The 60948-nt window shown below is 43.4% G+C and overlaps 2 protein-coding genes and 1 long non-coding RNA gene across 6 annotated transcripts in view; all 3 read left to right on the top strand.

Moving 5' to 3' along the window:
- RPL26L1 (ribosomal protein L26 like 1) overlaps positions 1-4223 on the top strand; it is an 8403-nt gene extending 4180 nt beyond the window's left edge. For both annotated transcript variants that reach the window (XM_060146561.1, XM_060146562.1), the window contains exons 3-4: positions 3017-3157; positions 3911-4223. In XM_060146561.1, coding sequence (XP_060002544.1) covers positions 3017-3157; positions 3911-4039 — 270 coding nt within the window. In that variant the 3' untranslated portion in view covers positions 4040-4223. The remainder of the gene's footprint in view (positions 1-3016; positions 3158-3910) is intronic.
- Positions 4224-12215: 7992 nt separating this feature from the next.
- Positions 12216-47097, top strand: ATP6V0E1 (ATPase H+ transporting V0 subunit e1). 3 transcript variants are annotated; one of them, XR_009539675.1, is made up of 5 exons: positions 12216-12393; positions 17322-17369; positions 37956-38085; positions 43266-43441; positions 46596-47097. XR_009539675.1 is itself a non-coding variant. In XM_060144208.1 (4 exons), the coding sequence occupies exons 1-3, from the start codon at positions 12290-12292 to the stop codon at positions 38047-38049; spliced, it is 246 nt and encodes an 81-aa protein (XP_060000191.1). In that variant the 5' UTR covers positions 12216-12289; the 3' UTR covers positions 38050-38085; positions 46596-47097. The 3 variants fall into 3 exon arrangements, 2 of the variants coding, with proteins under 2 accessions (XP_060000191.1, XP_060000192.1); XM_060144208.1 differs by lacking the exon at positions 43266-43441; XM_060144209.1 differs by lacking the exons at positions 43266-43441; positions 46596-47097 and adding an exon at positions 38900-39249.
- Positions 47098-51206: 4109 nt separating this feature from the next.
- On the top strand, positions 51207-57408 carry LOC132517294 (uncharacterized). Its single transcript, XR_009539676.1, has 2 exons — positions 51207-53036; positions 54265-57408. It is a non-coding gene; the product is annotated as an uncharacterized LOC132517294 (long non-coding RNA).
- Positions 57409-60948: the final 3540 nt, after the last annotated feature.

Genomic DNA, 60948 nt, shown 5'->3' on the forward strand with positions numbered 1-60948 from the left:
ACAACTACTGAGCCCACGTGTCACAACTACTGAAGCCCATGCGCCTAGAGTCCGTGCTCCAAAACAAGAGAGGCCACTGCAATGGGAAGCCTGTACACCGCAACGAAGAGTAGCTCCCGCTCGCCGCAACTAGAGAAAGATGGTGCGCAGCAACGAAGACCCAACACAGCCAAAAATAAATAAATTAAATAAATAATTTTTTTTAAATGTGTAAAAAAAAGAAAAGGAGAAGGAGGGCAGGGGAGAAGGAGCTGCCGTTTTTTTAATGCCTGTGGGGTTATGAATGGTTTCCTTTTTAGATATGAAGAAAATGAAACTCAGGTAAAGTAATAAAGAATAATATAGAAAATGAGTGTCTGAACCAGGAATCCAGGTCTCTTAACTCCAAAGGCCATACTGGGTAAGCACTTCTCTGAGCAGGAGAATAAAATCGTCCCAATTAGGTTTGTTAAAACTGCCTTTTCTCTCTTGGGATCTTCTAAGTCTCACCTACCTCTCTCTCTGAGCAGTTGACTATGCCTCCTGCTTTACAGAGGAAATTCGAACTGTTGTCCAGGATCTTGCACAACATCCGGCTCCACACCCTCTGGCTTACCTGCAGTTGCACCCCTCCCATCTTCATTCTCTCCTGTTACAGTGAAAGAGAAATCTCTGCTTCTGTGTAAGCTATCCTGCTGCCACTGCATGTGACATCCACCACTCTCTTCTGCCCTCTTGAGATCCTTCTATCCATTATCCCCTTTCTCTACAGTTTCCTTTACCTCTTCCTCCATACTTGTTCCTTCTCATCAGCATTTAAACATATTCATGTTTCCCCCTCTTTCAAAATAGAAAATTATCCCTTAACTTCACATCCACGTTGAACATGTGTCCTCTCTCTCATCCTCTTCAGATCCAAGCTCCTTGGGTCACTCTTTTTTCACCTTCGTCTTCTCACCTCCGGTGAACTCATTGCCTTATTGTAACGGCTTCCATCCCACTGCTCCACCGAAAGCACTGTAGCCATGACCACCAGTGACCAGCTTGTTGTCATCTGTTACTTTATCCTTCTAGCAGTTGCCCATCCTAGGGCATTTGACCTTCTTGTCTTGGCTACTCTAACACCACACTTCCTGGTTTGCCATTCTTCCTGGCCACTTCAGTCTCTTTCGTAAGCTCTTCCAAAATGCTGGCTTTTCTTAGATTTCTACATTCCCGTACCACCAGCTCCCTAAGTAAAATCAAGCTTTGAGTTGCCATCTCTTCGGATGACTCGCAGGTCTTTGTCACCAGCCCAGTTGGCCTTCCCGCTCTGCATGGAATTTTCATGTTCCATGCCTCCGGGAAAGGCACATCCATCCATCCAGTTGCCCAGCCAGACTCTGGATGTCATCCTCGCCTCTTCTCCCTCACCTTTCCACAGTCGATTGAGTCTTATCCTGTCTCCCTCCTCGCTGGGTCTAGCGTTTGTCCACTGCTCTTTATGACGGGTGTCCCTTTGACTCCTTTTATTAACACCTTTCTTCAATCAGGATGATACTTAATAGGGGCTTTTTCACCTACTTTTTCCATGTGAGGGTCTCTGGTCACGTAGACTGTGGTGGATCTTCAGTGAGGCGTGCATGGCTGTTGTCTTTTCAACCTGAAAATCACCGTGGTGAGTAAGCTGAACAATGTAGGTAGACATTTTAGGAGTATTGAGATTCGCCAATTCTTTACATGTGGTATTTCCTCTGTGCTTATATGGCTACATTTTTAGGGAAACCATAATCTAGTTAGTTTTTGAATAGAATTGGAGCATGAGCTGATTTTTAGTTGCAGAAGTAGCCCACAAGATTGTAATTTAACGTCTTTTTTCTGACTATAAAATATTTGTATTAATTGTAGGAATCTTGAAATTTAGAAGAACATAAATTAAAAAATAGTCATCAGTAATTCTCCTTCCTTCCTAATGGCAACCATTATTGACATTTGGATATATCTTCATCTCATGTTACATGCCATATACATATATGAAGCATATACACATAAGATTCAGACTATATATATAGCCTTGTATTCTTCTTTTTTCTCTAAAGGTCATATCTTGAGCATTTTCCTTGGTCATAAATTGTTTTTTGAAAACATGGGGTTTTAGATGGTTGCCTGAGAATCTCAATATAATTTTTTTTTAATTGAAGTATAGTTGATTTACAATGTTGTGTTAGTTTCTGGTGTACAGCAAAGTGATTCAGTTACTAAGTATAATTTCTTTAACCATTCTCTGTTTAGATCTTGAGAGTGATTATATATTTTTTTTATTTTACTTTTTGTAAAAAATTAAGCTATAATTGATGTATAACACGTATTCGTTTTATTTATTTATTTTTAATATTTATTTTTGGCTGCGCTGGATCTTCATAGCTGTGTGTGGGCTTTCTCTAGTTGCGGCGAGCGGGGGCTACTCTTCGTTGCAGTGCACGGGCTTCTCATTGTGGTGGCTTCTCTTGTTGTGGAGCATGGGCTCTAGACGCATGGGCTTCAGTAGTTGTGGCACACGGGCCCTAGAGCGCAGGGAGTTCAGTAGTTGTGGCATGTGGGCTTAGTAGTTATGGTGCACAGGCTTAGTTGCTCCACGGCATGTGGGATCTTCCTAGACCAGGGATCGAACCCATGTCCCCTGCACTGGCAGGTGGATTCTTAACCACTGGACCACCAGGGAAGTCCCTAACATGTATTAGTTTTTAGATGTACAGCGATTATATTTTTTTACTCTCAGGACTAGTCATGTGATGACCATCTTAGTTCAAGGAATGTTTTGTTCAGGTAAGAGAGGAAAAAAATACAGGCAAAGAATTTCCACCTGACTTAGAATACTACAAAGCAGATTTATACCAAAAAAAAAAAAACCCAGCTGATTTTGATGGAATCAAAATTCAAAATTTGACTGAATACAAAAAGTTCTATTGTTAGCCTGTGTGTTCCTGATAATTAGTTTCCTCACTATGATGTTCAAGCATTAGAAATGGGGAGAATTCTCTTTTGTATTTTCTCTCAGGTGGTTCGAGGACACTACAAAGGTCAGCAAATTGGCAAGGTAGTCCAGGTGTACAGAAAGAAATATGTCATCTACATCGAGCGGGTGCAGCGTGAGAAGGCTAATGGCACAACTGTCCACGTGGGCATTCACCCAAGCAAGGTATGGCCTGGGACTGCGCAGTGGTAGTGGGCGTATAGCATAGCATTCCTACTAGAGTTGTTGGCTGTTGGTACTTTCTGCACAGGCGGCCATGGTAAGGACTTCCTTGGGAGGAAGCTTGGTTGGTTCACTGGCTTAGTGATATCACGAGGGATCCAGTTCCTTTCCCTGTCTGTTTTGTCATCCTTGGTGAAGGCCCCGTCTGCAAGCTGGTAGCAAGAGTGTTCCAGGCATTCCAGGCATCACTTTCCCACTAGAGAGTGTCCAGAGGGAGAAGAGAGAACACCTCTTCCTTCGGCCCTCACACCCACCTGGTGGAATATGCTGTTCCTCCTTTAACCTCCCATTTTATATGTTATATTGTAGGGTCTCTCCTCCAGAGTTTCAGATCCTTAAGGGCAGAATGGTTGGGTCTCACTCATCTTTATGATCTCTGTATTGCCCAGCAGCTGGTGGGAATGCAGCTATTTTAAAAACAACGCATTTTGCCAGCCAAGGGCAAATTATACTGCCGACGTGGATAGACAAACCATCCATGTGGGTAGTATAATGTTTCACAAGCTAAATGACACTTCGTACCACTAAATTATCTAAATGGTCTTCTAGATCCTCAAGAGTTAGGAGCTGGGCATTGGGTAGCAGAAGAAGGAACCCAAGCTACTGTTGTCGAGGGAAGATCTGCTGGTTATAAGTCCTTTCTCCTTAAAAAAATATATATATATTCAATATCTGTTTGTTCTCTCATGCTAACAGGTGGTTATCACTAGGCTAAAACTGGACAAAGATCGGAAAAAAATTCTTGAACGCAAAGCCAAATCTCGACAAGTTGGAAAAGAGAAAGGCAAATATAAGGAAGAACTTATTGAGAAAATGCAGGAATGAATATAACCTTTTGCGCAACCACGGTTATCTGTAGATTCTTTTGCCTGGTGTGTATTTCTCTGAAACTTTTCCCGGTGTCTCTGGAACATTTCATTTCCTTCCTGTTTCGTTATTGATATGTGGCTCTGTATATCTACTTTTGCTGTTTCGATTAATAATTTTATGAATAAAAATTGGACACGTTTTCTTGTTCCAAAACATATTTATTGCCTTTTAGATAAAATCCATCTTACTTTCAGTTCCCCACTGCCAGTCTTTCACATGCTTAATCTACAGGGCAGCACAATATAGCAGCAGTGAGGTTAAGACAGCCCTGCTCCTGCCTGGACCCTCACGCCGATGGGGCAGACAGGACAGGGCTCTGGTCCCTGACACAGAGGTTGACCCACTCAGTGTAGGGCCGGCTGTGAACTGGCACCCACAGAGGGCAGTGCTGCTCAGCACTCACACTCAGGCCTGCCAGTCTGCTCTCTGGCCAGCTTCCTCTCCCTCACACCCCAACCAAACCCAAGGGCATGCAGCTCGCGGACCCAGCTGCCCTGCCCAAGTCTTGACCTTGCTAGTGCTATTTCCATGTGACTGAAATGCCCTGCTCTTTCCCGGGGCTAACTCAGAAAACTGACAGTCTACAGGCAAGACTTGGTTTACAAATAGATTTGGCTTGTCCTTCTGTTTTCATAATTTAAAATTAATTTCCAACATTTAAAACTTATGAGATCACAGAGAAATCCAGATCTTGTGCTTCATCTAGCTGCATGAGGCCCTGATCCTGCGCAGCATCGGTTGTGTGGAGCCAGGGTACCCTGTTGTCTACCCCCAGTGGCATCTGAGTTTTAGACTCCAGGTCTAACTTCTAGTCATTCTTTACGATTAGCTTCAGAGCCACATCTACAATCCTCCCTTGCCCCTGGGATAAATAATCTACTGATTAATGCATTAAACAGCCTTTTATGGCTCTCTAGTAACACAGGGTTTATCTGACACTCTGGTGTTTCTTAATAAATGTTGATTGAATCAGTTATTTCCCATTTTGACTGGTGAAGAAAATGAGTTGAGGTTAATTGTCCAAATCCCAGAGAGCCCAAGAGATAGAGCTGGGATTTGAACCCGGGCCTCGGTGCATCAAAGGACATTCACCTCCCACAGCCATCTGCCTCTGGAGTTCCTCCTGCTCTTAAGTCAGCCCTTTACTGGAGTCTGACAAGAGCCTACACATTTATATGGAACAGAGAAGAATTTACGTGTCTGTAGCAGTAAAAGCATTAGTGCTTAGTGGGAAAAGCATTGTCACCAGTGGTCAAGCTCCAATCCCAGCTCTACCACTGGACAGTCAAAGGCCTTTGAGCAAACAGCTCATCTCTGAGCTTCCATTTTCTCAGAGTAAAAAGATGGTAATACCTTCATTGCCTTCGTGTCTCATGTTAAATGCAGAAATAAAATGCCACGATCAAATGGGCTATTTCTGAGCACACTTTGATTGTGGGAGTGTATAAATTCTAATATCGCTATTATTGTTCAATTAACTTCTATTTCAAATTCTGACATTCACTTTGCACTCAAAGAAGGAATGATTTTTCACAAAAGATTGCTAAGATCACAAACCACAGAACTCAATATGCATGCTCTGACTGTGGCATTGATTTAAGAGTAGGCGGAATGATACTGGCTCCGTAGCCAGACGGATCTTGATTCAAGTCCTGCTGTGGTGTTCAGACAGCCGTTTTTATGACCCTCTGTTTCTCTAGTCTATGTAAGAAGCTGGAAACGCTGATCTTCAAGGCTGAAAATTAAAGTAGCAGTCCACCAGATCCCCCTGATTTTAGGAGTCACGTGGGTGGTTGCTAAAATAGTCTCCACCTCTTGCCTGGAGATTCTGTGATACAGTACGTCTGAAGAGAGAACTCTTCAGGTCTCGTGTGCATCTGTATTTTTCACATGGTCCTTGTATGATGCTTATGACTAGGTAAATTTGGGAAATTGTGAATTAGGATGTATACATACACAAAGCAGATAAAATAGAGCAGGTGCCCAAAACATGGTGGCTATGTTAGCACACTGAACCGTATGTCTAGGGAGCATAACAAGTAGGTCAACCAGCAAGGGCTGTGGTTTATTTTTCTAATTTGAGGTTTTGTCTTCATTCTCGAACAACACATGTTTCAGGGCCCCAAATTTGCATAAAAGTCAGATTTCAAACTAGATCATATTTGTAGTAGGATGACATCTTCTGATGCCTGGTCTGGGCCCTAGGCTCCAGCCATTACGCTCACCATGAAACTTAAATTGTATTTCCTAAGAGTTAGATTTGGTTTCTTTTCAGCAACTTTGTTCAATACAAGTGATAGATAAGAGCTTTGAGAGCTGTAATCTCCCCAAGTCACACCAGGCTTTTTATCATCAGCCATGTGAATAATAGTGCATGATCAAGAGTGGGAATTTGACATCAACTGAGAGCTCTAATCCCAGCTCAGTCGGCTTCTAGCTGTGTGACCCTGGGCAAATGGCCAAAACTCTCTGGGCCTCAGGTTTGTCATTTATAAAATGGAGATGAAGACTACCTACCTCTGGGACTTCCACTGGTGGCGCAGTGGTTAAGAATCTGCCTGCCAACGTAGGGGACATGGGTTTGAGCCCTGGTCTGGGAAGATCCCACATGCTGTGGCGCACCTGAGCCCGTGTGCCACAACTACTGAAGCCTGCGTTCCTAGAGCCTGTGCTCCGCAGCAAGAGAAGCCACTGCAATGAGAAGTCCGTGCACTGCAATGAAGAGTAGCCCCCGCTTGCCGCAACTAAAGAAAGACGGTGTGCAGCAACGAAGACCCAACGCAGCCAAAAATAAGTAAACAAATTTATTAAGAAGAAAGAAGGAAGGAAGGAAGGAGAAAGAGGAAAGAAAGAAAGGGAAAGAAAGGAAGACAAGAGTACCCACTTCACAGAGTTGTCAGATTTACTACTTGAGATACTGCGTGTAAAACACAGAGAACTCAGCAAATGTTAGCTATTGTCTTCCTGAGGAGATTGGCAGTGCGTTTGTCTGAAGGAGCAGAGGGGAAAGTTTTTCTCCAGGGAGTTTGGATAAATGCTGGTTCTTGAACAAGGCGGGAGTGTTTAAAGGCAGCAATATCATGTTTGGGCTGCTGCAGGAAATGGAGACTGCAGAATGCCAGCTGGGTGGGCCTGCTTATCAAGGTTTTGGCCTGGGGGGTTTTAGCATGTTTCCTGGAATGAGTTTGAATTAAGCAGTTTCCTACTGACCTTTTCATCAAATTTGCAGATGTCCATTTACTTGAGTGAGTCCCCTTGTGCTATTTTGGGAAGACTCCAAACTTTGAAACTTCACATAACTGATTCTGAATGTCTGCTTTCATAGTGCACTTGGGTTGAGATGTTCAGCTACAGAGGTTTCCATGTGAGTTGGGTAGGCAAATAAGTAACCAAATCTTCTGGGAACCCGGCAGAACTGTACTAACCAAGAGTCCTTCATACTCTGCTGATGCTACAGACTTTGAGCAGTTCCAATCTGGTAATGGCTTGGGTCTTTGTTCATTGTTCTTTTAAATTAATTTGTGTGTTTTTTAAGAAGTAATACTTATATATATAGTACAACATAAAAAGGTACAAAACGGGCTTCCCTGGTGGCACAGTGGTTAAGAATCCGCCTGCCAATGCAGGGGATACGGGTTCGAGCCCTGGTCCGGGAAGATCCCACATGCTGCAGAGCAACTAGGCCCGTGTGCCACAACTGCTGAGCCTGCACTCTAGAGCCCACAAGCCACCACTACTGAAGCCCACGTGCCTAGAGCCCATGCTCTGCAGCAGGAGAAGCCACGGCAATGAGATGCTCGCGCACCGCAACAAAGAGTAGCCCCCACTCGCCGCAACTGGAGAAGGCCCGCACTCAGCAACAGAGCCCCAATGCAGCCAAAAATAAATTAATTAAATAAATTTTTTTAAAAAAAGGTACAAAAGGTATACAGTGAAAAGTAAGTTTCCTGGGAATTCCCTGGTGGTCCAGTGGTTAGGACTCCGTACTTCCATTGCAGGGGGCATGGGTTCAATCCTTGGTCAGGGATGGTTGGGGAACTAAGACTAAGATCCCACAAGCCGCTCAGCATGGCCAAAAAAAAAAAAAAAAGATAAGTTTCCTTTCACACTGACTCTCAGTCACTAAGTTCTCCCCAGAAGCAGTCACTGTTTCCAGTCTTTTGTATACTTCTAGAAATATTCTGTGCATGTATGATTGGGTTTTTACTCAAAGTTTGATCCGTAAAGAAGTCTTCATGAGAACAGCAGGTCATCCAAATTTAAATAACTATATGAGGTTGATGTATTGCCTGAACACCATAATTACAATATAAACATGCACCAGTAATAAATAAAATATTCTTTGTCCATCAGAAATAATTAAATCAACCACATCCTAGCCTATCCCTAGTAGGAGGGCAGCTAATTCTGCAACAGGTGGTTTTTAAAGGTCTCCTCTTAGGCCTTAGATGTCTCTATCTTGTTTAGTGTATAGTTTAAGGTTTTCTTGCTTTGTTTTGGTTGACTTACTATTTGAAATAGGAGAGGTAGCATGGCTTAGTGGGAAGAACAGGAGCTACGAAGACCTACATTCAGATGCCAGTTTTGTCACTTAAAAACAGCTAGACTTTGGGCAAGTTACGAATCTGAGCCTCTCTTTTTTTTTTTTTTTTTGCTTTACGCGGGCCTGTCACTGTTGTGGCCTCTCCCGTTGCGGAGCACAGCCTCCGGACACACAGGCTCCACGGCCATGGCTCACGGGCCCAGCCGCTCCGCGGCATGTGGGAATCTTTCCGGACCAGGGCACGAACCCATGTCCCCTGCATCAGCAGGCGGACTCTCAACCACTGCGCCACCAGGGAAGCCCTGTAAAATGGATTTAATAACATCTATATTAGGTGTTGTGAGCACTGAATGAGACAGGTAATTCAAAGTACCTTGTTTAATGACTGGCATGTGGCCATCAAGAAATGGTAGCTGCAATTATCAGTGGTGTCTGCCGGCAGTGGACGTTCCCTACATATGTGCAGAGCAAACAAGTAGTGAATTAGGCTGGAATTTCAGCTTCTCCACTAACTTCCAACGTTCTCAATCAACTTGGAAAGGAGCTTTATGACTTCGTGGCTTTGTAAACCTGCATGCCTGTTTAGGGTTCTTTGGGGTTTGCGTTGTAGTGTTTTATAATCCACTCTTGTTTATTTCATCCTACTGAAGTTGCCTCCGAGAATTTTCCTCTAATTTAAAAATTATTGAGGACCCAAAGACCTTATTTATGAGGGTTATATCTATCGATATAATTTACCATATTAGACATTAAAATTTTAAGATTTATTTTAAATCATTAAAAAATAATAATAAACCCAAAACATGTTAACAGAAATAACTTTTTTTTTTTTTTTTTTTTTTTTTTGCGGTACGTGGGCCTCTCATTGTTGTAACCTCTCCCGTTGCGGAGCACAGGCTCCAGGTGCGCAGGCTCAGCAGCTCCGCGGCATGTGGGACCCTCCCGGACCGGGACACAAACCCGTGTCCCCTGCATCGGCAGGCGGACTCTCAACCACTGCACCACCAGGGAAGCCCAGAAATAACATTTTTAAGGAAAATAGCTATCTTTTCCAATACAAAACAAAAAAATGTTGCAAAAAGAGTGACATTGTGTTACATTTTTGCAAAATTCCTTAATGTCTGGTTTAGTAGAAGGCAAATGGATTCTTACAATGCTTCTGCATTCAGTCTGTGGCAATATGATGTTTTGGAAGAAAAGGAAGCAAAGGAAGAAAATTCAACCTCACACAGATTAGTAGTTAGAAAAGAGAGGACTTGGTGGACCCCCTGGGAGAGTCTCAGGGACTCCCCAGCAGTCCTGGGACCGCTGCCCAAAGTCTGGTTTATTTCCTGCAGGAGACTTTAAATGCCTTGAAAGCAGAGAATATTTCTTCATTCAGAGGGTCACTGAATCCTAGTTCCTGGCCTTCTCCACAGTTTTCACTTGGAACATGTGATAAAATGTTTTGGACAGACTGACTGATAGAGGGAGCTATTGGCCAATACTAGCCCACAAATATAATACCGAGATTAAAGATTTTTCTCTTTCACAGAGGCTGAAACAGATTTCGACAGAACTGGTGTCTGAACAGCCACATCCCTGTGCTCCCCAACATCTGCTTCTCAGAGAGGCTGCCAAGAAGGCAAGGCAAAAGTTAGACGTACCAAGATCAACTTAAAAATATCTGCATTTATTTTTAAAAGGGGAAAAAAATTTACAATAGCCAAAAAAGTGAAGGCAACCCAACTATCCAAACACGGATGAATGGAGAAACAAAACGTGGTATATACATACAGTTGAATATTATTCAGCCTTAAAAAGGATGGAAATTCTGATACATGCTACAACATGGATGAATCTAGAGGACATTATACTAAGTGAAATAAGCCAGTCACAAAAAGACAAATGTTCTATGATTCCACTTATATCGGGTATCTTGAGTAGTCAAGCTTATAGAAACAGAAAGTAGGATGGTGGTTGCCAGGGGCGGGGGAAGGAGAGAATGGGGATTTGTTTAGTGCGTATGAAAATGTTCTGGAGATCAGGTGCACAACAGTGTGAATACTTAACACTATTGGACTGTACACTTAAAAGTGGTAAAGAAGGTTAAGTTTTATGTTATGTATATTTATTTTGCCACGATTAGAAATAAGTTTTAAAAAAAAAGAAATGGGAAGAAAGAGCAAACTTTTTTCTCTAATTTAGTTCTGGCTGATTTCACCCTTTCTTAACTATTCAATTCAGTTGTACAAGTGTTTATTGAGCACATTCTATGTATAAAGTGCTTCTAAGGAACAAAGATCAGTTAAACAGTGCCCATAATCAAGGAGTTTGCCCTCTAGTAGAGGGTTGGTTAATTTATACACACAAACAAGTAGAAGGCCACAAGACATGCAATAACAGAATGAAAATAGGTCTTGGTGAAGGTGATGCCTGGACTGGAACTTAAGGACAACAGAATTTCTGTAGAGACTGAGTTGTTGCGGGGGGCAGGATGAGCACAAAGGAGACCAACTAGTTTCCTGCCTTGTCCTTCAGGTAAAGGCTTGGAATCGTGTTTCAAGAGATATTAAAGATCTTTGGTCCAATTTCTCATTTAATCCAGGAATCCATTCTAGTTGAATGAAGAAAGAAATCAGGAGACAATTCCAGGTAAGGAAATGTGACTATTGCTGGGAAAACATGGTCCAGGGTAAAGCACATTGGATTGGTTTATAGATTTGCTTTCCATCTTGCTTCTGCCTGAGAGCTCTGTCAACCTCTCTGAGAACTGGGTTCCTCTGTTCCAAGGTTGTCACATACTACAATGAACATATGTGAAAATCCTTGGCAAGCATTTGAAACTCCATGTTACCTTCTCCTTACTACTCTGGCTAATTTCTACTCCTCTTTCAAGGCTCAGCTCAGGACTGGCTGGGATGGAAAAGTTGTGCACTATGGTCCACTCTACCTTCACACTGCATTGAGTGGCCTGCTCACAAGTCCATCTCACCAGCCTGTGAACTCCCTGAGGGGAGGCAGTGTCTGTTTGATTTCTGTAACCCCCAAACTTGGCACAGTGCACAAGTCATTCAGTAGGTAAGTAGCTAAGAGCACTGGGCTTGAAAATCACACCGTCAAAGGTTAAATCCTGGCTCCGCCACTTAGTAGCTATGTGACTCTGGCCAAGATCCTTAACCTCCTCCCTGGGCCTCAGTTTCTTCAACGGCAAAGTGGGGATAATAATGAAAACGACTTCATAGGCTGTCGTGAGGTGTTTAAAACAAACTCAAACACTTAAAGCTCATGGCCCAGTGCCTGGCACACAGGAATTCTGAACAGAAACTTACTATTAAGTTCTTTATATGTTTGTTGCATAAGATAAAGCTGTAAATAGCTACACTCTTTTCTTAAAAGGGTCACCTTCGTTTCAGAAAACTTTGCTGAGCCCCTGGTGACTTACCCCTACCTCTGGGGCTCTGGGGTGACTGATGTCCCTCCAAAGAGCAGGAGCCCCAAGACCGGCCGGGGGAGGGCGGGGCTCTGTCTCCCGGTCCCCGGCGGGGCGGAGTCCGGCGCGAGGTCACGTGGGGTGCGGGAGGCGGGTCTTTGCGCGCGCAGGTCACGCGGCCGGTGTTGACACTTCCGGGTGGGACCACAGTGAGGCGGCGGGGCAGGGGCTGGCACCTCCCGCAGCAGCCATGGCGTATACGGGCCTCACCGTGCCTCTCATCGTGATGAGCGTGTTCTGGGGCTTCGTCGGCTTCCTGGTGCCCTGGTTCATCCCTAAGGGTCCCAACCGGGGGTAAGTGCGCCAGGCCTGCCCGGGGAGGGACGCGCGGTGAGGACCCGCAGAGCCGGGCGGGGGAGGGGGCGATTCCGCACCGGTCGGAGACCTTGCCCGGGTGATCCTGCCCTCCAGTCAGGCCCCGACCCCCTTGCAGCCCCTCGACTTCCTTATCGCAGCAGCCTCAGTGTCTCCCGGCCTGAACGTGAGGAGAGTGACTTCCGGCGGACCCTCCTTGGGAAGGAGTTGTAGGGGAATTTTTTCTCATCACGTCTCTGTGTGGGGAGGGTGCAGTCGGAAATGGGTTTATAAAGACTCAAGGAGAAGTTGGGGTTCGTCCCTAGACGTCTGTCGCCCCTTTAGCCCTGCCGTCCACCCAAATGAGGCCTCGTTTGCCTAAACTTTAAAGGAACGGATCAAATAAATAAAACAGAAATTGATCTCTCTGCCTCACAGACTGTCGCAGTTGCAGAGGACAAGCTTGTGCAGCAACGTTGAGCCCAGGCCTTGCATCTAGTGGGCGCCAGGATCTAGCTGGGGCTTGATCTAGAGCGAGATTAATTATCAAAGAGTCGGAGGTATTGTTTAGAAACCCCTGCGTCATACCTTTCCAAGGGCTCTCCAGCCCTTGTATATGAGTGTAACAAGCTCTTAGAATGATTGGTTAAGAAAGACTTTTTTCCCCCAGACTTCTTTGTTAGAGCTTTATCTGTTTTGTAAGTAAACTTTTTTTTTATTGTAGTATGAAACAGAGTCTTATCTTCAAAGGGGCTTTGGAACACCCTCTTTCTGGTTCCTCTTTGCCTTTTAGTCATTTTTTTCTCAGCGGCAAGATCATGTGGGGTGAAACTTAGACTGAAGTCACAGATTTGGGGGAACACCATCTCTTGTTTTATTCTTTGAAACGAATTGGTGGCTTCACAGTGCTCTGCATGCAGAGTAGACATTCAGTAAAGAGTTATTGAGTGGATAAGTCTATTGCCTTTATTAAAGGAAAGAAAATGCTATTACTTCCTTAATGTTTTGTGACCTGAACCCCTTTTGCTCTCTGGAATAAACTGTGTTAGACCTGTTACTTCCATCGAGCTTACAAGTAAATCATAATTTGTTTAAAAAGGAAAAATGGTGGATGAATTTCTGTCATTTCACTGTATTAGGTTCCTCTTCCCCACCCCACCCCTAACATCAGTTATATAGGGTCATCTTTCCAGCCTGTAATAGATGATTTAGAGTGTCAGAATTCTGGGGTTATTAAAACAATTTGTATTAACCAAATTTAATTCCTTGGGCTTGTTTCTCCTACTGGAATTAGAGAACAACATAGTACTCCTTTGTTGTGTTTCTGTCTTCAGCTGTTTCATTACCCACTGTCTGCCTTTCCAGCCTTCATACTCAGAAAGCATTTATTAATGTTCTGGTAGTGTTGACCACTCCTTTCTTGAAGACCCCCATTTGGGGCCCACCATGCCCAGCCTTGGGTCTTGATGCCACTGGTGTTACCCGGGGTAATGAAACGCCTCCAGTGGTCCCTGGGCTACTCAGTTTCTAGCCCTAGTGTCACTATTCAGGTTTGACCTGCTAGTGATATGTTATCTGGATCTAATTCATAGCCTCCACCTCAGTCCTTGTATTTCCTGCTCTTGGCAGGATTGAGCAGGTCTTAAAACACTAGGTGTCTCCTAGGAGTTACTGTATTACACTTTGAGAAACACTGCTCCCGGCTGGATGATCCCTATGACCTTGGATAGTTTAGTTAACTTTTCCATGTTCCTGTTTCCTCATTGTAAAATGGAAATATTAGTACTGAATTAGTATTAGTTCCCCTTTACCTTTTTTTTTTAAAATACACGAAGGAGCTGAATTGATTCAAGGACTATGGTGAATTTTTAACGCTAGAGAGCATTTCTGATTTGAAGGATTAAAAACATCTTCATTAAGGAGCTAAGTAAAGGTGCTGTGTGAGAAGGGAAGAAAGGAGACTTTGCTGTTAAATCCTCTTCTCTGAGACCCCTGCACATCAGAATGCAGAAACCTGGGTGATTAGGAGGTTTTCAGGACCTCATGAAGCTGGGGGAAAAAGGGAGCAAAAGGGGAAAAACTCTTCTGAATCTATGTATAACCTAAAACAAGCCTCTTACTCTCATCTTTTCTACAACTGAAAAAGGGCTGGATAAAATGAAGTCTGTACCTGGAGTACTGGATCCTGACCATTCCTATTTTTCATGATTTCCCATTCTCCTCTTTAGGAATCCACAGATTCTCTAAAAGCTTCAGATTTTTTCACAGTGGCTCCCTTAGCAGTAGTTGTGGGGGAGGGAATGGGGACAGAGCACAGGGATTAGTGTTACAGTTCAGTCAGCTCCAATTTTTTCAGACATAACATTTTTGAACATTCAGAAAAATAGAGTAGTACAGGTGTTGTATAACACCACCTAGATTCAATAATGCTGACATATTCATATTTGCTTTATATTTGCTTTGTCTATGAATCCAGGTGTGAATACATACATACATAATTTTGCTGAATCATTTGAAGGTAAATTGCAGTTATCATGACACTTCACCCCTAAACTCTTCAGCAGGCAATAACTTAGAAGAAGCACATTAGGAACTGATATTTTAATGAAGCACATTAGGAACTGATGTCTTAATTAAAAAATTTTTTTTTCTTTTCTTTTTGGCTGCGTTGTGCCGTGCGGCTTGCGGGATCTTAGTTCCCTGACCAGGGATCGAACCCGCACAGTGAAAGCGTGGAGCCCTAGCCACTGGACCACCAGGGAATTCCCATGAGGGAGCGTTTGATATCGAACTATTAATCAAGTAGTACAAAGGGGCCTCAGCTGTTTACAATCTCTGAGTTGGTCTTTTGGGGAAGGGAAAGACTGAGGGAGGGATTCCAGGTTGGGGCAGGGGAATGGAAGAAGAGGAGCAGAAGCTTGGGGTGGAGAATAATAAACATGATGTGCAACCCCCAATACCTATTTATATATGTACTATAAGGTACGTGTTTTGAAGAATGTGCCTTCAGGATATATCCAGAGTCTGACCAGTTCTCACTACAGGCACTGCTACCGGAGTGGTCCATTGGTGCAATTCCCCACTAACTGGTTTTTCTGCTTTTCCTTTTGCTTTCTCTTCCCTAGTCTATTTCCACCCTGCAGAGAGATCCTATTAGAATTTGGGTCAGATTTTGTCAGTCCTCTCCTCAAATCCCTCCAAAATAGCTTCCCTTTTCCTTTCAGAGGCTACCAGATACCTCTGACCTCACTTCCTACCAGGCTGTCCTTGCTCAGCTCAGCCACACTGGCCTCTGTCCTCTTTGAATGCCTGATACCCTCTCACCAGGAACCTTTGCTTTGCTAAACTTCAGGGGTTTTCATCCCTTTTGTTCACTCCTCTCTCCCCAGAGCCTGGTGCATACAAGTCACTCGGAATCTGTTGAATGGACAAGCCAGTGTATTAACCACAGAAAATATATGCACACACACAGAATTTCTAAAGGATGAGTTAAACATAATATATATAGGAGTTCAGATATTTGCCCCCTGCCTTCTAGGAGATAGGCTTTCTTACTCTATGGGGTGTGGAGACCCCCTCTTTGGAAGTCATGCCTGTGAATGATGGGGGGGGCATTGAAAGGTGATAAGCTGCAGAGTGATGTAATGAAAGGAATATTTTAGAAAGATTAACCCAAGGTGATTGTAGGAATGAATGAAAGATTGTATGGATAGAATGAAAGGGAAGGAAGAAAGTTTTGAATCTGCCAGCAGTTAGCCAGGCAGACCTGATAAATTTTGATTTTAACGATGGGAATAGAAAGGAAAAAAATCCGCATAAAGAGAGCTGCTTCAAAGGACTAATCCACAGCATTTGGTGACTGAAGGTGCAGGGGAGGCATGAGTAAAAAGATGACAGATTGGAGGGGTGGGTCAGATGGGTGGAAATGGCAGAGCTTCTGTGGAGTAGGAGATTTAAATTTGGAAAGAGAAATGGGAAAAGAATATCATGAATTCAATTTTTTAAACGTTGAAATTCAACTGATCAGAGATCCAGGTTTAACTATTTTTCAGACAGGAATGGAGATGGGGAGAGGTCAAGGCTAGAAAGTCATATTTTGGTAACACGGAAGAGCTAAATCGGACTCCACATTGGATCTGTTTCTTTGACTTTAACCTTTGCTTTTCATTGCTTTTGTTATTATAATCATACATAATGGCCTGCCTCAGGGAACCCTGTCCCTCTGCTAGCCCTGCTCACTGTGAATGGCTGCAAAAAAGAAGAAACTAACACATCCCCTCACCGAGGCTGGTCATTCCAGACGTTTTGCAAGACTGATGGCCCTTTTACTTTACTTCCTCACCGCCTCTCCCTCTCTGTTCTGCCTTTTTACTTTACTTCCTCACCGCCTCTCCCTCTCTGATTCTATAAAAGAAACTGGCATCCAGACCCAGAGAAGATGGTTTTTCGGAGACACCAGTCTGCCATCTTCTCGGGCTGCCGGCTTTCCCAATAAAGTCGTATCCCTTGCCTCAACACCTCATCTCCGATTCATTGGCCTGTCGTGCGGTGAGCAGAGCGAGCTTGGACTCAGTAACATTTTTAGCAGTATAGTGTCATTTCATATACCAAATAGGGCAGTTACTTGGATGTCAAAGCTATTACCAGTACAGCCTTTTGTGTTCAGTTTCAGATGGGTTTGGATTAGACCCCTAAACTGTGGCATCAGTACACATTCCCTTAAATACAAATGTTAATGACTTCCGTAGAATTCTGCTGTGTGCACCCCAGGGCACCCTGTTGTCTCTGGTGTTTGAACGGATTCAGATGTATTTTCCTGGTTGTGCAATCCTTGCCAGGTTTGATCACCTGGGAAGGGAACTTAAACCTCCTGCAAAGTCTGCATAGTTTGCTAGTTATCTAATGCTTGCACTTTTTTTTTTCTCCAGAGTTATCATCACCATGTTGGTGACCTGTTCCGTTTGCTGCTATCTCTTGTAAGTAGTTTTTTCCTAAAACAATAAGCAGTTATTCCTGGTATTTATCATATGTGTGAATAAAAGTTAAATAAGTGGAGCATGATTGTCATGAAACTTTACATTTTTGTTTCACTGGGGCTTGTTCCTGGTGTAACATCTAGAAATAGTATCCTAAGGTTGAAAAGAACACTTTTCCTATGTTCAGTATATATACCTAAGAACTGTACAGATGCTCAGTTCTTCTGGCAATACAAGTGTAACTTATTTGGCACAAATTTCAATCATACAATTAGCCAGAAATTGTCGTCATACTGCTTTATATTTTACTACTGTGAAGTATTTGAGCCTACTCATTTCACTTAAATATCTCACTATGAAGCCAATAAAGCCATTCTTTATTATGTATTTATTTATTTTTGTCTGCGTTGGGTCTTCATTGCTGTGCGTGGGCTTTCTCTAGTTGTGGCGAGTTGGGGCTTTTCTTGTTGCAGAGCACGGGCTCTAGGCGCGTGGGCTTCCGTAGTTGTGGTACATGGGCTCAGTAGTTGTGGCTCATGGGCTGTAGAGCGCAGGCTCAGTAGTTGTGGTGCACGGGCTTAGTTGCTCTGCGGCATTGTGGGATCTTCCTGGACCAGGGCTCGAACCCATGTCCCCTGCATTGGCAGGCGGATTCTTAACCACTGCACCACCAGGGAAGTCCTGCCATTCTTTATTATAACTTTTGTTTTATCTCATGAATAGAAGTTGAGCTAGAATTGTGATTGAGTAGAGTAAGGGTAATTTTTTTAAACAATTCATTATACACTGTATCAAAGTATGATAATAATTGGCATCTGTTTGAATAGATTATATAAACTTGAATGAAAGCTTTAGGATATGTGAGGTAATTTCTCAACATATATTTTTGGAATACTGTTAAAAATGGCAAAACTGCATTTGAACTATTATTATTTTTTATTTTTTTGCGGTACACGGGCCTCTCAGTGTTGTGGCCTCTCCCGTTGCAGAGCACAGGCTCTGGACGCACAGGCTCAGCAGCCATGGCTCACGGGCCCAGCTGCTCCGCGGCATGTGGGATATTCCCGGACCGGGGCATGAACCCGTGTCCCCTGCATTGGCAGGCGGACTCCCAACCACTGAGCCACCAGGGAAGCCCTATTATTTTTTTTTAATTAATTAATTTTTGGCTGCATTGGGTCTTCATTACTGCACGGGCTTTCTCTAGTTGTGGCGAATGGGGACTTCTCTTGTTGCAGAGCATGGGCTCTAGGTGTGCAGGCTTCAGTAGTTGTGGCTCGCGGGCTCTAGAGCACAGGCTCAGTAGTTGTGGCGCACAGGCTTAGTTGCTCCGTGGCATGTGGGATCTTCCTGGACCAGGGCTCAAACCCGTGTCCCCTGCATTGGCAGGTGGATTCTTAACCACTGTGCTACCAAGGAAGTCCCAGTTGAACTATTCTTTCTTTTTTTTTTAATTGAGATATATTTCACATATCATAGAATTTATCCTTTTAGGGATTGCTTGTTAAGAGTTTAGAACCAGCAATTCTCTTTTCTTAAAGAGAGCTTGCTAGCTTCCTGAGACTTCTTATATGGAAAGTATTGGTGATGGCCAACTCTTGCTTAGTGCCCACATGTGGTAGGAAGCAGCATTCTAATCCTGTGATGAAAGGCTGTGGCTCTGAATCTATGAATTTCTTGTATCCTGGGACTTTTGCACTAAGGTTTTTCAAAGAGGTTTGTGGGTATGAGCCAATTCTGGTTGTTGGCATAGATCAAAATCTGCCCCTGACAGAGAGTTATTACCATGAATTTTGGCTATCTGGCCATTCGGTCACTTGCTTCAGCGCAACTTGAAGTGTTTAAAGCTGAATCATATAGCACTATAGAAGTTTGGCTAAATGATGATGATGTTGTTTGACTGCCTTGATACGAGTGCTTATGTGATGAGACTTTATGCAGTTGGCTTGTTTAGTCTTTTCATTTTAGTTAGAAAGGTAAAAAAGAGGCCTTTTCAGGTCATAGCTCAGCCCCCAGAATGGAAGTCTGACATGTAGCGAATAGAGGGCATTCTTATCCTAGCTGTGTTTAACTCTAAAGAGTAAATGAGAAGCAGTACATGCATCATCAAGGATTCCTCGTTTAAGTAGGGGTGACTGAGTACCAGCCTATCCTACCGAATCTCCTCTAGAAATTCCAGCAAGGAAGCTCTTAATCAATCCAGGAGCCAAGGAGTGGTCCTGTAATTGAAAAAGCCTTTGTTTTCATTCCTTTGATCTCTGCTGCATGAGCAGTAAGGTTAGTGGTGGGGTCTTAAAAAAAAAAAAAAAAAGACAAAATTATTGAGCAGAGGAATGACTTGAGATTAAGCCAAGATGAGGTTAAAATGTTTTGTGACTTTCTGGTCCTCCATCGTCTTTGAAATCTGGTTAATTTTCCTGTTATTCTCTTTTTTTTTTTTAAATAAATTTATTTATTTATGGCTGTGTTGGGTCTTCGTTGCTGTGTGCAGGCTTTCTCTAGTTGTGGTGAGCGGGGGCTACTCTTAGTTGCAGTGCACGGGCTTCTCATTGTCATGGCTTCTCTTGTTGCGAAGCACAGGCTCTAGGCACGTGGGCTTCAGTAGTTGTGGCACATGGGCTCAGTAGTTGTGGCTTGCGGGCTCTAGAGCGCAGACTCAGTAGTTGTGGCGCATGGGCTTAGTTGCTCCACAGCATGTGGGACCTTCCCGGACCAGGGCTCGAGCCCGTGTCCCTACATTGGCAGGCGGATTCTTAACCACTGCTCCACCAGGGAAGCCCCTGATACTGTCTTTAAAACAGGCAGGAGACCTGTCAGTCTCATGCCTCCTATCTTCACTTTCAAGTATAAAATAAAATAATTGGACTTGGTTGGAAATGGTGTCACTTTGAGTATTAGTGACTTAGTTGAGGACAGTCTGTGAGCCCTTACCTCTCTTGCTGTCTAGCTTTTTTCCTTTGTCCCAATGTGCTGGTGACTGCTCTATTGACAGTGGGTCAGTACTGTCATCGATGTATTAATAAAGTTAGTTAGTACACAGTGTTGCAACATTAAATGCTTCTGGAGGCCATTTTATGGGGAAATGAGCTGGGTGGTATAGACTTTATGCAATTGTTTTTTTCTTTTGTTTCTTTGAAACCTGATCATATATCCTATTTAGCGAAATATCTGCATACAGGTGGAATTCAAATCCCAAGTATTTTACATCCTTATTCCACAAAGGGGTGGGATTTCTGTAACAAATTTAATTTGAAATTCAAAGGACACTTTACTGTTTGGCACTAGTACATATAGTTTCTTGAAAATACCTCATTTGCAATTAAGACACCCCCAAAGAAACTAGATTTCCTAAACAAAGTCATGTTTTGCAATACATTCATAGACTTTTGAATTGCCTTCTCTTTGTGGCACTTTTTCCCTCCTTCCAGTTTGTTCTAGTTCAAGGTTAGATTCCGCCAGCCGAACCTTGTTTGAGCTCTGAATAAATCAGGATCTCTGCCAGTACAACCAGCTTGTGTTGCTAGCTCAGCAGAGTAAAGTCTGAATGCTCTACATCTGGTTTCCTCTCGAAGGCACAAGATCACTTTTGTTTCTTAAGCATACAGGCCTTTTAGTTACTATTCTATACTTTCTCTTGGTCTTTGGTTAGTTGTTAATGTTGGGTTATGTTGTAGCTTACCCAGAGTTACAAAACTCACATCCTAGGGGTAAAGTAGAAATTTAGTGTTGTATTGTGAAGGTACAATTGCTTCTTGGAAAACATGCTGTATCTTTAGCACTTGACTAATTGTAAATCTTACCAGCAGAGTGATATAGGAAAAAAATGTTGACTAGGAGACCAGGAGACCTTGGTTCTGCTAGGCTGAATAATATTTGGCATGATTATGTTGTAGTGTGGTTTCGTAAATTTTTAAATAAGATGCTGTGTGTGAAAACTTATAACAAAGGATAAGAAAAATATAGTATTATCAGTGATTTTTAAAAATAAATTATTTTAGTTCAAAGAACTATATGTTACTTGTAAGCACAGTTTGCTTACATTGCCTTTGTAGCATTCATTTTATTGGGCCTTATTAGAGTTCATTCACTCAACTTATTTATTGTTAATAATAATATATACTAATAGTACTATAATGAACCTACTGTGTACCAGGCACTGGATATATAGCAGAAATATTCTGCCTGCCCTCTTTTTTAAATAAATTCATTTATATTTTTAATTTATTTTTGGCTGCGTTGGATCTTCGTCGCTGCGCGTGGGCTCTCTCTAGTTGTGGTGAGCAGGGGCCTACTCTTCGTTGTGGTGCACAGGCTTCTCATTGCGGTGGTTTCTCTTGTGGCGGAGCGCAGGCTCTAGGCATGCAGGCTTCAGTAGTTGCAGCACACGGGCTCAGTAGTTGTGGCTCGCGGGCTCAGTAGTTGTGGTGCACGGGCTTAGTTGCTCTGCGGCATGTGGGATCTTCCCAGACCAGAGCTAGAACCCGTCTCCCCTGCATTGGTAGGCGGATTCTTAACCACTGTGCCACCAGGGAAGTCCCCTCCCTGCCCTCTTCAGGGAGGGGAGACAGGCAGCAAAACAGAGAGCCAGTGAAGCTGCCAATCACTTCCCAAAGAGGTTTCCTCATCTACTCATTCTCCCAAACCCCTACTCTGTGGCCCCCAAACGAGTCCGCCTCACTCACCTCTCCAGCCCCCTAATACTGCCCATCTCACAGGACCTGCACAGCTTTCAGACGCTTTCCCCCACGTGTCTAGGAATTTGCAGATCCACAGTTGAGCCCAACCTTGCTTTGGTCCTGCCTCTAGAGCCAGTTTGGGGACAGGACATGATTACCTCCCAGGGCCAGGGTTCTTCACTTTGGTTTCCCACCAAGTACCCACAGCTAGTCAGTTTCTAGAATGTTCTTTACTATAGCATGCTTTGTTTTGTTTTTTAAGCTTTCTGTTTTTGGACTTTTAAAACTTACTGTATGCTCTCTACAAAAGTAGAATAATGTAATGAATGAACCTTCACGTGTCTGTCATCCATGTTGAAAAATTATCAACTCATGGCCAATCTTGTTACATCCCCACACACTTTCCCTTTCCACCCGATTTTTTTGAAGCAAATCCCAGACATCAGTTTATCTGTAAATATTTCAATATATGTATATCTCTAAAAGGTAATCATTCTTTTTTCAAGTATAGCCCCAAACCATTATCACACAAAAAAAGTTAATTCCTTTATATCATCAAATATCATTTAAATTTCTGTAGTTGTCTCATATACTTTATTTATATATTTATTTTACAGTTTGTTTGAATGAAGATGCTCATAAAGACCCTGCATTGCGATTAGCGATGTGTCTTTCAAGTCTCTATTGGTTTCTTCTCCAAATCTCTTTTTTTCCTGGCATATTTTAATAGAAAAAAACCCAGATTGTTTGCCCCATAGTTTTCCAGAGTCTGTTCCTTATTAACTGCATACCCATGGTGTCATTTAACATAATCCTCTTTCTTCTGTATTTCCTGTAAATTGGTAGTCATACTTAGGGGCTAGATCACATTCAGGTTCAATTTTTTGTTAAGTCTGTTTTATAAATGGTGTTGATATTTTCATCAGGGGTACATCATGTCTGACTTTTCTTTGTGTTGTTGGCATCACTGATGATGTTCTATTTCTATAACTTCTTATTTATTCATTAGCTAGAATATGTCCATAAAGATTTACTTCATCAACTATTTTTGTCATTCAAATAACTGAAAAACGGTTCACAGAGAAAAGCTAGGATATATGTGTGCTCTTCTCTCTGCTTACCTGTTTGAAAATAATAAATTGTTTCCTTAGCATCTTCCAGTGGTGAGTAATGATTTTTGTTTTGTGTTAGTATCATTATGATCTGATACAATTAAACATATTTGATGTATTTCAATCCAATATAATTAGTATCCCTTTGGTGTTCAAATTGTCTCACCTTTGGCCATAGAAGCACCTGTATATGACCTTCTGTTAGCTGGTTGGTGGGGTCTGTCTTCACCTCCAGCTTTGAAGCTCCTTCAGACAGGAAATGTGTTTGGCGTAGGTGAAATGTCTGTCTTGTCTCTCCATAGATTGGTAATTTTTGTGTGTCTCTCTCCTGTCTTGTTTGGTGATGTCTGCTAATAAAAGGAAATAGTGGCATCAATCCTGGAAAACAGTGGGTAATTAAAATTAAATTTGTTCCTGAGATATGAAGTCCTCCTGCCCTTCCTCCTTTCAGCTTGGAACTCAGGTGGATAGCCAGAGGAAGCCATGTTCTGTTTTAGCTAATTTGCTTGTTGCCTTCGTGGGTTTTTCTGTTTGTATCTCTCATTTATAGTTGTCTGTGTGTTCCACAGCTTTGTTACCCATCTTCCCCTAGAATTCAACTAGTAAGTATTTCGTAGAGTACCTACTCTGTGCCAGTTCCTGGGTTTATGATAGAGAACCACGTCCCTGCCCTCCTAGAGGTCACAGTCCAGTGAAGGGAGTCAGACAAGCGGGTTAACAACAGCAGCAGCAAAGCTGTTCTTGATTTGTAATAGACAAGGTGAGAAGGTGCTTTAAGGAGCCAAACAGGGTGCTGTGATAGAGAACAGTGAAGGGGTGGGAGGGAGGGAGGGTTTATTGAGAGCGCTCACAGAAAGCCTGTTGGAGGAGTCGTCAGCCATGGGGGCAGCTGGAGGCCTGGTCTTCTGCAAACACGAAGGCACTGAGAGGTAAGGAGCTTGGAATGTTCTGGGAGGGTAGTGTGATGGGGTTTGATAGTGAGGCGAGGAGTGGTAGGTTTGGGATTTAGGTGAGGGCCAGGTCATGTAGGATTTTATGGGCTTGGGGTTTAGGTTTTATTTTAAGTAGATAGGAAATCTTTTCAGATTTTAAATAACGGAGTGATTTGGTCAGATGACCACTTCGGCTGCTCTGTGGAGAGCAGGCTGCTTGGAGGCCAGAGTGGAAGCAGGGCCACAAGTTAGGAGGTTACGGCATTCATTCAGGTGAGGAATCTTTGTGGTTTGGTCTGAGGTGGTGATAGTGAAGATAAAGGGGGTGCACAGATTTGAGAACTAATTTGGGAGTAGAATTTATTGGTCCTGCAGGTGGAGGAGGTGGGAGGAATCAGCGGTGGGTCCTTGGTTTCTGGATTGGGCCATTTACCAAGATGGTGAAGACTTGGGACAGGACAAATTTCAAAACAAAACTTCAGTTGAGTTCGTGCGAAGATTGAGATGCCTGTGAGCCTTCTAAGAGACATCAAATAGGAAACTGGATATAAGAAGAGAGATTGGAGGCCATACGAGTGCATGTAATTGCCTAAGACAGGGGTTTTCTATGAGGCTGGCATCCAGTAGGTAGAGGCCAGGGATGCTGCTGAACATCCTACGCTGCACAGTGCAGCCCTCCTCCCCACAGTGCAGAATTATGCAGCCCCAGATGTCAGTAGTGCTGAGGTGGAGAAACCTGACCAAAGGGAAGGATGGCGAGAGAAGAGAAGAGAGGTTAGGGCCAAACCTGAGGAATGCCAACATTTAGGTGTTGTAGAGATGAGGAAGAGCCAGCAAAGGACAAACTCAAACCTCCTCTGTCAAATAAGGGGGAGTGACTGGCACAAATGAGAGGGTAGTAAACTCAGTAGGCACGCATACCCAAGCAGAAGGCAGTTCTTCGTGAGAGTGGGAGAGAATTGTCTGCAGGCAGCAGAGGGAGCAAAGAAGTTATTGATGCCATTGCCAAAGCCTGAGCTGTCTGTTGTAAGAATAAGCAGCCTTCTCAGCTTGAGAGAGCCTCAGGGGGGAGCCCGGCTTCAGTGATGCTGGAGTTGGGGGAGTACGAGAATAGAAGGTATGAGTGGCAGATCACTGACCAAGCTACAGAGAACACAGTGCAAGGGTTTGGGAGAAACAAAAGGGAGCGAAGTTGGATCGAGTGTTGAGAAGAGCAGAGCATTCTGGGAATGGGATTTGGGTCATATTAGATGGTCCTGGGAGGTCTGGAAAATTTTTTTCTGGCAAAAATTGAGGTAAACAAAGATACGAGACCTGTTGAACAACTTCTTATCATTTACCTTATTAAGCAAGGACTTGGACCTAAAGGCTTTCCGCTATAGCCTGACCTTGGAGAGGGTTTGGCAGTTAGGCAAGACTGCTTCCAAGGGCCACCGGCACTAAAATGGTGGGGTCAAGCTTTGTTTTTGTTGCTGTTGTTTTGTTTTGTTTTCCCAATACAGATATCTAGTGGTCACTGCGCCATTTGTTGAAAAGACTTTCCCTTCTCCATTAAATTGCTTTGGCATCTTTGTTCAAAATGGTTTGACCATATATGTGTGAGTCTATTTACAGACTGTCTATTCTGTTCATTGATCTGTTTGTCCAGCCTTATGATAATACCACACTCTTTTGATTACTATAGCTTTATATTGAAATCAGGAAATGTAAGTCCTCTGTTTGTTCTTCCAGTTTATTTTGGCTATTCTAAAATAGCCATATACATTTTAGAATCAACTTGTCAGTTTCAACAACAACAAAAAAACCTGTTGAAATTTTAATTGGGGTTGTGTTGAATCTGTAGATAAGTTTGGAGAGAGCAAACAATATTGAGTCTTCTGATGATGAACATGGTATATCTCTTCATTTATTTCAGTTCTCTTTTCTTTGTTTCCTTCTCCTTACTTTGGGTTTAATTTGCTCTTTTTTTCTAGGCTGTTAAAGTGGAAACTAAGAGCATTGATTTAAACTTCCCTTTTTTTTTAATTCATTTATTTGGTTGTGCCTGGTCTTAGTTGTGGCAGGCGGGCTCCTTAGTTGCAGCTTGTGGGCTCCTTAGTTGTGTCATGGTAACTCTTAGTTGTGGCATGTGAACTCTTAGTTGTGGCATGCATGTGGGATCTAGTTCCCTGACCAGGGATCGAACCCGGGCACCCTACATTGGGAGCACGGAGTCTTAACCACTGTGCCACTAAGGAAGTCTCTCCTTCTTTTTATTATTTTAATTTTATTTTTATTTTTTTTTAATTAAATTAATTTAATTTTTTGGCTGCGTTGGGTCTTCGTTGCTGTGTGTGGGCTTTCCTCTCTAGTTCTGGCAAGCGGGGGCTACTCTTCGTTGCGGTGCGGTAGCTTCTCTTGTTGCGGAGCACAAGCTCTAGGCACACGGGCTTCAGTAGTTGCAGCACGTGGGCTCAGTAGTTGCGGCACATGGGCCCTAGAGCATGCAGTCTTCAGTAATTGTGGCACACGGGCCCAGTAGTTGTGGCTCGCGGGCTCTAGAGTGCATGCTCAGTAGTTGTGGCACACGGGCTTGCTCCACGTCATGTGGGATCTTCCCAGACCAGGGATTGAACCCATGTCCCCTGCATTGGCAGGCAGATTCTTAACCACTGCGCCACCAGGAAAGTCCATCCCTCCTTCTTTTTAAATGTAAGTGTTTAATACTATAACATTCCCTTTAAACATCACTTTACCTAGACCCTACAAATTTTGATGATGCTGTATTTCCATTTTCAGAATTGTGGTGTTTAATTTCCACGTATTTGGCACCTTTCTAGATATCTTATCAGAAGGTATATTATGTAAGATTTCAGTCTTTTGAAATTGGGATATATTTTATGGCTCAGCATGTGGTCTTATCTTGATAACCATTCCATGTGCACTTGAAAAGAATGTATATCCTCCAGTTGTTGGGTAGAGTGTTCTGTAAACATCGGGTCAAGGTAGTTCAAATCTTCTTTGTCCTTACTGATTTTTCTTGGTCTGCTTTTATTAATTACTGAGAGAGGGTGTTAAAATCACCAGCTATGATTGTGGATTTTTCTATTTCTCTTCTTAAAAGAAAGATCCTTTTTTTGCTTCATATGTTTTGAAGCTCTGTTATTAGGAGCATGCATATATATGATTGTCGTGTCTTCTTGATGAATTGACATTTCTATCATTATATTAATAAGATATCAATTTTATCCTTGGTAATACTCCTTAACTCAGTTTTTACTTTGATCAATAACCATACCACCTTTCCTATGCTCATTGTATCTGTGTCTTTATATTTAGAATGTGCCTTTTCGAAGACAGTAGGTGGCTTGTTTTTACTTTTTTATCCATTCTGTCTTTGCCTTTCGCCAAATGGATATTCCTTATACAATTAATGTAACTATTGATGTAGCTAGGTTTGGGTTCACTATTTTGTTAATTGTTTTCTGTTTGTCTCAACTCTTTTTTGTTCCTCTGTCCTTTTATGCCTTTCTTTAGGTTAATTGAATATTTTGAGTATTCTGTTTTAATTCCTCCAATGGCATTTAGCTATACTTTTGTATTTTTCTTTTTTTTCCTTTATTTTTTGTATTTTTCTTTTTTAGTGTTGCTCTAGAGATTACAACATGCATTCTTAACTTTTCACAATCTATTTAGAGTTAATATTGAACCATTTCAGGTAAAATGTAACAATCTTGCAACAATGTGATTCCATTTACTCCCCATCCTTGTGCTATTATCATATATTTTACATCTTTATATGTTGTAAAACCCTTACTACAGTGTTACAATTTTTAAAGAATCATATGTCTTATAAAGAAATTAAGAGAAAAAAGTCTTTTGTATTTGCCTACATATTTATCATTTTTTAAGTTTGTCATTTCCTTTTGTAGATTGGATTTCCAGCCTGAAGAACGTCCTTTAGTATTTGTTACAGGATAGGTCTGACTACAAATTCCCTCAGTTTTGTTTATCTGAAAATGTCTTTATTTCACTTTCATTTTTGAAGGATTTTTTTCTGGGCTGACAAGATTTTTTTTTCTTCCTTTCTTTCAGACAACTTTAAAGGTGCTCTTCCATTATCTTCTGGTCTCCATTGTTTCTGTTGAGGACTGGCTGTAATTTGAATAATTGTTCTTTATGCATTCTTTGTCCTCTGGATGTTATCAAGATTTTCGCTTTATCTTTGCTTTTCAGCATAGTTTCACTGTGATGTGCATAGGTGTGGTTTTCTTTGAATTTATTCTGATTGGGTTTGCTGAGCTATTGGATCTTTAAGTTAATGTTTTCCACCAAATTTGAGAAAATTTCAGCCTATAGTCTACTTTTTTTTCTTTTTGCTCTATTCATTCTCCTTCTGAGACTACGGTTCCACCTATATTAGACTGTTTGATTTTTTTTTCCCAATATTTTTTCCCTGTTTCTTCAGATTGGATAGGTTCTGTTTTTCTCATCAGGTTCACTATTTCTGTCATCTCCAATCCACTGGTAAATCCATCCAAATATTTTTCAGTTCATATATTATACTTTTTAGTTCTAGAATTTCCATTTGGTTCTTTTTTAAAGTTTTAACTTATTTTCTGAGATTCCCAATCTGTTCATTCTTTATAGCCAATTTTTCTTTTAAGTCCTTAACCATACTTATAATGCTGTTTTGTTTTGAGTTTGTTTTAGATCAATAAACACCTTTATTATATGAGCTAACATAAGAAGGAGGAGGATTTCTTTGCTTTTCTGGGCCTTGATTTTCCTCAGATAGAACTCCAGCTCCTTGCCCTCCAGTACATAGCCATTTGCAGGCCACACCTACTTTAGAGACATTACCTTTTAACTGATCATCTGTCATTTTGGACTCAGCTTCTGTGGATTCCTTTGTCCTTGATTGTTGATTACATTTCTTGGGGTTTTTGCATGTGTGTTTTTTACTAAATGCTAGATATTGTAGATGATAGACATTCTGGATTCTACTTTGTTCCTCTGAAAAACGTTAAATTTTTTCTAACAAACGGTTAAATTATTAATTGATCACCTTAAACCTGTGGAGGGTTGGTTTTACACTTTGTTGGGCAGATCTATTTCAGTTTTTGCCCTTAGAGTGAGTTCTCCATTAAGATGTGGCCCTTCTGAGGTTTCAGTGGAAAGTCTGAGGTGTTTACCAAGCCCCTCTAACTTCAGACTCCAAGTTCTCTTCCGCTGTTGTACGCAGCAGTGGAAATCTCTGCTCTGTTTTTTCGGCCTTCTGGGTGTTTTCCACCAGTCCTTGGCATTTGCATTCATGGTTCAAGGATGAGCCAAGGAGTTAAGGGAATTTATACACAGGTTTTGGGGCTCCCCTTTGTGACACATCTTTTTTTGTGGTTTCCCCTCTTAATTTCTAACTGCTGGCAGCTCTGAACTTCATCTGTTGATACCTCAAGCCAATAAGACTGCAGGGTTTTGCTAGAGCTTCACACGGACTGGACAGTGTCCTCAGGGGAAATGCTGCATAAAACTTCCTTCCTTCTTTCAAGGATTGAATCCCTTCTAGTCTCTACCTGCTTTGGGCACTCTTTAGTACCATCAGTTAGTTGTTTTTCATATTTTGTTCAGAGTTTATAATTACTATCTATAGAATGAGTCTGATATAAGCCACTCTGCTACTACCAGAACCAGAACTTTACCTGTTGACTTTTTTTATTTTCAGGTATTATATTTTTCATTTCTATAGAAGTTCTTTTTGCTGCTTTTATAGTTTTGTTTTCCCTCCCTCCCTATCCCCTCCTTCCCCCTCTCCCTCCCTTTCCTCCTTCTTTCTTTCTCCCTGCATGTGTTTTAAGTGTATCTTATTTCTTAAAACATAGTAGACAGTTTATTTTTAGTGCATATCTGATCATTCCATTATCTGAAATCTCTTCAGGTTTGTGTCTGCTCTTTTCTGTCTCTCACTCATGGTGTCTTGTTTCCATATGCATTTAGTTATATTTGACTGCCATCTGTCCATTTTCCCTGTAGTGTGTTTTTGGGTTTTTTCTTTTGACTGTGCCACACGGCTTGCAGGATCTTAGTTCCCTTACCAGGGATTGAACCTGGGCCCTCGGCAATGAAAGTGCAGAGTCCTAACCACTGGACCACCAGGGAATTCTCTGTTTTCCCTATAGTTTTATATGTATGACTTCTTGGGGGCCTTGTATGAGGGTGGGCTCTTCCAGAAAGTATTTACATTGCTTCTGCCAGGTGCCTAAGGCCATCATGAGTGTGGCATTAAATTAAGTAAAATTCTTGGTATGTTCTTTTTTAAAACCATGTAGTTGGCAAACCTTCTCGAAGACCAGTTCTCAATGGCAGTGTTTTTCTCCTTCCTTCTTGGTGTTTGTATTTGAGACAGTTGATTTTCCTAGCATTCCACTTAAGGGGGTCGTTTGATTTTTTTCCTTATCTTGAGACAGAACCCTTTGGGGTCTTAGCTTTTTTGCGGTGTGTGGGTGAAACTTTCATTAGACTTTCTGCCTTCAATGGGCGCTAGGCTTTGTCTACCGTTTTTCATGCCCTTCGATGTCTGAAAATAAAAGCTGAAGTTAATCTGGTTTAGTTATGCTCTCAAAGTATGGAACACAACCTGTAGTCACTTTATTTTCCTCTCTGGGTACTTGCCTTCACTTAGTTTTTTGCTCTGAGACTTGCTTACATTTCTCTCATGGATTCATGTAAAATATTTGGATGTCTTGATTGTTGATAGTGGAAAGGAAATCTAGGTACCTGTAGATATTATTATCTACTATATTATCTATTATCTACTATATCTATTATCTACTATATTAAAAGGTTTATTTTTCTTACTCTGACCATATAATCTTTTCATTTATAATTTGGCAGATAAGAGAATTTGAACTGGAAGGCCTAGTATAGAAAGTATGGAGCAAAGAAGGAAAAGATGATTCAACTTTAGAGCTGGCAAAAATAGGGCATATTCCTATTTTTGTATTGTAGTAGTGCAAGGGCCATAGAAGAGATACAGTTGGCATCAGGTTAATGGAAAGTAAGTTTATGCCTTCTCATCTGGAGCTTGGGGTCCTCTTCCAAACTCCCATGGCTATGGCAGAGTTAAGTTCCTTGTGGTTGTAAGGCTGAGGTCCCATTTCCTTGGCTTGGGTATTAGTTGGGGGCTGCTCTCAGCTCCTAAATGACACTCACATTCCTTGCCATGTAGCTCCTCCATCTTCAAAGCTAGCAAGAGAGAATCTTCCTTTGTGTCAAATCCTCCCCATCCTGTAGCAGTCTGGGTCCAATAAGGAGGTAGCAACCACACAGGAAGTTTAACGTAATTATTCACTATGGCAGAAGAGTAACTATAAGATAGAAGGAAACTCCATATGGTACCCTAGGGCTCAGGGAGAGTACCCAAGCAGGGACAAACTTGGAAAGACCTTGTTGGAGAAGGTGTAGTTCAGCCCACCAGATAGCAGAGAAGTTCATTAGTTTGGCCAGGCTGGAGTTGGTCTGGAGTTCCTCTGGAGTTGCTGGGCAAGCAGTTGGCCACGCTCTAAGTGCAGGTAGCAGAGTAGGCTGGAGAGATCAGTGGCCAGGTAGTGGGAATTCTTGTGCCAGTGTGATCAGGAGGACTTCAAAGCATGTAGGCCAGGTAGGGGCTCTGGTTTTCATGTCGAGAGGGCTGCAGAAAGGTTATTTCCAGGCCAAGTCTCTAGATCAAAGAGCAACCGTGTTCTGGGCCACAGCCTGTGCAGATTCCACCAAATGTCCTCATACCCACTCCCCCAACTTCTAGCCCATGCTGTGTCCCTCCAGCTACCTCTACTGAGAAAGCTTAACATCGTGCTCACTTTAAAGAAGAAAAAGGGATTCAGTTTTTTATTACAGAGCACATATTAAAGGGTGCGTTGCAAGATGGTTGGCAATGAATTAATAAGTGATACACGCACTCCAAATGGCCTTCATCAGGAAGAGCCCTGTCCCTTTTGGGAGCTCACCTGATTAGGTCATGCCCACTCGGGGTAAATTCTCTTTCTTTTTTTTTTTTTAATTGAAGTATAGTTGCTTTACAGTGTTTCAGGTGTACAGCAAAGAGATTCAGTTATACATATACATATATATATACACACACATATATATACTTTTTCAGATTTTTTTCCATTATAGGTTATTACAGGATATTGAATATAGTTCCCTGTACTGTACAGTAGGTCCTTGCTGGTTATCTATTTTGTATATAGTAGTGTGTATCTGTTCATCTCAAGCTCCTAATTTATCCCTCCCCTTCTCCCTATGGTAACCATAAGTTTGTTTTCTATGTCTGTGAGTCTGTTTCTGTTTTATAAGTAAGTTCCTTTGTATCATTTTTTTTAGATTCCACATATGAGTGATATATGATATTCGTCTTTCTCCGTCTGACTTCGTATAGTAATCTCTAGGTCCATCCATATTGCTGCAAATGGCATTATTTCATTCCTTTTTATGGCAGAGTAATATTCCAGAGAGTGTGTGTGTGTGTGTGTGTGCGCGCGCACGCGCGCGCACGTGCATGCGCACGCACACATCTTTATCCATACATCTGTTGATGGAAATTTCCCTTAAAGCCAGCTGTATCTTTTTTTTTTTGAGATATAGTTAATAATATTATGTAAGTTTCAGGTGTACAACATGGTGATTCACAATGTTTAAAGGTTATATTCCATTTATAGTTATTATAAAATATTGGCTATATTCCCTGTGTTGTACAATACATCCTTGTAGCTAATTTTATACATAATAGTTTGTATCTCTTAATTCCCTACCCTTATATTGCCCCTCCTCCCTTCCTCTCCCCATTGGTAACCACTAGTTTGTTCTCTATACCTGTGAGTCTGTTTCTGTTTTGTTATATTCACTAGTTTGTTTTATTTTTTAAATTCCACATGTAAGTGATATACAGTATTTGTCTTTCTCTGTCAAGCCAGCTGTATCTTATAATCTAATCACGGCAGTGACTGTCCCTACATATCCACCATCCCCTGTTTATACAGGGTGTGTACGCAAGGGAATGGGAATTTTGAGCAACATCTTAGAATTCTGCCTACTGCAGAGCAGGTGGGGGCGGGAGAGGAGGTGGAGATGAGCATGACTCAGTGCAGCATGAGAAACTCCTTTGTAAAGTAAAATAGGTTGTATTTCATTCTGTGGCTTGAATGCATTTTTAGCTGTATCACAGAGAAAGAGAAGGAATAAGTAGTATTTATTGAACACCTGTTTGTCAGCTACTACACAGAGCACTTTCCTATATTATTCCTTTAATTCTTTTTTTTAAAATATAAATTTATTTATTTATTTTTGGCTGCGTTGGGTCTTTGTTGCTGTGCCTGGGCTTTCTCTAGTTGTGGCGAGTGGGGCTACTCTTTGTTGCGGTGCATGGGCTTCTCATTGTGGTGGCTTCTCTTGTTGCAGAGCATGGGCTCTAGGTGCACAGGCTTCAGTAGTTGTGGCACACAGGCTCAGTAGTTGTGGTGCACAGGCTTAGTTGCTCCACGGCATGTGGGATCTAACTGGACCAGGGCTCGAACCCGTGTCCCCTGCATTGGCAGGCGGATTCTTAACCACTGTGCCACCAGGGAAGCCCTTTTTTTTTATATATATTATTTATTTGGCTGTGCCAGCTCTTAGTTGTGGCATGCGGGATCTTCGTTGCCGCATATGGGATCTTCGTTGCAGCATGCGGGATCTAGTTCCCTGACCAGGGATCGAACCCGGGCCCCCTGCATTGGGAGTGCGGAGTCTTAACCGCTGGACCACCAGGGAGGTCCCTCCTTTAATTCTTAGTATCTTGAGGCAGGGATTATTATCTTCATTTTACAAAAGGGGAAACTGAGGCTCGGGGTTGTAAGCTCACTTGCTTGGAGTCACTCCACTAATATTTGATGTAGTTAAAATTAAAATCCAACCCTGTCTAATACTGAATCCCATATTTTCTAATAGTGTATAATAACACTGCTGCCCTTGAAAGAATTTGCGTCATTGGATTGGGATAAGGATATTTGACAGAGGTCATCTCGGTAGAGACAGGGCAAGTCACTTCTCTGCTGTTTCTTAAGGAGGTGATAGAGGTTACTCCTATCATGGCCCTCGCTGGAGGGACAGCAGATCAGAAGAGAAGTTCTCGCCGGACTTCCCTATTCCAGCAGGGAAGCTGAGCAGTTATCCGCTTGACCTGTGCATCACTGGGAAGTAACCATGCCTCTGTTCCCTGTTCTCATATCTGAATGTGGAACAAAAGAACAAAGTAGGATTTGAGAGAGCTCGGTATATAGCCTTTTCTGTGGGGAGGACGTATTTTATGCTTGAAGAATTCTAATAACCAAGAGCTGAGCTCAAGATAAGTGGCCAGGAGTGTTTGTAGATGAAGTATCCTCTGCCTCTCTCTTCCAGAGCATACTCTGCCCCCACCCTTGGTTTGTCTCTCACAAGCTCATGAGCCCCTGGGGGCAGGGTCGGGGGGTTGGCCCCTCAGCTGATTCCTCTGAGCATCCTTAGGGCCTGACGATGGAGCATGGCATTGGTAAATGATTGTGGAATAAAAGAGGAACTCCTAGGCTGCCTGATCTGTTTCATCCTTAATACCCCATGGAAGCAGCCTGGTATCAGGGACTCAGAAGTCCTGGGTTCCCTTTCCAGCTCTATCCCTGATTCGCTGTGGGAGTATTAAGCTCCCTAGGACATAGTTTCTTTGCTGTTAAAATGAGGACCGTGAACTTGACCTCTGGTGCATTCCAGCTCTTCAATTCTCTGAAAGATGGTACCGTGCCATAGCTGCCTCGGTAGTTTGAATAAGCTCAGGTTAGTTATTAGGCTGGACTTCAGGTTGTGGAGACATGTGGAACAGTTTGGGCAAATATGAAGAGTACATTTAGTTCTGTTTTTTTGGACATGTGAAATAATAGATTCATTGGAATATGATCTCTTTCTCCACCCACTTCCATCAATTCAGAGTGGATTTTTTTTTTTTCTCCTTCCAGTTCTCCCCACTGTTTTTCAGCTTTAAAGAAAAATCTGAAGTCAGGCAGTAATCAGAAGGGCAGACGAAGAGCTCATCTGGTTAGAGGGGGGAATTTCCTCCAGGACATTTCAAATGAACTGACCTGGGCTGTTTCCCAAGGAATTTTCTTGAACTTCGGTTTGTTGTTGTTGTTTTAAGTAAGATGTTTCACTTGATTTGAAACATTAAAAATAGTATGTAAAATTAAATTCAAAAAAGTTTCCGAATACTGATCTGAGCAAGCAGAGTGGACTTCGTTCTTGCTTCTGGATATTTCTTCTTTACCTCAGGTACCAAAGGCTCATGATGGACTTCATCTATAGTTAGCAGATGGATTCTTTGTTTCCTTAACTCCCAGACAGTTTAGATTTAGCTAAACTGATTGATGCTTTCTGAACTGTTGTCAGTTAAAATATTTCAGAAGGTAACTTTTGTACAGAAGGTAACTTTTGTAAGAACATTAGTCTGACCTGATTTTGGGTTCAGGAGCTGCTACCACCTAATTAGTGTTGTGACCACAGGCGAATCATTTCACCTCTCTCTGCCTCAATTTCCTTAACCATGTTGTGGGAGAATTAAAAGAAAGATCATTTGTGAAGTCTACCATCATTTTTTTTTTTTTTAAAGCTCCCTGGGTGATTGTAATGTGAAGTCAGAATTCAGAAGCATCGCTGTCCCACATCGTACAAAGTACTGGGAGATGGTGTTTTTATTCAATATTAAACATTTTTGGTAACGAGAGGAGACAGAGGCGAGGCTCTAACGTATTTTTTATTTAGCATTTCTAAGCACTGGCCAGTATTTCAGTCTGTCCTGAAAGGACGGACGACTGTTTGTACTGTCTGCTTCCATTGCCTGCTGGGATCAGGAAAGTCCTGGGTCTGTGTGGAATTTTCCATGACTCTCAGCTCTGCACCATTACTGTTCACTGCAGTCACAGCTCTTCAGTGTGTCTGCCTGTGCTCCCCTCCTCTTTCTTTTTTTCAGGTAGATGTTAAACCTCAACTACAAGTATGGGTATTTTGTTTGCGTCAAATATTGTAGTTCTAAGGACAGATCAGAGAGTCTCATCTGAATTTTTTGTTTATAAAGTGAGTCAGCTTGAGGTAACTGTCTTGGCTGGATGTCCTCAGGTGTCACGTTTCCTGTCACAGAACCACCTTCTGTTGGGCTGGGGTGGGGAGGGGCGGGTACATTGTTTCTGTAGGTGAAGCTGCTGTCGCTGCTAGATTCTCCAGCAGTCTGATCATTGGTGATCAGAATCAGCTTTTTGATTCTTTTATTGGAAGAGTTCTAAATATTACAGCAAATGGAAGAAAAGAGATCCAGCCAGATAATGGTTGCGTTTGGCTAGTTCCCCTCTTCTAGGGGAATTTAAAGTCCTAAAATTGTAGAAGGAGACTACAGGATAGCTGAGGCAGGATAGCTGCTTTCCCTTAGAAAGCAGTTCTCTGTATCCCATGCAGAGAGGACAGCGGTATCAGATTATGATGCTAAAGTCCATCCTCCAAGATCAGTAGTGGATGGAGTCTGGGCCTGTTTACCAGACCCCCTCCCCCCAGACGAGAGCAATTCTAATTTCTAATTTAAATAAAAACTCATGTATTTTGAATAGGAATTAAAGGCACTGTGTGTTCTGCTTCATTCTGTGCTCGCCTGAAGCGGTAACTTCTTCGAAAGGCCTTCCTGACCACCCCATCAAAGGAGTACTACCTCCATCATTCTCTATTCCTTCGCCTCACTTTATTTCCTTCCTGACATTACATTCCGTAAGCTTTGTGAGGGCAGTAGCATTTTCATTTTCTCCTTTGTATTGCTGGGGCCTGGAGCCTAGCAGGTGCTCATTAAATATTGGTTTAATAAAGTAAAACATGGAATGGTTTGAATAGCCAGCTGTTTATTTGCTGTCTTTCTGTTGAGCCGTATGAATTTATATATTTTGGATATTAGCCCCTTATCAGATATATGATTTGCAAATCTTTTACTGTCTTTCTTTTTGTTCTTTGCTTTGGTCTTAGTTCAGTGATTCTCAAACTTCACTGAGTATATGAATTCCCATATCAGATACAAAACCATTTATTCAGAACTTTGTGAGCAGTAGAAGAAAACTTTAAAGACAGTTTTGGCTATGTACTGTTTTGCACTTCCGACCCTGAGGTAAATATGTAACACCATCATACTTCCTCCATAATCGGTCTGTGATACAGAGGAATACCTTGTTACTTAGATCTGAAGTAAGCAGGGGGAGTTAGATGCCCATTTGGTTCAGCTCCACTACTGCCCAAAAGATATGTAACACGTTTTAGTGGTGATGGTGATGAGAGAAGGGGTGCTCAAGTGATATAGTCTAATTGGGAGACAGTGGGCTGAAATTTAACCTTGGCTATACCAGTAAAACTGGATGTGTCATTTTGGTTGTGGGTCTTAGCATTTGGAGAATGGGTAAAGTAAACTGATTTTTCCTGAGCCCAGAAGTTGTGATGATGGTAAACTGAGATTAGGCAAAAACACTCTGAGGTGATGATATCATATGAATTCAGGAAATCTTGACTACTTGGAAAGGGAACTAAGAAAATGAGAGAAAAGACAGAGACATACTATGATGAAGCCTCACTGCTTTGTCAATAATGTATCAGATGAAGGGAGGGTTTGTTCTGTGAAGGCTTTTCTTACAAGACATGCTTCCATTAGCACAGTGTGCTTTATGAACTTTAAGTGTGTTGAAGGTTTGGTCTGAACAATAGATTTAAATTCTACTAAAGCACTTTTCTCATCCTAATTTAAAATGGTCCCGTTCCAACATGATTTCACCACTTTCTGTTGTCCTTCCTCCCCCATTATTTTTTTAGTTGGCTGATTGCAATTCTGGCCCAACTCAACCCTCTCTTTGGACCGCAGTTGAAAAATGAAACCATCTGGTACCTCAAGCATCATTGGCCTTGAGTAAGAAGACCTGCTCGCCAGTGCTCAGTCATTGAGGTGACTATGCCCTTGACCTTTCACATCAATGTTGTCAATCGGTCAGCTAGAGTTTGCCTGGACTTTTCCTCATTTTAACACTTGGCAAGGGCAGACTGCTGAAAGCAAACACAATCTGAATTGCAGAAATAGATTTGGAACTTAGGCCATTCACTTTTAGCAAAGGATTTATCCGTAAGATTCTTTTAAATTGTATTCTTACCCAGCCAGTTAAATAAATTATGTTTGCATGTGGTCTTTCGGGCACAGATCAGGAATGTGACTGTGTGTACTTGGTATTTTGAGATTTAGCAGCTTTAAGTGGCTGACAGATTTTAGATGAAGGGCATCTGTGAATGCTTTGGACAGAGAGAGACAGATGCTTTTTGAAAATTGGTCTCAAAATTGCAAGTTTCATTTGCTTCTGAGGATCAGGGAAGTAAGGAGTGGTGTAGTGGAATGATTTATTCACTGGCCAAGAGTCAGAAAGAAAGCCTGTCATTTCATTTGTTCTTCAGTCTCCATTATTATGTTAACTGGAGGTTAGCGCTAAATGTTTGACTAGATTCAGGTTCAGCTTTTTTGGCAAGGGTACTTAAGTGGTTCTGTGAACTTCATAGTGCCTTATATCAGGAGAGACGTGATGTCTGGCTGTCCGGTCGTTAGAGATGCCAAGGTGATCAGTGGGTTCTGGCCCCTCCAGGTGTAAAGGTCTCTATCACCCTTTATCCAGTGATTGTATCCATTGCTGATCTTAGCCTGAATGAAGCATTGCAGTAGAAATTGCAAAAATGGTGATTTTCTAGTTTTTGTTATTACTTCCATATTTGATTAGGTGAAATATTTCTATAAAAAAATGAACTTTTCCTGGACTTCCCTGGTGGTGCAGTGGTTAAGAATCCTCCTGCCAATGCAAGGGACATGGGTTCCATCCCTGGTCCGGGAAGATCCCACATGCCACAGAGCAGCTAAGCCCTTGCACCACAACTACTGAACCCGTGCTCTAGAGCCTGCGTGCCACAACTACTGAGCCCGTGTGCCGCAACTACTGAAGCCCACGTGCCTAGAGCCCGTGCTCTGCAACAAGAGAAGCCATCACAGTGAGAAACCCGCACACCACAATGAAGAGAAGCCCCTGCTTGCCACAACTAGAGAAAGCCTGCACGTAGCAACGAAGACCCAACACAGCCATAAATAAATAAATAAAAATGTTTTTAAAAATGAACTTTTCCTTATCAACTAGAGTTATTTACTAACCTTGAAATGTAGATCATATAAGAAAGGTGGGATACACACTTCATTTTTTTCTTTTAATTTTCTTTTCTTTCTTTTCTTTTCTTTTTTTTTTTTTTTTGTGGTACGCGGCCCTCTCACTGTTGTGGCCTCTCCCGTTGCGGAGCGCAGGCTCAGCGGCCATGGCTCACGGGCCCAGCCGCTCCACGGCATGTGGGATCTTCCCTGACCGGGGCACGAACCCGTGTCCCCTGCATAAGCAGGCAGACTCTCAACCACTGCGCCACCAGGGAAGCCTCTTTCTTTTTACTTTATTTATTTTGGCTGTGTTGGATCTTTGTTGCTGCATGTGGGCTTTCTCTAGTTGCGGCGAGCAGGGGCTACTCTTCGTTGCGGTGTGCGGGCTTCTCATTGCAGTGTCTTCTCTTGTTGCAGAGCATGGGCCCTAGAGCATGTGAACTTCAGTAGTTGTGGCGCACGGGCTTAGTTGCTCCGCGGCATGTGGGATCTTCCCAGACCAGGGCTTGAACCCGTGTCCCCTGCATTGGCAGGCGGACTTTTAACTACTGTGCCACCAGGGAAGTCCCTCTTTTAGTTTTCAAAGTGAGTAACTTGGTGCCCAAGTTACTTCTGGGGTATTCAATGAGGTTTTCTTTTCTTTCCTTTTCAATTTTAATCAATTAAATGTTTATTATCCTTTTTATAAAGTTCACTTGTTCTTTCTTTGGCCCTGTGGGCACCTGTCTAGACTGGCTTCTATGTCCCTTTGATATTAGTCTTTGATAATTTTCTTTCTGGCAACATCAAGGTGTCCCAGACCTCTCTTGTATGTTTCTTGACTTGGAATCAGCTGTTCCTCTAATAACTTTCCCACTGAAAGGATTCCCTGGTTCACTAGTCAGTCCTCAAGCCCAGTTGGCCCTGTTTTTCCTTCAGTGGAAGTGGTATTTATAAACCATGATCTGATTGCTAGGTGCATTCATTTCTGTTGGGGTGTTGTTGCTTCTAAGCCTTTACAGTGGACAAAGCCAGGAAGTATGGATTTTTAAAAAGAAAAAAAAAATCACGGGTTCATGTCAGTATTTCTAATTCAGATTTAACATTACAGGATTTTTATTTGACTTCTTCAATTTTATACTTGAATATCATTCACATATGCTGAAAATCTTGGCTCCTAAAGGCAGTAACTTAATTACTTAATTTGATTATCATATAATATATATAAAATAGTTTCAAAATTACCCCAATGTAACTACTAACTATAAGGTTATTGAATGCAGTTTAGGATTTCTTTGCTGCTTTATTTGTTCTTAGAACAAATAAAGAACAACATGCTGTTTTCTGTGGTTACTTGAAATTATTTCCTCTGGTGGTTATCAATTTGTTATACAGTTAGGTTAAGATGATTTATTTTGTGTTCAATTTATAGTAATTTTTTCTTTTTTTTGGCTACATTTTTTGGAATATGTAAAACATTTCCAGAGTCAAAATTTTAAGTAAGCTATATTCATAGAAGTCTATATCCTTCCAGTGTTTCATTGTGCAGAGATAAGCAAATACATAGTGTGTGTGTGTGTGTGTGTGTGTGTGTGTGTGTGTGTATCCATCCTTCCCTGACACACACAGCTGTTACAGAAGAAATATCATATTACATATGCTATTCTGTACCTTGCTCTTTTTCACTGAACAATATATCCTATCAGTGTATAGAGATCTTCCTTAATTCTTTTTATAGCCATTGATATCCTTTTGCATTATTTCCTGTCTTTTGTTATTATTGATAAAGCCACAGTGCCATCCTGTGCGTATGACACTTTGTATTTTTACCAGTTTTCTTTAGATTAGAGTCCTTGAAAATAGAATCTCTGTGTTAAAGGTATAAATACTTTTTCCAGGTATTACTACATGCCCTTCTATAGGGATTGTACCATTTTTGCATTTCTACCAACAATGTATGTGAATTTCTATTTCCTCACAGCCTGGATTTTTGCCAGCCTGATAGGTAGGCAGCCGTTTTTTTCCCTTAGAGTTCTGTCTGCCTAAAGGGGTTTTGATTCCCTTTTATATAGATTTTTTTAAAAAAATCTGATTTATATATATATATAAAACCTCCCCGCCCCCCCTTTTTCCCCATCAAGTTCTGTTTTATGTCCTTCCTCTTAACTATAGTGAATGTTAGGTGGTGGTATTGATTGGGGTTTAAAGCTGAGAACCTCAGGCCTCTCAGAGTGAGATCTTCATTCTAGCATTGCCTTTCACTTACCTTCTCTGAGCCTCATTTCCATCTCTCACCATAAGTAAATGGGGCCCACAGTGAATAACACTGTGTGTGTGGATCTGGTGTCATTTGCCCATTCTTTTCAGTTTCATGTGTCTGTAACCTGAATGATGAATTCCTAATGTTTGCACTCTGGTCCACAGCACAAACTAGGACTGCTTGAAACCCTTATGTTAACGGTTGTTCCTTTAAAAGCAGAATGGCAGGAAATAGAGCACAGCCAGGCAGCCCTAGTTATGAACATCATGTCACATTGATTCCATGTTTGAGGCAATGATTGTGGTAGTACTGTACCTCTAGTCCTATGGAGTTATCACATCAAGAGATCTAATCTGATCTAATCCTAACATTGGAGCAAACAGAACTCTCTTTTTTAAAAAAAAAAAATTATTTATTTATTTATTTTTGGCTGTGTAGGGTCTTCGTTGCTGTGTGTGGGCTTTTCTCTAGTTGTGGCGAGTGGGGGCTACTCTTCATTGTGGTGCACGGGCTTCTCATTGCAGTGGCTTCTCTTGTTGCGGAGCACGGGCTCTAGGCGTGCGGGCTTCAGTAGTTGTGGCTTGCGGGCTCTAGAGCGCAGGCTCAGTAGTTGTGGCACATGGGCTTAGTTGCTCCGCGGCATGTGGGATCTTCCCGGACCAGGGCTCGAACCCATGTCCCCTGCATTGGCAGGTGGATTCTTAACCACTGCACCACCAGGGAAGCCCATAAACAGAACTCTTAAGACAGCACTTCACTTTTCTTGGTGGTAAAATTCAAAGAATGAGCTAAATTCCCTTTGAACTTTTGAACTTTGAACTTTTACACAACTGTGGGATGATAAAGGAGTGCAGAAACCAGATTTAGGCCTGTCCTCAGCTGGTAAGGAAAAGTGTTCAATTCTGTATGTGATTCTTTAAGAGGCCAGATTTGGAAAGTAGGAGATGTAAGCCAGGCATGGTATTCAGCAGAGAAAAATGAGGAGCAGTCATGAAAGCTTTCAAATAATAATTCTATACAGATGAAATTGAATTGATCCTGAACAACACGGTTAAACAGCAAGCCGGTCCTTTGCTACTCTAAACACTTTAATTGCCATGATTTTCTTTCATATGTTGATAGGCTGAGTTATAGCACATTATGTTTATTGGCTGGAAATCTTACCCAATACTTCAAAGAACTATGTTCACGCCATCTCTGCCCCCTGCCAACCTTGGCTGCCTCTAGAGCCTCGATTCCTGAGATGCTTATGGAACTATCACATCAAGTTTGCTGTTTTTCCGATGTCCCATTTTCCTGCAGCTTTGGGGGTGTGATGCTTGTAGGGAATCTCCTTGGAATGGCTTCAGACCAGTGTTCTGTAAGTTAGTTGGTTAACCGCATCATGGTGATATGTTTAGATAAGCCTGTATGGTTTACCGCAGTCCTAAAAGGGCAGGCATTCTATTTTATTACAAAGTCTGGAGCGGAGAGGAATAGACTATTGGTAATTAGGCCTCTGCCCTGAGGAAGCTGTTTTTCTATGCATTCCAAAAATATTTGAGTGTCACGAGGTACATAGTACTGAGTGGGGATTTCAGAGGAGGCTGTGGACTCTGAAGGGGTTTGTGATCTGTTGAGAGGTTGGAACTAAGCCATACTTGTGAAAAGTTAAAACAGTGCAAGGTGTTTTATGGTTAAAAAGCCTGTCACAGTTTTCCCTGTCACCTAGAACCCATTCGATGGCTTCTTTCTCCTCTTCCTTGAATCCAGTTGAGCCACTTATGTCACTAGTGTCTGCCTGTCTACTCTGTTCCTCTGTCGGGGACCCTACTATCTGACCCAGTCACTGCGGCTCTGAATTACTGCAGTGGCTCCTCATCACGTCTGCCTGCCTCTACACTCAAGGTATCTACAAACCACCACCCTGTTTATCTTCCTGACATAGCACTTCCTGAAACACATCCTGCTTGCCCCAGAAACTTTGAGTAGCTCTCCGTGGGCTACAGCAGGGCTTTTTCTTAAACCCAAGGTCCCTGATTTTAATGGGTACGTGCCGCTTGGAATGCTGTATGTAACGTGTTGTCAGCACAGCTTGTCAGGGTCACCAAAGGTCCCATGAGCCACAAAAGATAAGAATGACTAGTCTGCAGATTCTGTCCCGCTTTCTAACTTGGTGGTCAAGGCCTGCCTAGTTTGCCTTCCAACCACCTTCGCCGCTTTCTGCACAACTTTCCTCCGTGACCTACTGGTTCCAGCCATACCATTTTCATGCTCTTGACCTAATTAGCTTTACTTAGCTTTTCCTGCCTCATTACCCTACCACAGTCATTAATGTAGAAGGCCGGTTAGTAAACACACTATTCAGCGAACATTCTGGTTTCTTGTCTCCACTCGCCCATTCTCAGTTCTTTCTGATGTTTTCTCTTGAGTGTCCAGCTTGCAAATCCTTGTACTTCCTTTCCTGGCAACTTGGCTTCCCAGAGATCTCTTCTCTCCTAAATGTATTTAGCTCTGCTGTTTTTGCCTTGAATTGTGAAGCACTCAGGCCTTTATAGGTTGCTTAAATACCTCTTGTAGTTAATCTCCTACAATAAATACATACCTTACCATGAGAGTAAAGAAGGAATTATTTTGCGAAGTTATCTGAAACGAAAAAATAAAGATAAAAATGAGACCTCTTCTTTTTTGTTTAAAAATATATGTATATTCACTCATCATCCTTCCCTGAACAGATTTCTTGATTCTAGCCTTAATATTTTTATCTTTGTTTTTTTTTTTTTTTTGCGGTACGCAGGCCCCTCACTGCCGTGGCCTCTCCTGTTGCGGAGCACAGGCTCTGGAGGCGCAGGCTCAGCGGCCATGGCTCCCGGGCCCAGCCGCTACACGGCATGCGGGATCCTCCCGGACCGGGGCACGAACCCTTGTCCCCTGCATCGGCAGGCAGACTCTCAACCACTGCGCCACCAGTGAAGCCCTAGCCTTAATATTTTTATGTTGTTTTTATTCTCAGTTTTATCTGAAAGTAGCTTTGTGATTCCTTTATTTTACAAAATGAGAGCATGGACTCTTTGGTTGAGTTCCCCACCTCCACCCCAGAATGGCTATTCATATCAGAGAGATGATTAGAATATGTGGTTCTTTAATTCACTCCAGAATCAAACCACAAGTCTTCGAGCATAATGCTCGTTCACGTTAATCTTAAACTGGTATCACTGAGCTTGAGGGAAAATTATTCCCTCTTTCGGTGTGGTTTTTCAAAAGTGAAGACCTGTTTTCCCCTTCTGTGATTGTTCATTCATCCAGAAAGGCCTAAACAGTGAGGAAGTCTGACCATATGCTCTTTTTTTAAAATGTTTGGCTGCGTTGGGTCTTCGTTGCTGCGTGCAGGCTTTCTCTAGTGGCGACTAGCAGGGGCTACTCTTCAATGCAGTTTGCAGGCTTCTCATTGCGGTAGCTTCTCTTGTTGTGGAGCGTGGGCTCTAGGTGCACAGGCTTCAGCAGTTGCAGCAGGTGGGCTCAGTAGTTGCGGCATGCGGGCCCTAGAGTGAGCAGGCTTCAGTAGTTGTGGCGTGCGGGCTCTAGAGTGCAGGCTAAGTAGTTGTGGCGCACGGGCTTAGTTGCTCCGTGACTTGTGGGATCTTCCTGGACCAGGGCTCAAACCTGTGTCCCTTGCATTAGCAGGTGGATTCTTAACACACTGCGCCACCAGGCAAGTCTCCTGACCGTATGCTCTTCATAGGAACTTCACACACAAAACATTTGGATTCACTGCTTCACATATTCTCAAGTAAATTAATAATCTGCCTGGAACTCAAGTCTATGCAGAGGGCTGTTCTGCTGGCCTAAGGAAGAGAAGAGAAAATGATCCTGAGATTAATAGAAAGGTTTCATGAAGCCATGGAAGAAACCGGTAGCTCTGGTCATTGCCCGTACCTAGCCTGCTACGGTTATTTTCCTTAGTACGTGGTAAAAATGGTCCTCTAATTACATCTTCAGTTGACTGTTTGCACTGTCCTACCCTAGTGGGTCCCCAGCAGTCCGGTGCTTTCCACCATGGAGGGCGGCTGGCCTGCCCAGCTTGCTCCAGTAAGATTTACCAGCAGTCTCATGTCTGCTTCTGGGCACCTTGGCCCCGGAGCCTTGGGAAACCCGCCATTTAATCTCCCGGCACTGGGGATTCTCCAGGGTGCGTGCCCACTGGCTTGGGAAATCGCAAGGGCCCGTGTGGTCTCCCTGTGGGCTTTGTGACCTCCAGCCTTCCAGACCTGCCCGCTGCAGCCGTGCCTCATCCCCACTTAACTAGCCCCTCACTCCGCCTGCCCCTCCCTCAACACCCTAGCAAATGGTGGGCCACAACCAGCTTGTTTTCTTATCCACTAACTCGAGGCTTGTGTGGAAATCACCTCTTAAAGACACTATTTAACTTATTTTCTCTTTAGTTTTTCTCTTTAACTTCAAAAGTAGCACATATGGCTTTATTTATCAAGACGTTGTACAGTAAGCTTTTGCGAGAAGGAGTTATGCGACCACTGTTAGCAGTCTGATGTGTGAAGATACCTATTTTAAATGTTTGCCAGCTCTGCAAAGGTGGTGTTGCAGCTTTAAGCTTCTAGAAGAAGAAATTCTCATTTGTCACCTACACTTGGGGTGGCAAGAACGGTGAGCCATCGAGTAGCAAGGAGCCTGCTCTTTAGGAGTCTGACTCAGGGGCCAGCTTGCCCGCCTGTGGGAGCGGAAGTGCAAATACAGATTCTTGAAGCCCAAGGGAACTTGTCAGGTCCCAGTGCAACGGGTCTTAGTCAGCTCCACTCTTCCTGCTTTCTATGATACCGTCAAACCGGGACTTGGGATCCTTAGTTTAGCATTGTCCTTGGTAACTGGACTTATTGTCACAGCCCTGCAAAACCTGCCCGAACTTGCACATTAACTGAGCCCACTTTCATTTAGGGGGCATCTGTGTATTTAAAATTACTGGCCTGGTTGACTTTCTTGGTGTTACCCTTTTGCCCTCCTGAGGTTGATGGAAAGGCCCAGTTACTGGAACGGTTTTGTTTTGCAGGTCACGAAGAGAACTCCTTTAGATGCAAAATCACCTCCATACCCAGACCACCTTCCTTGACTCGCCCAATTTGGCTGTCAGCTGCCTTAAACGTTCCCACCACATTTGAATATCTTATTCTACAATGCAGTATTTTTTCCTGTCACCTTTTTTACACTTTGATGAATGATGTGCCTATTGAATCTAAACTGTGCTGCCTCTATAAAATGTTTATGTACTGTTTGGAGATAGAAAATGCTGTTCTTTTGAGAAATAACATTACTCTCTCCTTGGAAACTGTGGATCTGAAGATGGCTCCTGCCTGCTCACAACGTGAGAATCAGTGAAGTGTTTAAAAACTGTTACATGACAGTAAGACTCCAGTGGGGCAGTCAGTAGGAGAACATGTTCAGAGGGAAAAATCTGTCCCACCAGAATTATACCAAAGTATATTTTCGGGATGAATTTCTTATTTCTGCCCTCCTTTGGAATAAATTATTTTTCTGCTCTCTATGGAAATCTGGTTTTGGTGTTTGTTAAGCTCATTTCTGTAAGCTCTTCTGTCTCTGGATAATGCCTTTTTGAAAAATGATTTTGTAGTCCAAACGTAGCTTGGATGGATTAACCTGGCTGTGTAGTTTGAGATACCTGAGGAGTCTGGTAAGTACTGTTGTTAATCATCCAGTAAACACCTGAGTGCTTGTTGTAGCCACTGGAGGAATCAAAGATGTGGAAATTGGGTCCCTGTAAATTCAAGAGCTGGAATGCTATTTGGGGAGGTATATAATTCAAGGCCCCGTTTGACCATTGTCCATAAACACGTGGTCATGATGCTAAGCAGGTAGAGGGGCGGGGCCAGCCACAGGGACAAGCGGGAACCAGCGGTTCCTTGTACCACCTCACTATCAGAAATAGGACTGAAAAATCAAGTGGTTAAAAAGCCTGGGACGGGAACAATAATTCTGTGTTTCGGTAGCAGGCATCTCAATAATTCACTAACTTGGGGACTTTATTAGTTTTAAGAAATTTAAAATGAAAATGGATCTAAATTTTCACCAGCTCATGGCTCTTTGACAGCCAGCCAAGAATGGGTTTCCTGTTTTGCAGTTTGCACTTTTCTATTCCTCCCAAACTATCTGAACTCATTGCTTTGCTATTCTTATAACCAAAGAGAGTTTCAAGTTGACATGACTCTCCTGCTTTCATTTCTTTCTTTTCCTTCATTTTGAACTTAAAGTTTTTCCTGAGAGGCAGCTCTGTACTTTACATTTCCAGCAAACAGGCCTCTTCAGCTAATTTCATGGAATCCAGAAAACAATGAAGATTTGATGTTGAGGGACCATAGTGATACATGCTAACCCCATCATTTTATAGATGAGGAATCTCAGCCCAGACAGGGAGAGTTACTTTCCCAGTTTAACATAGCTGGTCAGAGGCAGATGGGGGAGTAGGATCCGTGTTTTCTAATTTCTGCTCTAGAGCACTTCTTCCTTGTACCCTGTCTCTCTCAGAGTTGCACTGGCCAGGAGCCAGCTCTGGGGCTTGGGTGGGAGGGAAGAATTATGCCTTTGTGGATGATCAAGCTGTCTCTCATCGGAGCAACTTACTTGATCCTTAATCGTTATTTGTCATCTAAGAAACCAATGCTGGTGGTTACTGTGGGTACATGAAAGGATGCCACAGTCTTTGAGTCCTGACCACGGTCGGGGGAGCGTGACTTGAGTGCAGCTGTGTACCCAGATTCTTCAAGTCAGGCCCTACTGCCCATCATCACTGGCGGTCAGTCTGAAACCGTTCCAACTCCCACCCTGGACTGCTTCCCAGCAGGCCACCATGGGTTTGAAGCTGAGCCTCATGTCGTCCCTAGTGTGGTGCTTCCCTTGAGTGTTGCTTTTGCCTGTCCCGAGTTCAGCACGGCATGAGCTGATAGGGAGCCTACATGGGTTCAGCACAGCAGACCTCGGCTGTGGCATGCTTGCAGCAGTGATGGAGGGCAGCTCTTGGGGGGCCCTTCTCATTCATGATCGTGGTTTGACACATTTCTGATTTAATGGCATGGTTGAAGGCAGAGGTCACAACCCTGGCTGATCCACGTCCCTGAGTTCTGCCTTAGTCTGTCACTTTGTACGGATCCATTTTCGTACTTCTTGTTCGCTGTAAGACATTAGGGGGTGAACTGGATTACATTGCTTTTTGCACTTGGGCTTGCTTGCCATTTGGTGGGTCTTACAGACGGGTAGGGAAGATGTATGTGTTGGCTGCACTAACAGCAGTGGGAGACACAGGGACATGAGCACTGAAGGGCCTGGTGATGTGCCAGGGAGGTTTTGAAAATCCTGCTCAGTAAACTTTCTAGGGAGATAAAAGGCCCTAATAAGGCAGCAGCTCAGGCCTGAATCTAGAGGGTTTTCTCCAAACCCTTCTAGGACTCACTCCTAATGAGGCCTCAGTATAAAGCCTGTGAAGAAGAAAGGAACTCATTTCCTAGCCAGATTGGAGATCAAAGGCCACCCCCCACCCTCCCGCCCCTCCCTGCCCAAAGACTGATTGCAAGCTCCTAACAGCCAGGTAAACTCAGATATATGTTTTCTTCTCACCTCCTCCCTAATAATTGAACCATTTTGTTAAAATGACCCAGCATCTGAGATGGATGCCTGTGAATCCTATTTCCTTTGACAGTGCCCTTGCTCTAGTGCTCGTCAGGGTCCAGATTGGAAGACGCACCATCCAGCGCTTTAAAAGGATACTGGAAGTGTTTCTCTCCTCCAAAGTCCCGGTGAACATGGTGTGGCCTGGGGATGATCATCAGACTAGGAGAAGCCCTAGCTTTGCAATTATTCCATCACTTGCTAGTTATGTGACTTGGGTAAAATCATTTAATATCTGAGCCTCGGTTTTTTCATCTATAAAATGGGGATAATACCTGACCATTCTGCTATGTGAGGTTGTTACCAAATGTGGTGGTGAAGGTGATTTGTAAATTATAATAATACACAAAGGGTATTTTTCAAAGAAATGGTAAAATCCCTAGGACTCACTGACAGTACTTTTCTATGAAGATAGGCCCCAGAGAGGCAGCCAGCTGATTTTTTTTTTTTTTTAAACATGTGGTTTCCCTTTTGTTTAGTCATTTGTACTTGGGTTACAGAAAAATAAAAGGCACACACCAGGATCCAGGCCTGATCTCTGAGCAGGGAGATGGATCTCCTAGAAACAATCATAGCATAAGTGTCTAGACCACATCCTTCCTGCCCTTCCAGGCTCTACCAGCTCGTATACCAGAACGGGAGTATTTCTGGCATGCTTTTGAAGATGTAGTTCAAGGGTCATTGGTTTCTTTTAACATTCTTTTTGTTGTTTTCTTTAAACATATGATGTCTGTACCCTTATCACTGACCCAACATTTTTTTTTTATATCTTCCTTTGGTGTTGCTTCAGAAGTGGCACCTTTTTGTTTATTTCTTCTGGCCAGTTTTTTATTTTTTTTTAAGCACTGGTAGGTGTTCTGCCATGTGGAGGGAAATATAGAATTGAGAAATTATTTTAAACTGTTGCTCGGACTCATGGAAGATTTGGCCCTGGATTTCATCTTCCAAAAATTTGAAGTCAGTTGCTCCTTTATCAACTATATTTAAATTACATTTAAAAATATCTATCTGGCAGTTTAGAATGGTTTCATCACCCCACCTCTCTATGCAAGAGCTCTCTTCTGTTTGGAGAACAAATGTATTTAAAATGGAGATGGACTCTGAAGTGAAAATTGTGTATTACTTTTTCCCCTGTCCCTTTATTTCAGTTTTCTCTCAAGAATTGAATGTATGAAGTTAATTGTAGAAAATCCATAATTTTCTAAGGAAAAAAGCACAATGTAAAATGCTGTTGTGAAGGATATTTTTTGTAGCAGAATTGATGGAAAGCAACCTTAATGTTCAACAAAAGGAGATTCTTACATAAGCCATACTGCATACAAATAAAGGAATATCCTGGTGCATTTAATAATTTTTTCCCCAAAATATATGCCTGGAAAACGAGATTGAAAAGACAAACAGCAGAACTATTAACATGGCCTCTGGATGGTAATTGCAAATGATTTTAATTTTCTTTTTCCTTTTCAGCATTTTCTCCAATGAAGCTGTGATACTTTAGCAAAAAGAAGAAACAATAAGTTTCTTTAATAACAAAAGATAATAGGATATTATGTTAAGAAGGAAAAAAACCCCACAGGATTTCAAACTTACATGCACAGAAAAAAACCTGATAGGAAATGGACCAAAATGTTGATTGTGATTATGTCTTTTACAGCTTTGTGTACTTACAAATTTTCTACAAAGAGCATGCTATTTTATAATCAGGGGAAAAATGGTGTTTTGCAGGGGAACATTGTCAGAATAGTATTAGTGCTTCCTTCAAAGATTATATAACACACACACAAATACACACACACACACTTTTATTTTAAGAGTAATTTAGGGCCCAGGGAAATGAAGTCAGCTAGATTTATTAAAACACTGAAGCTATTCTGAATCAATGAAAATCCGCGAGTTCACACAGCAGTTCTGATTAACTGTTTGCACTGTGCAGGATGGAGTGCAGAGCATTCAGCTTATAAAACGCCAGCCTCCCTCTGTATAGGTGCTCACAGTGACCGCGCGGTGAAATGAAAAGGGAGCATTGATTTTGATTCTGCCCACATAGAAAAGTGGAAGCCTGGGGTATGAATGTTCTGGGGTCCCACACGGGTAGAAAAAGCCCTACTGTTCTTCCACTCCCAACTGCTCCAAGCAAGTCTTTCATTCAGGCTATGTTTCTGTTTCAGTTCAAACCCCCTCCCTGTGAAATGTATTGGCCCTTTTTTCCCCACCTCCCACTACTTCTCCCCAGCCCCCCTTCCCAGGCCAACTCCAAAACAGGAGTATTCTAGCTGAGGATGCTCAACGATGAAGACGGCTACCCACGTGAATCCAGCCAAGCTTCTATTTAAGTTTCCATCAGGATTTTGACATGGTTTCCATAGTTTCTTTCTACTGTCCAAAGTGTGGTACTGCTGTGGGCGCCACCCCAAAATGGAACGCGAGGAGCAGATGTTTTGTAAAAGTAAGCGCTGTGTCTGGGGAAGTGTGAGTTAAGAAGCTAAGTGTGACTTTGCAAGCCGTGTAAGGTTTTCAGCAACATTCAACAAGTATTTTCAGCTTCTGTTCTTTGTCCTGAGGTTACCTGCTTGAGACACTGGTAAGCGGAAGAAACTCAGCCTGTGACCTCGAGCTGAGAGTTTAGCAATGGACCTCAGTGTAGGTGCAGTATCTTAGCAAGTACAGGTTGCTGGGTAAGAGCACTAGGAACCCTTAATGAGTGGTGGAGGAAGGCTTTTTAAAGGAAATGACCTTTAAGGGGAAACCCAAAGGATGAGTAAGAGCTAGGCAAACAGGAGTGAGTGAGGTGTTCTAGGCCGATGAGTGATGAAGTTGTGGGAATCTAGGAAAGGGAGAGGTGTCCTGGATTATGGGAATAGGAGTGAAATGAAGTCAGAGAAGTAGCTGCACTGGGGCCATATTTATTAGCAGATACAGATGACTGATGGTTGTCAGAGGTGGGGGGAGAGGTCAAGGATTACACCCAGGTTTCCTGCTGGCTGGACCGTGGAACCTTTCACTGAGATACGGAGCCATGATGAGTTCAGTCATGGACAATGAGAGTTTGCAGGTGCCTGAGATATCCACATGGACGTACCTAGTGGGCACTTTTTACATGGGCCTGGAGGTTGGGAAGGAGGACCAGGCTGGAGGTAGGGATGCTAGGCACCAGCATGGATATTACTGAAGCTATGGGTGTGGTTATGGGGGCTGAGAAGCAGTCTAGGCTGGAGACCTGAGAAGCACCCACTCTTAAGGGGTAGGCAGAGGACGAGGGGTCTGTCTATAAATGACATCATTAGTAAACCCTGTGGCTTAGACAATAGCACCACCTTCACCTCCAGCTTACCAAATATTTTCACATATGTTATCCAGTGAAGTAAGTGGAACACATTATTCCTATTCCACAGTTGGAGAAATTGAGGTCAACAAAGGTTACATGACTTAGCCAATGCCACCCAGAGGTCTATAATACGTCAAAGGTCATCACATTCCAAAGGTTTTTTTTGCCCCTTCAGCGGGTATGGTTACAGGGCCTCCGACCTTCCTACTCATCCACACCCAAGCCTCTTCCCATCTCTGAGATCCGAGAGCTCTTTTGCAACTTCTTTTTTTTTTAGTTTGTGTTTTTTCCTTCATTGTTATCAGTCCTATTGCTAATGATAATAGCTAGCACTTATGTAGCAGTTGGGTAAGCAAGACGTTGTTCTAAATGTTTCACATATGTTAACGTGTTTAATCCCCACAATAACCCTGTTAGGTAAATACTACGATTATCCCTATTTTACAGATGAAAAAATTGAGGCCCAAGGGCACAAGCTGCTACATAGAGGTAAGGGGATTTAAACCCAGAGGAGTCTGATCGCAAGGTCCCGGGCTGCTGCTGAGCCTCCATGGCATTTTGTCCCAGGGTAAATTTCCTCACGTGACCCTTTTGGGGTCTTGCAGTCTTAGCTGCTTCCCCGTGGTTTGTTTCTATGGTACCTGCGGTAAAGGAGTAGCCCACACCTACACCTGCATGTCTGAGGGAGGGGGTGCGCTTCCTGCTCTCCGCTGGCATTTCTGAAAAGCAGGGTCACCAGTGGAATTTTCAGGCATAATGTAGCACATGCACAGAAAGTGCGGGTCTGGGCAAAGCATCGTCTCCTCTCTCACCTCCCTTTGCCTAGAACACCTCGCAGCCTTCTCATCTTGCTGTGTTGACCCGAGACAGGCCCTGGGGGCGCTTTCCTACTCCTCCCTTCCTAAATTGTGCCCCCTCTGGGTTCCCACAGCACCTGTGGCTGATTCCTGTCATCACAGCTGTGTAATTTACAGGTCTTTCCCCCCAGTCTGCAAAAGCTTTGCTGTGCAGCATCTCTGGCTTGTTTGTTTGAAGTGTTTGATCTCTACAACCTTGCACTAAGTAGTTACTCAGTAAGAGTCCTATGGGTGGCCAGCTTTCAAATGCACGTTTTGTAAATTCCATTCTTGGGATACTGAGTTTGCTTAAAGCAAAGGTACAGTGGTCTGACCTAGAGCTCTAAGGTCTTGGTGAGCCAGCTGCTTGGGTGTGGGACATGTGCAGTCAAGCAGGACCCCATGCAGAGAAGGGTCCCACACCTGGTTTAATGTTCTGCTTTTGTTGTCATGAAATTCTTACTAATTTTTGAACAAGGGCTCCCTGCATTTTCATTTTGTACTCGGACCTGCAAATTATGTAACTGTTCTGTAGGCTGGAGTGTGTCCTTCTGACCGCAGTGGATCCTAATCAGAGTATTACACAAATATCTGCACACCCCCTGAAATCACCTGCAAAATTAGGTGTGTGTATACTTGTGCGCTGTTTTCTGGGGAGCAAGTCTATGGCTTTTATCAGACCCCTAGGGAAGTTCAGAGCCATTGTTATTAATAATAACAATAGCTAACCTTCACTTAGGCTTGTTGTGTGCCAGACTCTAAGGACTTTACCTGTGTTGCCTTACGCCTCACCAGAGTGTAATTGAGTTGGGGCAGGGCAAGAGCAGTATTGTACATTTTCCTCCTTTCTAATACTCCCTACTCCTCTGTTCCCCAACCAGAGGAGAGAAGAAAACCACCGACCTGGTCCTCCCTTCTTTTATGGAGTTGGCAGGAGCCTGAACCTTTGTTTGGAGGAAAGGAGAACCACCCCTTACTTTGTCCTGAACCACCCTACTCCCAAACTCCCCAAAGGCGACTTCTCTTTTGCCAGACTGGGAAGAGGTGATTGGGTAAGTGGGCAAGAAGCCTCTTCATGTCAAGCTGACTGGTTATCGGGGCACCAAGAAGGAGCTGTAGCCAGCTCACCAGGACTTCTACCACCAGAATCCTGACGTAAGCCTGAGCCTGAGCGGTGGGTGCACCGCCCAGGTTGCAGGGAGCTGATGCCCTTAGGATATGTATGGAAAGGCCAGCAGCCCTGCAGGAGCCTAGATGGGCACTGAGTTATGGGGGTAGATTAATGAGACTTCCTCCTAGTACTGCCCTCTTAACACAGGATAGAGTCCACAGCTGGCATTCAGGTTTGTTAATGTGCTCTATGTCTCACTGTGACTGGAGTGTGAATTCAGGTACATTGCACCCATTTATTTTATGCATCTCACTCTTGGGCTGGACCTTGTGAAAACAAGCTGGAAACTCAAAACTGGTGAGCACCATCCCTGGTTTTGCTGTAGCATGAGGGAAATTTATGACCTTGTGAATTTATGGGGTGGGGGGGACCCTGGATACACAGGACCCCCTCACTTCACCCTCAGTTCTCTGAACTTTTTATTATTATTTGTTTCCTTTAGTGACCTTTTCTGGACTCTTTACTTCCTGTGTTTAGAAATCCAGCTTCACAGTTTTACACCAGGTTGGGCCTTTTGGAATGTGCCTCTATTTGTAGTTCAACAAACTGTTATCTGGCTACAGGTCTTGGTTCCTACTTCTTATCAGTCTGTTCCTCCGCTTTCTGTTTTTATTGTCCTATTTCTGGCCTCCCCAACAAGAAGGTCTTATTGTACCTGTCCGTTGGGAGTCTTTCCTACAACAAACACTAGATTGTTCTCACTCCCTGGCTTCCTGGTTAGCTCTCAGTTAGAGTGGCTGATAGTAACAGTGTATCTTCAGCTCAGCACTGACAAAAAACCAAAACCAAACCAAAAAACGAAAACCCCACAGGAACTACTAGATGTCCTGGAAATTTTCAGTCTAGTGAAACAGACAAAACAATTTTGACAGGAATGCTGCCTTGGAAGATAATGGCATCCCAAAACAGTCTTGAGTTGCTTGCTGCCCTCTCTTGCCATGCCACTTTCCCTTCTCTGCTGCTGCTTCTCTTGCAAGAAACTTCCGGTCACATTCCTCCCTGGAAGGTAGAGGAGGGGAAGACCAACACTGTTGAGAACCTATTAGGCATCAGGCCGTGCATTTCATCCTCAAAATCAACTTGTGAGGCAGGTGATGACAGAAATCAAGGGATAGATGGATTAGGAACTTGCCCAAATCAGTTAGCAAGAAAGTGGCCCTGAAACACGTGTCATATTCTTAACAACCAGGTCAGGGCTTCCCCTCTTATAAACTCTTGTATTGTCACCTTCCCAAGTCAGTCTCCTTCACCAGGTTCTGAGTTCTTCCAGGGCAGAGACTGTGTCTTCCTGTACACATTAGGCACTCAACAAATGTCAGTTTCTTTATTGCTTTCTCTTCCCTTATCTGTCACTAAGCAGGCTTGAATCTGCTGTCTACTGATGTGCCTGGCATTCTCTGTAATTCAAGGATGTATTAGTGTTTATGCCCCTTGATTTACTCGAGGAAATAATATCAACACATGTTACGAATAATACAAAGCAGTAAGTACATTAAATGCTCAGTTGGGTGGAAGAAGGAAGGAGATTAATGAGGGCAGAAATAGATATGATAGAAATAAACTTCATAAAAGATATGGGGGGCTTCCCTGGTGGCGCAGTGGTTAAGAGTCCACCTGCCGATGCAGGGGACGCGGGTTCGTGCTCCGGTCTGGGCGGATCCCACATGCCGCAGAGCGGCTGGGCCTGTGAGCCATGGCCACTGAGCCTGCGCGTCCGGAGCCTGTGCTCCGCAACGGGAGAGGCCACGTGAGAGAGAGGCCCGCGTACCGCAAAAAAAAAAAAAAAGATATGGGGTCTTCAGCCATGGAGGATGAATAGGATTTAGAGGTTAATCTGTGCCTTCCGACCACAAGTAGTTAACAAGCTCCTATCCTGTGGCAGACATGGTCTGGGTTTGGAGAACGAGGATTCAGGGGAAATAAGTAAATGATCGACTAGGAAAGTGCATTTGGGGCTGAACTTTGGTGCCTCCCAGGAGGAGTAAGAAACCGAAGCTCAGAGCTGTCACATAAAGAACACTGCATCCTATTGAGAGGTTGAGGCTATGGGAAGAACTGATCTTTTCTCTTCCCCCAAAGAATATTTTTTAGGAGGGATGAATGAGGGATGGGTGCCAATTGCCAAACATCAATTAGTATCCCTTTTAGATTCACCCTCAGCAACACTCCAGTTTTCTCAGGAAGAAAATTGGTTTTCAAAAGTGTCAGAAGGACACCGCTTTTCCTGGAGCTCTTGATTAATCTTGAGTTAATTAATCTCACTTCTAAAGCTGTGAAATCTTAACATATTACACAGATCCAGATGGGTCTGGAAAGAAAACACAGATTCAAAAGGAAAACACTCATTTAGAAGATATGTGCATGACCAGCAGGCAGGGCTCAGTCTGTGCTCCAATGAAAAATTACACACAGTGCAAACTTTAGGTCAAAAGGAAAGTTAGGACCTGTGGCAATTATTTTAATGCTTTCAGGAGAACTCAAAGTTAGAAGGACCATAGGGAACATCCAGTTCTAGCCCAGTTCCTCCTGGTGAAGAAATTGGAACCCAGAGAGGTCGAGCCCCTCACCCTGGGTCTCATAGTTGGTGGTAGAGCTCCAACTGGGGTCTTGGCGCCAAGAACAGTGTTTCAAATACATCAAGGCTTAAAGTGGGTGAAATGTCTGCATTTCCAATGTCTCTGTAAGGATACAGAGAGTGTGGGTAACCGTGGTTGGTTCTGAGAAGGAGAAATGAGTGGCCCGGGAACAGGGGTGGGAGAGAGGTTTAATTTTCACTGAATACTTTTTGTACCTTTTGAATTTTGTACAGTGTAAACATGTTACCTAATCAAACAATAAAAATTATTTTCAAGAATTCAGTGGAGTCCTAAGTATTACTTTTTTACCCCATTGACTCATATTTGGGTAAAACATAGTTTTCTGACTCAGGCTATCCCAGTATGTAAATGGTTCTGCAATATCAAGGTTAAGCATTTTGGAAGTGGTCATGGCAGTTGGTTACTGCTTTGTGGCTAGAACAAGAAGAGCCTTCTGAAACTCAAAGCAGTGCTATTCCAGAGTCCTAACTCCCTGCCAACTTTGACTGGCAGGATAAAGCCCAGAGAAACAGAAATCAATTAGGAGTCAATGATTTCATTCACTTCAGAGCAGGAAGTAGTCATTAATAAAGCTTGATGGAAAGGTCTCTGTTAGCCAAAAGTCTGTCCTTTCCAAGACAACAGAACATGCAAAGGCGGGAATACAACGTAATTCATTAGTAAGTGCTTTCAATGGGCAGAGTCTCGTGCTGGGAGAAGAATCTGGGTGGTCCTTGAGCCCAAGAAACTGTTGCCCAGTAGAGGAGGTGAAAATACTTATGTTCAAAGGGCAGTAACAGTGGAAAAGCTAACCATCTGCTGGAGTTTTTCCAAATATAGTATTACGAGAGAGGATTATCTGTGACCTACAGAGATTTAATGCATGAATCTCATGAATGAGTGAGAGGAACATGGCTCAAACTTCCCAAGCTAGTTTTTCTATTGGGGTTTCATTTTTAAACTCCAGTTCGTGTGGAAAATTAGAAGGTGGTATGTTAGACTTAGGAAAATAATTATAGTCCTGCTACTTCTGTGCAATCGGGAAAATACTCATTCCTTCATTGGGTATTGAGACCCTAAGGCATTTTGAAGGATACAGAGGTGAGATTTACTTTTACTGTCCTCTTTGGTATCTACATATACTTATGTATTAATATGGTGTACAAAAGTATTATTTCAGTAGCTGTTTAACTGCTGAAGTCTTAAGTTATCCTTGCTTGTACTTAGTCTGCTGTGGATCTTCTAAATAATGTCCTTGAAACAATCTAATCATACTGTCATTCATTAAGTGCTCACTATATTTGAAGCACTATGGTAAGTGCTTTATACGAATTATTTTCGCTCAGTTCTCACATCAACCCCATGAGCTACTTACAGTGGAGCCTCACGAGGTTAAATAATTTGTGCTGATTCACACACGGTAGAGCAAGGTTTCAAATCCAGGTTGCTATTCAACGAGTATTTAATGACTATGTGGCAGGCATGAAAGGTAGAGGATAAACAATACAGGCTGGTCCTTGTCCTCTTGAAGCTTATGACCTATAAAACTCTCTGATTCAAAAGTCCATGGTTTTGACATTGACGTTACTACTTCTCTATATGTGTGCAAAGAGGAGCCACCTTTTCAAAGGCAATTACTCCTAAGAGGAAACTGGCATCCTAAAGGAATCTAGTCAAGCATTTCTGTTCCCCAATCGTCCTTTCCCAATGCTTACTAAAATCAGATTTCTGTGCTCAGAAGATGAATTCTGTGCCCTTAAGGAGAATAAAGAGCAGTCTGCAAGCGCAGGCTGTGATGACAGAACTGGGTTCTAGTCCCAGTTGGGTCATTTACAAACTGCCTGACCTTGAGCAAGTAACTTAACCTCTCTGAGCCTTAATTTCCCCGTCTGAAAAATTGGTGTATTAGCACTGCGTGTTATTATTAATAGAATTAGGAAACACACTCAGGTACATGTGTTACGAAGGCTTGTTTGTCTAGGCGCTCTGGTAGCATTCTGTTTCTACCGTTGTGTACAGATCGCTGTCTCAAAGGTGCACGAAATCTGGTTTATTCCAGCGTCTGGAGCAAACGTGTGCAATAAATATTAGTTGAAAGAATGATCGAACGACTGAAGGCAAGGTCAGTTTCTCAGTGAATTGAGAGGTTCAGATGCGAAGAACATTCATAAAACAGAAAGTGGATGCAATCCCCCTCCTAAGTTAATGCCCTCTGTTTTCGTAGATTCCTTCAAGTTTCAGTGAACTTAAACTGTAAAATGGGCATACGAGCACTTCCGGCCTCACAGCGTAGTTCTAAGGTTAGATAGAATGCAGGACGTGAAAGCATTTGTAAACGAACAGCGCCGAGAAACGTGAGGGTAGCTGGCTATCAGACGGCCCACGCCCACAATGCAGCTGCAGGCGCCGAGCCCCCGCTCCGCCCCCTCTTTCTGGTTTTTCCCGGCCACCCGCCCCTCCCGCGTCATGTGATAGGGGTGCTTCACCGGGCCGATCTCCTGATTGGCCGGGCTGCAGGACGCCTCGCGATTGGCCCGAGGCCGGCGGGCCCCCGCCTCCCTCCTCCTCCTCTCCGCGGCCCACGTGAGGGGGGCGAGTCACGCGATTTCCGGGAACCCGTCAGGAAGGACATAAACAAAACAAACCCGAGGAAGCATGGAGAGGGGCCGCGGCCCCTGCAGCGGAACCGGACCCAGCCCCTGAGCCGCCCCCACTCCCACAGGTGAGCTCCGCTGCCCGCCACCCGGAGCCCGCAGGGGCCAGGACTAGGGGACGAGCCGGGCGGGGGGCGGAGGAGGGCCGCTGGCCTAGGAGGTGGCAGCGCCGGGGCTTTGCGCTGGGCCGGCGCGGGGCGGGGGCCAGGACCAGGGCAGAGTCTGGGGGCGCGCGGGCCGCAGGCTGCCGCCTGCCGGTCACGGGGGTTCTGGCTCCCCTCCCCCACCCCCGGCCCGGGATGGTTATATAAAAGCGCGGGGCGGCGGTAGAGGGAGCTACGGGCGGGAGGCAGGCTAGGCCAGGGGTGGGCAGTGCCGGGCGTCCGCCCTGCCAGGCCGCCCGGCCCTTCACCGCTGCCTCGGAGCCCGGGGCCGTGGCTGCCGGCAACCGGCCTGTCAGAGAAGCGAGCGGGTGGGAGGGGCCGGGGAAGGGAGGGGAGGCGAGGCTGGCGGGGGAGGACGAGAGAGAGGGGCGTGTGAGGAAGGGCCGGGGCCACGAAGGTTGGAACCAGGCTGACAGGAGACGAGGAGGCGCGGGCTGGGGGCTGGGGGGCTCCAGGCAGGGGTGTCTCGGGGGTGGCCGCTCCCCTTCCCGTCCCCGCCCCGGCGACTGGCGAGCGGGGGCCTCCCTCCCGGGATTTGTTTATATGTCTTCTCAAAGCAGCTTGAAGCGGCTTGGAGGCGGAGCTTTCTGCGCAGAGTGGCAGGTCTGCTGTCCAATGGAGCAGGCGGATGAAGGCTGCCAAGCCAATGAGAGTAGGGGAGGCGGTGCCTCGGACCCCCAAATGTTAGGCTGGGCCGGGGTGGGCCGGGTGGGGCGGCCATGTTAGATGGGAGGGGACCGGTGGTGGTGGGTCACTGAGAGGGGAGGAGACAGGGCAAAGGGCAAGGGAGCCGGGCCGGGGGCGTTTCGGGTGTCCGAAGGCGAGTCATATCGGACGATGAAGTAGCTCAGGGGAGCTTGACCCCGACCCACCGCTCTCCCCACCCGAGCAGAGGAGGCAGGGAAGTACCGAGGGCAGTCTAGCCGCCCCTTGGGGGTGGTTCCTGGGACTAGATGGAGCTCAGTCTCTGGATTCGCCCTCTTTCTCGGCCTTACGCTTC

The sequence above is a fragment of the Lagenorhynchus albirostris genome, chromosome 3, assembly GCF_949774975.1.
Source record: "Lagenorhynchus albirostris chromosome 3, mLagAlb1.1, whole genome shotgun sequence".
NCBI lineage: Eukaryota > Metazoa > Chordata > Mammalia > Artiodactyla > Delphinidae > Lagenorhynchus > Lagenorhynchus albirostris.

Bases quoted from the DNA above. Each gene is read 5' to 3' on its own strand.
- ATP6V0E1 (XM_060144208.1), top strand. From the start codon at position 12,290: ATGGCGTATACGGGCCTCACCGTGCCTCTCATCGTGATGAGCGTGTTC. The intron at 12,394-17,321 runs GTAAGTGCGCCA...TTTTTTCTCCAG, and splicing joins CCTAAGGGTCCCAACCGGGG to AGTTATCATCACCATGTTGG. The intron at 17,370-37,955 runs GTAAGTAGTTTT...TTATTTTTTTAG, and splicing joins TCCGTTTGCTGCTATCTCTT to TTGGCTGATTGCAATTCTGG.